The 71626-nt window shown below is 48.5% G+C and overlaps 2 protein-coding genes across 3 annotated transcripts; both read right to left on the minus strand.

Moving 5' to 3' along the window:
* Positions 1–312: 312 nt before the first annotated feature.
* Positions 313–11054, minus strand: Krt79 (keratin 79). Its single transcript, XM_075963586.1, has 9 exons — positions 10587–11054; positions 9061–9278; positions 7396–7456; positions 7184–7279; positions 2196–2360; positions 1894–2019; positions 1210–1430; positions 723–757; positions 313–518 (listed from the first exon to the last, which is right to left on the minus strand). The coding sequence occupies exons 1-9, from the start codon at positions 11052–11054 to the stop codon at positions 313–315; spliced, it is 1596 nt and encodes a 531-aa protein (XP_075819701.1).
* A 17706-nt stretch (positions 11055–28760) lies between these two features.
* Positions 28761–36292, minus strand: Krt78 (keratin 78). 2 transcript variants are annotated; one of them, XM_075963587.1, is made up of 9 exons: positions 35927–36292; positions 35337–35551; positions 33950–34010; positions 33472–33567; positions 32614–32778; positions 32159–32284; positions 30338–30558; positions 30100–30134; positions 28761–30018 (listed from the first exon to the last, which is right to left on the minus strand). In XM_075963587.1, the coding sequence occupies exons 1-9, from the start codon at positions 36290–36292 to the stop codon at positions 28922–28924; spliced, it is 2382 nt and encodes a 793-aa protein (XP_075819702.1). In that variant the 3' UTR covers positions 28761–28921. The 2 variants fall into 2 exon arrangements, with proteins under 2 accessions (XP_075819702.1, XP_075819703.1); XM_075963588.1 differs by having other exon boundaries at positions 28922–29186; positions 30096–30134.
* Positions 36293–71626: the final 35334 nt, after the last annotated feature.

Consider the following 71626-nt stretch of genomic DNA (forward strand, 5'->3'; position numbering starts at 1 on the left):
ACCATGCCTGCCTCTTCTCTCCTCCTCCAGCTTGCCCTGAACTCAGAGCAGAGGTGAGAGTAGCAAGGTGAGAGTAGAAACGGACATCCTACCTCCTCTAAATGGTCAAGTCACCCCCAAGTCATCCAGCTGATAACCCTAACCTCCCTCCCATTCCACTGCATCGCCAAGGATAAAATCTGGGTAATTTGAGCCCTTTCCCAAACGCAATTCGTATGTAAATTGTGCACTACGAATACTCAGCCTCCCCGGTCCTGAGAAGGCGTGACCCGCGCAAGGACGATGGTCCAACACCACCGCAAAGCCTTGCTGCTAGTATCTCCTGCTAGAGGTCTTGACCGTGGTGGTCTTCCGCAGGATGGAGGTGCCCCCGGAGACCTGCCCGCCCTTGGCAGTGCCGTAGTTCACGTTAGCACTGAAGCCGCCCTTGCTGGCCCCGCCAGCCCCGCCTAGAGAGAGGCCGCTCCCGAAGCCTGCCGCGCCACCTCCGACCACCGAGGTAGAGTTGCCGGTCACGGCTGTAAGGCAAAAGCTCTGCCTTAGTAGAACTGTCGAGCCAGGAAGGGGCAGGGGGAGCCCAGAAACTCCCAAAGAACGGGAGCAGTGTAACGCGGCAACACCGCTAAAAGTTCGCACTGACTCAAGAAAGACCCCTTAGGACCTGGACCAGAGGCATGGGTCAGGAGGGGCGGGGAGGGGCGGGGAAGATGGCAGATACTTACAGATACTGACAGCACTGGGACACTCTCCAGACATCCTAGGGGAAACAAAAGCCCAAAGTGGTCAGAGGTCTTGAAACCCATGTTTAAACCTTCCCTCAGCTCTTGCCTCTGCGTGCAACCAGCTCTGTGTCAGGGCCTGGGGACAAGACCAGGAGATGTGAGTAGCAGGAATATGCAACAATCCAGGACTCAAGGCCTCCCAGCAGAGCCTAAAGGCCTTTCTGCAGGAGGCTCTGAAGCCTCCCCTCAGCCCCTGACAGTACCCTGCATCTAAGGACAGAAGAGCCTTTTGTCTTTCCAAGGAAGAGTTGAGCCTGACCTGGCAGAGCAAACCTTGTTACTGGGCCGGCACACCCCAAAGGATATGGATGCTCAATGATTCAGAAAGTGAACAGCAGAAAAGGGGGAACTGAGGAGTCACCCTAGAGCAGCACCCACAGACACCAGGTCTCCCCACCGCTGCACAGAGGGGCAGAGGGGCTGCCACCTGCTCTCCTCGCTCTCCAGCAGCTTGCGGTAGGTGGCGATCTCCACATCCAGGGCCAACTTGACGTTCATGAGAGACTGGTAGTCACGCAGCAGCCGGGCCAGGTCCTCCTTGGCCTGGTGCAGAGCTGTGTCTAGATCTCCAAGCTTCTTCTTAGCGTCCTTGAGCGCCATCTCCCCACGCTGCTCTGCTTCTGCGATGGCTGTCTGCAGCTGCTGGCACTGCCCACAGGAAAAATGGTACTGGGAATACCTTCCAGGGGGTGCCATTCATCCCTTTTCTCTCAAGCCAGGAGGCCCACACCCTACCCAACCAACTTGGGAGAAACAGAAGGAAACATTGTAACTGAAAAGGAAACAATAGAAGAACAGAGGAAATGACAATTCCTCCTGCAGATCCTCCTTGGCTTTGGAAGAAGTAAAATGAACAACAAAACCATCCAAGTGACTTGTTCTATCTATAGAACCATAACTACATAGAGTCCCCATCAAAGAGCTCTCTACCCTGCCCCAGACATCCTGGAAATGGGATAGACCCACACGCTCCAGCACTTCTGCACTCTGTGACCTTCAGGAAGTCCCCTCGCCTTCTGAACCCCAGTCACTTGTCCAGCTCCGTCCCAGAAGAAGCAGGCTGATCCTGATGGGTCAGACTTTGAGTTTTCCAGGCTGACTCGGTACCCACCTGCTTCTTGGTTGCGTCCACTTCACCTTGCAGTCTCTGGATAGTGCGGGTGAGTTCTGCGATCTCATTTTTGGTGTCTCGAAGGCTGTCCCCATGCTTCCCAGCTGTCACCTGCAGCTCCTCGTACTGGAAGGCAAAAAGGTGTCAATAACTATCAAGAGCCCTGCCCTGCTGGGTAACTGTTGGCCTCAGAGACCACCCTCTGCTGAAAGTCCCAAACTTTCAAGGGCCCAGTGGGCCAGACTTCTTTAGGGGAGGACATCCAACCATCACCTGTACAGCCAAGCTAGCCCTCTGCTCACCTTGGTCTGGTACCAGGACTCAGCCTCAGCCCGGCTCCTCTGGGCAATCAGCTCGTACTGGGCTTTGACCTCAGCAATGATGCTGTCCAGGTCCAGGCTGCGGTTGTTGTCCATAGACAGCACCACGTTGGTGTCAGACACATGGGTCTGCACTTGGCTCAGCTCCTGAAGAAACAAGTCGGCTGCCACCAGAGTCCTGCTCCAAGCCTTGGACAGAAGCCAGGGATGGAGAGCAGGATTCTTGCATGGTCTCAGAGGGACAGAACACTAGAGGACACTCTAGACTCTACCACTGAAAAAAGAGCATCCTTCTCCTGGATGGCATAGGCATTCATCCCCACTGTTGATCCACAGGCCTCCTGCTGAGAGAGCTTGGGGATGAAGGGAGTGTCCCCTCCAGCCCTGTGCCTCCCTGGCTCTATGCTAGCCCATTTACTGGTTTCTGTGCAGGCTACTTCTGTGCCCCCAGGGCAGGCAGCTTGCTCAGAGCCACCTGCTCCACCATCCATGTGACCCTGACGATAAGGGAGGAGAGAGGCTTGGAAGTAAAGATCCCCTCCCAGAGTACCAGGAACACAGGGAAAGAGGGTGGCACTGAAACCAGCACTTCGGACAGTTACTGCCCTAGGCTATGATGTTCTCAGGATGTCCTTGCATTTCTAGGGTCACGGCCTTTTTAAAAGATGCCTTAATGTCTGTGATCTGTTCACTGTGTCACAACTTCATTAGTTCCCAGAGAACTCTGCCTCTGTGGCCCCTTGGCTCCCTGGAGTCAGCTTGGCTACCAGACTACACTCAACTATGGCTGAAAAACCCTTTGCACTCCAGTCCTCCTCATAGACCCCCTGCTGAGCACGGAGGGCCCCCCCCCCCCAGCCCTCACAGCACTCAGGAGTCCCTGGCCAAAGGAGTTCTGTGATTTGAAACCAGCCTAGGCTACCTAGTAAGCTTCCAAGCAGCCATGGGTACAGTATGAGTCTGTGTCTTGAAAAAAAAAGAAAAGGCCTTCCATAGTCTCACTGCCTCTCTGGCGTCTCTCACGCACAACCCAGGGGACTGTGGCAGACAGAGAGAGTGGTAGCAACACTCTTCCCTTCCTGAGCAGCCGGTGTGGTCAGTCACCAGCTTGGCCACACAGCATCAGAATGAATTAGAATTCAGGACAGTTTTTTTTCCAGTTCCTCAGAGAGATGACTTCAAAACGCAGTACGGAAAGCTTTTGTTAGCCCCTGGGGAGCCTGACTTCAGAACCTGAGATGACTCAGGCCAAGAAAAGAGCTAAGGGAGAGAGAGAGATGGAGGCCAAAACTACATCTAACTGACAGCTTGGGTTGTTGGCTGTGCTCTAAGCACAAGGGTGGAGAGAAGTAGGTTGCTGAAATTGTGGGAAAGAGAAGTGGCAGAATCTGGGGGGAAAGCTACTCCCGGCCTGCTGAGTGTCAGAGAACCTGGTGATCTTTGTGTGTCTTTATAACATACGGTGGCCGTGAGGTTTCAGATCAGACACAGCCATGGTGGGTGCTCAGGAAGTCCACTCATCTGCTCGGATTCCTCTGTAAAGGCCTGAAGGCCTCCCCTTGTACCGGCTGACTTCTCACAGCCCTGTGTGCCTGTTGTACTCTGGGACCCATAACCAGCATCACCTCTCAGCTCCAGCCCCCCAAACCCCACCCTCGGGCCACCACAGAGCAGCATGTGGCCTGAGTAGAGTCAACCTGGAATTTGCAAAGCAACAAGACAGAAACTGAAACTCCCCACAACAAAGCAGCCTCAGTGGTCCGCTGGCAACAGGACAGAGACCCCCACCCAATAGTGGCCTCAGTGGTCTGCTGGTGTCATGACATACCATGGAGAGAAAGGTCCAGGTGTTTAGTGAAGCCCAACTAGGCAAAATGAACAGGAAGGGTCTCTAGGCAAGGAAAGCGTGCGTCTCCTCAGACGTCAGAGACTAAGGTGGAGGACAGTGGAGGTGTCCAGGCAAGGAGACAGAGAGGCAGAAGGGGGGTCACTACGGAGAGCTGCATCCTTAGATGTCCCCCAAGCTAAAGAGGGGACTCAAAAGTTGTCTTTATGCCAGTGAGACTTTCAATGAGAACCAGCTTGCCCTCCAGGTTTCCCTTAGATTCGACATGGCCAAAACCAGAGCATGGGATTGACTCCTGAGTGCCAGGTTGACCACCATGACTGGCAAAAGAACCGTTGGTCTGGTCCTCCTCTTGCTGTAAAGGAAGCCCTGGATGAAGAGGCTCTTTGACAGGAAGTGATCCCCTAGCACGGTCCATAGCTACCTTCCCCGTCTATATCTTCACTTAATTCTCCCACCTACGCGACGTCCAACTTGCCAACTTCCTGCCACCCTAGACACTGTGCCCTTTGATGCCAAGGCTCTGCCCAGCTGAGCCCTTCTTATGCCTGCTTCTGAAGTCCAGCTCTTCCTAGGATTCATTGCAGGTGTCATCTCCTCAGAGGGCCTCCCTTCCTGCCCTCCAGAAGAGCCCCCACCACAGCCTTCCTGTGTGCCTTGACATCTTGAGCCTGTCCCAACAGGATTTTCCTCATTTAAGAATCCGGCCCCAAGGGCAGGAACTTTGTCTTACTTGTTATGTGGGAGGAACCCCATAAATGCTTCTTAAGTGAGCAAGGCAAAGTTAAGAGAAAAGGATACTGGGTGAGCCAGCCTTGTGCTTTGGATAGGGCGAAGACAAACCTGTATCACTGAAAACAGACAATTGAGCCTAAGAGTGGATAGGGAAGCCCTAACTCCTGAGCGACCACCAGCGAATCCCAGCAGAGACAAAGAAAACTCACAGAATCCTTATGGTGAGCTCCACCTGGCTCAACAGATGGAAGCGAGCAGAAGAGCCCGGCAGGGCAGGGAATACAAGAAAAAGGAAATGACACCATGCTAATGCCTTCAGAAGACTCTAAAGACTCAACTGCTGTGTCATCTGCCTCGGTCCCATCACAGAGAGCAGGCTTCCTACTGGAAATAGAAACCCAAGATAGAGTTGGGACATGTAAAAGAGGCCTTGACAGAGGCAACCTCACAGTCTGTGGGGGGCGAGGAGCAGATCCTAGGAGGCCATGGAGAAGGCCAAGGAAATGAACACGGAGCCATCCCATAAAAACAATGATGAGAGAACAGAACCCAATCACAAATGCCCTGCTCCTCAGAGGGAAGAGGACAGGATGCAAATTAAGGAATTATAGACATGGGAGGAGGCCCGGAGCCACCAAGAATTGCCTGAGGAAACATGAAACAAAGTAGGTTTCACTTCACACATCAGTGTATTACTGGAGACAGTGGACACTGTCTGATCACCCTTCCAGAAATCCCAAAAATAAGACAACAGAGACTGGGGACAGCACTCAGGCAGTCCATGTTTGTTATGCAAACATGAGTTCAGATCCAAGCAACTATGTAAAACGCTTGGCATCTTGGTGTGTGCCTTGTAACACCATTGGGGAAAAGGGAAACAGATGGATTCCCAAGACTCATTGGCCAACCAGTGAAGTACAGGCTCAGTGAGAGATCTTATCTCAAAAGACTGGTAGGGCGTGCTGAAAGAAGATGCCCACAGTCGACTCTCGAATTTTGTTTAAAATTTCAGTAAACACGAGGTGTGGTGGATCATGCCTATAATCTCAGGAGGTGTGGGGCAAGCTGAGGCAGGAGGATTGCTGTGAGTTTCAGACCAGGATGGTACAGCACTTGCCTAGCCCTGTTCCATTCCCAGCAGCGCACGCGTGCGCGAGCACACACACACACTTTGATCAGCTGCCTGACTATTGGAGAAAAGTAGGTGCATATCACTCTTGGAAACATCCATGTGAGAATCTCCAGAAACTGTCTAGACAGCCCGAGTGATGATGTGGCATCTGAAACAGCACAGAGGCTAAAGGACGCTGGGTGCTTGACTAGATGTCTGTGTGCCTTCTCGTCCGTCTGTCTCCTGAGAAACCTGCTTCCTGTCTTCTATTCCTCAGGTTTCTTCATTGTCACAAGATTCAAGCCACCTTGTTTGGTTTTGTTTGGTTTTGGTTTTGTGAGACAGGATTTGTCTGTGTAGCCCTGGCTGTCCAGGAACTTGCTCTGTAGACCAGGCTGGCCTCAAACTAAGAGATCCGCCTGCCTCTGCCTCCCGAGTTCTGGGATTAAAGGTGTGCGTCATCACCACTGGCCCTAGTCACCTGTTAACAGAGCCCTCAATGGGGCAGCACCTGACCTCATAGGCAGAGAGCACCCTGCCACCATGACGCCTGTCCAGACGGCACAGGAGGGGACTTTACCCTAGATGGAAGGTTAGCTGTGTGGTCCCTACCGATGCTAGGAATATCTGCTTCTCTAATGAATTCCCACTAAGCCCAACCCTCTGGTCCCAGTCTCCAAGGCTCCCTGTCTCCTGGGTCTGGTCCTGGATTCACTTAATTACCTACTACCCTACCTCACCAACCCTAGCACAGTCTTGTTTGGCCATCCCTGCTGTTCCAACACCTGCCCCATTACAAACTGATCTGGCCAAGGGCACTGCCTCTGACTAGTTCCGTGGCCAAGGATGAGCTACTGTGTACCACAGTACCATTGGTTCTCAAATGGGCACAACAATAGCACTTACGTTACAGAGCTATTGAAACAATTATGCGTAAAGGTGGCCTGGAGCTTAACCCTGTTGAAACATCTACTGTAGAGGTATAATATTCATTAAAGGGGTGGTTCCCAACTTTTGTTTTCTTCATTGAGACAGTATCTTTCTCTGTTACCCTGGCTGCCCTATAACGTCTACATAGACCAGGATGACCTCAAATTCACACCATCTGCCTCTGCCTCCAAATGCTAGGATTAAAGGCTTGTGCCACTAAGCCCTGCCCCATCCTGTAGGCTCCAAACTTTTACCAATTTAGTTACACTGGTGAGTTCACACCACCATGGGGACTCTCCAATAATACACAAATGTATATAAATCATGCCTGTCCATTCATCTTCTCACCATCTCAAAGAGATGCTGCAGGAAGTCAATCTCCTGGGTCAGGGTGTCCACTTTGCCATGCAGGTCCATTCTGCCCATATATGCAGCATCTACATCCTGAGGAGAGGTAGAGAGCAAGCAGACAGCTCAAACCGGACTCTAATTCTCTGCAGATCCACCTCGACCCCTCGCAGCCAAAGGACTACCTCCCCCGGCTTAGCCACCCCACACACCTTCTTGAGCAACACAAATTCGTTCTCCAAGGCAGTGCGCTTGTTGATTTCATCCTCGTACCTGTAACACAGGGAAGGCTCAGACCAGCTCAGTCCAGTTCTGTCTTTTAGGCTCACTTGACTCCCACCACCCAGAAACATCTTTGAGGGACAGTTCTTTAATGTGGTCAGACAGTGAAGACACTGGGGTGATGTCTTTGTTTAAACACTTCCTTCCCCCATTTGAAGAAAGGGATGCCGAACTTGCACAATATTATAGCACTGTGGGACTGCCATCCCTTTGGACCTGAGCCCTTGGAGGTTCTACCAAATGGAACAGCTGTGCCAACCATGGTTAACCTCTGTCTCCACTTTCAACAACATGCTTTCATTTGAAACAATCGATCCCGCCCTGCCACTTCTGCTGAGACTAAGGATTAGAAATTGCCAATGTAAAGTTTAGGAAAATATTTTTTTTGTTGTTTTGTTTGTTTGTTGTTTTTGAGACAGTGTTTCTCTGTGTAGCTCTGGCTGTCCTGGAACTTGCTCTATAGACAAGACTGACCTTGAACTCAGAGATCAGTCTGCTTCTACCTGAGAAAAGTTATTTTAAAATACACGTTAGTGTAATAAATATATGTATTGCCAACCATGTTGAAGAAAGGTCATTTGGATCTCAATTCAAACCCTCGTTTTTCTAAATCTATATTTATAGAGCAGTTGAAAAATCCAGACTAGGTATTCCATGGGGCTGAGGGATTAGTACTCTGAACATTTTAGATATGATTGCGGCGTTGTGTCTCAGTTTTGTTAGGTATGGTTAAGCAAATGAGCTATATAAAGATTTATATTTGAATTAAGATTATGAGGGTATAAAAAATTTGTGACACAAGCATAGGAACATCTGATGTTGATTTCTCAAGAAGGGAGTTTGGAATTCCACCAAACGTGAGAAAGAACACGGTGCTCCAGTGACTTTCCTCAGTCGCTAGAGAATAGTCAAGGTATGTCCCCGCACCTCAGATGTTTTTCTGAAAAGAATAGCATTGTTGCACTTTCTATAACCTCGAGCATACTGGGCTGGGAAGAGCCTTTTCTGTCAAACTGTAAACTCATAATTGTTATGTCTGTAGTAATAAAAACGAGGCTTGCGCTTGACGGCCCCAGGACCCTGGCTTCCCGTGTCGGTTCTTGGCTTTACTCAGGAGAGGTGGTTTGGCCAAACTCTCACATACGCCTAGTAAACATATTTGTGAATAAAGTTCCAAGAGCACTAGACTTGTTTTGGAGACAAAATGGGAGGAGGTAGGAAAAGAGAGACAAAATGAGATTGGCTAAGCTGAGTGTGGGTAACAAGAGTATGGGATTCAGGACACTATTCTCCCTACCTTATGAAAAAGACTTTTTAAAACTGTGAGACTAAGCGAGGTGACTCACACATGTAATCCCTGAGACTGAGGCAGGAGAATCACCAAGAGTTCAAAGTTAGCCTGGGTGAGGCCCTGTCTCGAAAAAACAAAAATAATAGTAGTAGTAGCAATAACAAAATAAATGGATGAAAAAGATCATAAACAAACAAGGCAATGCCCAGGCCCCCACCGGGGTAGCTCTCCCTGGATGGGCTGGGTCGGTGACATCTTTTCCACATTGTTATGTGTGTCCCGCAGGGAGCCTGTATGTTCTCACTTGTTCTTGAAGTCCTCCAGATTGTCTTGCACGTTCCTCAGCTCCATATCCAGCCTCCCACGCTCGCTCTGCTTGGCATCCAGCTGCCTTCTCAGGTTGCTCAGGTAAGTCTCAAAGAGAGGCTCCAGGTTCCTGGTGACCCCTGTATTCTGACTCTGCTCCTGCAGCAGGGCCCACTTGGTCTCCAGCACCTTGTTCTGCTGCTCCAGGAAGCGCACCTGGCCAGGGAAAGGAAGATAGGAGGTCAGCACCCGGGAAGCAGCGTCCAGCGCACCAGGGGCCAGCAGTATTACCCACTTCTCACGGGGAGAATGACAATCTGAGCAGATGGAAAGGAAAGAGTTAAAAAACACAGGCCCCCTGTGCTCATGTTCCGTGTGCTAGTCACCTGAGCCTTGGTTCTCTGTGTCACTTTCCCACTTGTCCTGAGTAAAACTGGATGACGTCAGTGTTTATGAGACTGAACCCACATCAAAGTGGACTGTTAAAATCATCAGAGAGATAGATGGGACTGGAGAGATGGTTCAGCAGTTAAGAGCACTGGCTGATCTTCTAGAGGACCCAAATTCACCCACACGGAGGCTCACAAAAGAACCAAAAGTCACCAGGGGAGAGGGTGAGGAGTGGGCGTCCCTTGCCTCACCTTCTGTTATGCAGGTCCTACCTTCACAGCAACCCAAGCCGAGTCACATGACTGGGAGCCCTGTAGCAGGTGCACTTTGGGGCTCTGCAGCCTACTTCAGTCACACCTCTGTTTGCAAGCACCTGTGTGGTCCTCTCAGCCTCAGTTTACATATGGTAAAAATGTAAAGAATCACCTACCCTGACTCCGCATGGGAAGGGGACAGGGCCCTTCTGTGTTAAAAGTTCAAATCATGGAGCCAATGAGCCTCATACCTTCACCATGACCCCAGTGCCTAGGCTCAGAGCCAGGGAACACAGTGCTGACAGAGTAAAGCAAGAAATGCTAGACAGTAACACCAGAGTGGTCCCAGAGTGTCACAGTCAAACTGTGGCAGCCACCCTCCTCCCTGTGCAGCCCAAACAGAGCTTCTTGGCTGGAACAGGGAACCAGAAGAGGAGAAGCAATGAAGGGTTCATCCTGTCCCCCATGTTCTGGGTGTAACCAACCCCAAGACTTTGCCAGCTGGAGAGGACAGACAGGATCCCAAGGCCGTAATTCATAGGATTCCTAAGCTGTGCATGGTTGCCCACAGCTATAAAATGACACGAGTCTTTAAAGGCCACCTCCCTAGCAGGAACACTGAGGACCACACGTGTTCGAATTATAAGGTCAGGCTGCTGCTTATCCAATACAGTCAGGTGGGCTGGACCCATCATTGCCCAAGGCACTCACAGCAGAAACCCCAGCCTTCAGGATTCAACCCCAAACCCAGGTAGGCAGAAACCAGTCACCCGCACCCTGCCTGCCTGCCACACAGATGACATTCCCTTTGCCTTGACCACCCTCCACTGGAGATTCAGCTTCCACCAGCCCCTACACACACACAGTTTGCCCCACCCACCTTGTCAATGAAGGAGGCAAACTTGTTGTTGAGGGTCTTGATCTGCTCGCGCTCCTGCGTGCGCACCCGCTGGATCTCGGGGTCTATCTCCACATTGAGAGGTGTCAGCAGACTCTGGTTGACGGTGACTTCCTGGATCCCCCCAGGAGGACAGACTGGCCCAAATGTCTGCCGTCCAGTCCCTAGGCCCACATAAGCCCCACTGCCAAATCCTCCTAGCGCCCGGCCAGAAGAGGCCCCACCAGCCACACTGACAGAGATGCCCTTGCCTCCCAAATTATAGAGGCTCCGGCTGCCAAAGCCTCCAGAGCCGGGGCAAGAGCGAACCCCACCGCCGCTGCCACTACTCCTGGACATGGTGACTGAGCTGTAGCTGGTTCGCATGCGACTCCCGCCCCCTCCGCTGGCTGAGTTAGAGCTGAAGCCTCCTTTTGTGGAGTAAGTCTGGCGGGACACAGAGGACCGCATGTCTGACAGCAAGTGGGGAAGCTGGGAACAGGAGGGAACAGACAAGCAAGCGAGCGCAGTGAGCTGATGAGCTCCCAAGGGCCTTTTTATCTTTTCCCAGCTGGGTTGGCCCTGGGTTCTACACATTCCTGCTGTGATTACCACAGGTGAGAGGGAGGGGCCTTGTGGGCCTGGAGGGGAGCCCCTTTCACTGATGAATGGGAGGGCCTCGCCCAGCCATCCCTGGGACTGGAGAGCTGCACCTAAGCAGAGACTATTTGGGGCGGGAAGAATAGCCCCCACCTCTAGCCCCCGCAGGTTCTCCTCACTTGGAACAGGATGATAGGGCTCCCACGGCTACCCTCACCACCCAGTGACTGACTTGGTCTCCTCCTACCCGGCCTGCTGTCAATGGGGCTCTGTTTTGTGAGGTTTGTCCCAGGGCCCTGTGGTAAGCCAAGGCCCTCAGGGCCCAGGGCTGTGCAGGTGGCAAGGGAAGGTGCGTTGGGCAATGGGCTGTAGACAGAGTGCCCAGGCCTGCTCCAGTCCCACCCTCCCAGCCCACGGCCTCCTGTCTCTTGGCAGGTCCAGCGTGGGGGGCACAGGTGACAGTGTAGGGGTGGGGCAGCTGCTCTTCTCTCTATACTGGCAGGTGTCTGCTGGGTTGAAGCCCTGTGTGTGGCAAGGAGGATTCAAGGACAAAAGGAGATCCCGGCCAGGCCATTGGTCTATCTGGGCACACACTGTGGGTTGACAGGCTTTGCTGGGCTCAAACCAGGCATGGTGGTGTGCACCTATAATCCCAGCACTGCAGCGGCAAAGATGAGTATCAGAAGTCCAAGGCCAGTCTGGGTTCCATGAGACCCCATCTCAAAACCAAAAAATAAAATAAAATAAAATAAAAAAGGAGAAAGTAAAGAAAGGCCTGGTCTCCTCAGGAAGAATGTTGGGGCTTAGGACAAACTCTGCTATCTTTCCAGAAATGAAAGTGGGCAGGGAACTTGATCACCCCTAAGCTCTTCCTTGGTGGAGCCTTCTGGAACAACTGAAGCCCCAAAGGGCTCATGCTGTACCCCATCATCCTTCTCTTTCCCTCCACCAGTAGTCCTCACGCGCAGTTCAGGGAGCAGGGACATACACCGTCACTTCACATCATTTCCCAGTCTCTTCCCAGTCAGGTTTCTAGAGACTTCAGGCACAGGCTTCCAGGCTGGGAGCCCCGCCCTCCTCACCTCTTCCATCATTCGGTGCAAGGACCCAGAAAGGACAGAGCCTGGCTTAATGCAAGGATGGGCAGCGTTTACTGTGCCAGGCTAGCGCTGGGATGCTCAGTCAGTTTGGGCTTAACAGAGACATGCAGGACCTCAGTGGGGATGGGGACCGCTGGGCTCCAAAGAAGGCTGTGGGATCTTTCATCAGGGCCCCTGGGAAGTTCAAGCAGCTCCCACTTACTTAAAGCACTGAACCCAGCTTCTGCCAGGGGTGAAGAGCCACAGAACTAGCCTCTTAATGCCACCAAGAAGACAGCCTTCTCTGCTTGAAGTTAGAACACCAGGCATCTGGGAAAGCTCAACGCTCAACCTCTCTGCCTCGAAGCACAGCCCACCATAGAAATCCTTGGAGAAACGGCTGCCCTAGACTGAGCCGTCATCTTCCAGCAACCACCTCTCATCTCCTTTCCCAGGCTGAGAGCGTTTTCTCAGGCTCCCTTATCTCTGCCGGGCAGCGTAGGAGTGGAGATAGCTGTGAGTGGAGCCTAGCCTCCAGGCTGCTGTTGTGGTCCCCTAGGCAGGAAGATGTTGTCAGTCAGTGCTGTGAGTCACACTGTGTGGCTGGACTGGTGGGAGTGGGAGTCAGTTTGTAAATATGAACGTACCCCACCCCGAAGGCGAGCATTCAGGCATGCGATTCCCTTACATATTTACAGAGCACACTCTTTGTGCCAGCTCTGGCACGGGGAGCTAATGAACTAGTGGCGGATGCCTATGCAGCCAAGGCCCACTCTTGGGAGATAAAGTTGTTGCTCACAGACAGCCTCCCCTTCCTAGCCAGACAGATCACTACCGGCCCAGGCAGGGTCGTGTGAGGCTACTTTGACTCTTCAGCCCTTATTCCTGGCTCTACTGCTGCTCTACTATGGGATTTAAACACCAAACTCAAACCTTCTTTGGAAGTCTTGTTCAGAGCACATGCACACACAGCCTGATTTTATGTAGCCCAAGCTTTTTTTAATCTCTGTGTATAGCCAAAAATGACATTCAACTCCTGATCCTCCTACTTCTACCTCTCAAACACTGAAGTGACAAGCATGTGCCACCACACCTGGCTTTTGCAGTCTTTTAAGAGAAAAATCCCACCCAGGTGGTAGTGAAACACACCTCTTATCCGAGCACGCAGAGGCAGGAAGATCTCTGTGAGTTAGAGAGCAGCCTGTCTACAAAGCAAGTTCCAGGACAGTCAGGGCTGTTACACAGAGAAACCCTGTCTTGAAAAAAAAAATTTTTAAAAGAGGAAACCCCAAACCTTTAAAAGTGGTGGAGCTTATATGAATAACTGTAAATGGAACAGAAATAAAGAATAAAAAGATTCATGAATCAAGCAACCAAGCCTCCAAAGGGCTCCTGCTAATACCAGGATCACACAGCAGCTCAGAGGATCAGTATAGAGGTGATTTAACAGCTTCTATTATTAATTAATTGGCTGGTTCTATTATTAATTAACAACCAAGGTTCAGTCCATTGGCAGTAAGTGCCTGAACTTGATCCAAATGTTTGGCCTCCCATAAATATTATAGATGAAGTCCAGGGGGGAAGGGTTTCCAGAGGAAGAGAGAACTACAGCCTAGTGCTGCTTTTACTGCTTACTACCAAGGGCCGCCCACTCTGGAGACTCTCATCCACCTGATTTCTCACCAGCTAGCAGGAGACAAGAGTTGAATGCTCTGCCACCAAAACCATGGGTCAGAATAGCGACAATGGCAATTTGCATCCCTAATACCAAACAGCTCGGATATGAACAACATGAAAGACACAGGGCAAGACGCCTCCCAAGGGAAGTGGGACTTTCCAGTCTCGTAAGAGTCAGTAGTTTCAACAACACGTACTGAGTGCTCACTGTATGGCCCAATGCAGCCTGAGAACCTTCCGTACAGTAATGGCAGCCCTTTACCTGGCTCTGCTCCCTAGTCTCTGTCCTTGGGGCCACACCCACCTTTCCCACACTTGGGCACTGCTCTCTCGTCCCCTTCTGCCAACCAGGTTGACCTAAGAAGAGATCAGAGGGAGAAAATGTTTATTCTTGCTAGCTCCCATCATCTTGAGTCATACTTCTCCCAAGGGTCCCTGTTAGACTCAGGAATCTCATTCAGTATAGAAAAAAGGGAAATAGATAGGATAGGATTACGGTATCTACTTGTAAACTATTTTAGCAACTATTAGTTCTAGATAATATACATTGGTATAGATTTTGTATACTGATACATATGTAAAATTATGTTTGTATTCCTGACTAAGATAATTTGTATATTGATACAAATTCAAAATTACTTGTCATATATGTTACTATTTCTGTTTATATTGTTTTTGTATATTTGATACAAATGGTTAATTATTTTTGTTATACTATATGTATGTTTCTACTTCTATTTAAGATATTTTGTATATTGATACAAATTAAGGACATTTTTGTCATACTGCACTATACATTTCTACCTCTAAATAAGATATTTTTATATATTGTTACAATTTTGAGATTATTGTCCTTATTGTGTACATGTTTGAAGATTGTTTATTTTTATAATATGAAGCTTCAGTCTTTAAGCTATATAAGTTACTAAGAATTACAGGTTAATAGTTACCCATGTTTGTCATACTTATACTTATGTTAGGTTCTCTAGATGCATAGAGACATAGATAGGTAATCTTCAAACACTTCAAAGACCTACAAAATATAACATTTAAATGTTTTAATAATTTAGAATTCTGTTGACATGGAGACACTGCTGCTACTGGCAGCACCGATCTACTCCCAAGAGACTGATGGGCACTGAAGACACTCCATATGGAGCTTGTTTTCTTCTCGGCAAAACTGGCCTATTGGGCAAAGAACTGCCCTTGCCTTGACTGCTCACAGTAAACATGCTGTCCAAACTAGACAAGCAGGATACAAGAAAACACAACTTCTGAACCTTGCCAAGACAAGTTAGGACAGTCTTTCAAATTTCCTGCTTCTGAAAATGGTCTGTCAGATATTCTAGGCCTACTTGCAAAGTTGGCTATCCCAAATTGCACAAAGATTTGGGTGACTGTCCAGGCAGCCAGCTGTTTCTGTCATTTCTTGCATCTTTTGGAGGTCACTTGCTTATACTTCCTGCTTAGTCAGGTAATAGTATTTTCCTTCCCAGGTCTTTGATGGGGTTGAAGATTAGATAGTTACAGTTACAACCCTCTCATATCTTAGCTAAGGCATATTAGGTACAAGATAGATTCCAAGATAGGACAGCTATTGGGGTAATCTCTGTGATTTGCCTATGACCTGACCAGTTAGTATGTGTTTCTTTCTTGATGTTCTTTTTGGTTGTAGTTTCCTTTTTCTTTATGTTATTACCTTTTCTTTCTTCTACACAATACTTGATAGTTGTTCTTATTGTAAATGGTTTTACATTAGAATTAAAACTTTCATATTTAGGATAAAGGACAAGTGTTGTGGGATTTCAATCCATTTAGTCAATGACTTTTGGGGCAGCAAGCCTAGAGCATGGTCTTGTATAACACAAAAAATAAAAACCAAAGACAGATATTGGAGCTCAATCTGAAGATCAGAAAAGAAAAGCAGCCAAGGCACGAGAGAGCTCTTACCTCTATGAAATCTTCAGACTGAAAGAACAATTTCCTGACTCATCCCAGCTTATATTCCTCTCTAGTGTTGGGATTAAAGGCATGCACCACCACCATCTGGCCTCTATGACTAACTAGTATGGCTGCTGGGATTAAAGGTGTGTGCTACCATTGTCTGGACTGTATGGCTGACTAGTGTGGCTGTTTTGCATTCTGGTATTCAGGCAAGGAAATATCATTACATTTCCCCTTTTTGTCTAAAATAAAAAGAAGGCTATAACTAATACAAGAAAAACTATACATAACAAGTACGATAACTATGTACAATATATACAAGCCATAGATATGTCGACAATGTCTAGTCCATTTACATTTGACAAATTCAGAGAAAATACTCCATATCTATCCTATCTTGTTGAGTGCAAAGTCTTGTACCTAATTTACTTTCTATCATAACTTGCTTTCTGTGTCTGGTAAAAAAAAAAAAAAAGGAAAACTATAACTATCTAGTCTCCAACTCCCTCAGAGACCCAAGAAGGAAATAATTAACTGAGTAAGCAGGAAGTGCAGGCAAGCAACTTCCAAAAAATGTTAGAAATGACAGAAACAGCTGGCTGCCTGGATAGTCACCCAAAGTTCCTCTGCAATGTTGGAACATCCATCTTTGGCCTTCAGGCCAAGCATATTCAACAGACTTTTCTGTGAAGCAGGATATTCTAAAGGCCTATGTCTCCTTGTCTTGACAGTGTTTGGCAGTCACTTTCTTTTGTGTCCTATTTGTCCAATTAGGAGAGTATACTGTCAGCAGTCGAGGCAAGGGCATTTTCTTGCCTAGTGGCTTACTTTTGAAACAAACAAAGTAAACTACATGTGGAGTTTCTTTGATGCCCATTATCTTCTCTGAAGTAGATTGGTGCTGCCAGGAGCAGACATGTCTCCTTGTCATAATAAAGAATCTATGTTATTAAAACGTCTTACATTCCAAAATCTATAGATCTCTGAAGTGTTTGAAGATGACTTGTTTATCTAAAATATAAGTTTGTTTGATCTTGAAAACATACCTAATGTGACTACAAGTTCAATTATAATAGGTGATTAACTACTGAACTGTATTTCCTTATTATCCTAAACAGTTGATAATAATAATTACCAAGGACTAGAAATTTGTATTACATTGTTAAATGAGTTGTATAGGTACAATACCTTGAACAAGAGTAGAAATGTATGTACAGTGTGTTCTAAAAAAATTAATATCAAATTTGTATCACTATACAAAATTTGTATATAATATACAAAAATCCAATGTAAAACATTTAAAATAGTAATTGCTTTTTAAAAGAAGATTCAACAATCTACCTTTTTATCTTATTATATCTATATTCTCCCATTTTTCTTTCCAGAGTAGACTCACTAATCTACCCTTTTACCCTGTCAGATCTATATTCACCATTTTTCTTTTTAAAACTAGAACTCTATATCTAATCTCCTTTGTTCAACTTTCCTTCTGACCATAACCAATAACAACTTGTAACCAATCCCTCTAAACAATGACAAACATCCATAACCAACTAGATAGCCAAAAATCACCCACCCTAACTTTTGGGAATATGGGCATTGCATTCTTAAGTTTACTTCCTGCTGTCTGGGTGAGATCCTGAAAAGAAAAATTTGGGTTACTTGTCAAGTCCTGGGAGAGGTAGCTATATCATTTGTTGTATAGTCTCTGTGTAATGTGAAAGTACAGTGCTTGAATCCTGGCTAGAATAGTCTGTTAGGCTGGATCATCTCAACTAGCTACCTCAAAATTGTTCTGAGCAGTTTGTAGTCCAAAGTCTATCGTTGGTGTTTGTCAGCTTAGTGGTGTTATCATAGTCCTGGAGGAATTATCATTGGGGGACCACATCCTCCTTATGGAGACTTCAAAGGTCACTGTTAGGTGTACTCATGGTTCACTGCAGAAAACTAGAGAATCAAAACCAAAATCATGCACAGAAATGTAGATGAAATATTTTTCTAGAATTAGTTAGTACTCTATATGACCATTAATATCATGACAAAAAGTTTAATATGCATGTATTAATCTTAAAAATCATACACCTTAAAAATTGTTAAAGAGTCAGTATAAAATCAAAGGATTGTGAGATGAGTGGCAATGAAGTAGTCCTTAAATATTGTTTTTCTTCTGTCCCATATCAGGAGGCTGTATTCACATGAGAAAGAGATTTGGATTTCACTTTGATAAGCGTGCTTGAATTTAGAGGAGAGAGCCACACTCCAACTTCAAGGCCAGGTTTAATCTTTAATTGGACTGGGACTACAAAAAAAATGCATTATATGTCTGTAGAGAATAGCAGAAACAAACATTTGGGAAGATTTATGAAATTTTATCTCATTGGAAATGTGATATACCAACAGACCAATTTAGTCTTTTTCTTGAGACATTTTTTCTGGATGATTTGTCCCTTTCCTTCAGATGTCTCATTTGTCCAGTGGTCTTCAGATTCCTTAGCTTCATACCTTTATTTTCCTGAAAAGACAGAAACAAAAACCTTCCCCAACCCTAATTTTGGGGAGTTTTTCTTTTGACAAGTTATAGCTGATCAAATGAAAAGAATTTATCAGTTGTATAGGTTTGTTTATATTAAACAACCATGTTGTTTGATGAACTATCATCTCTTCTAATTAACAACAGGAGTCTCTTGTTCAAATTGAATCTTTATCAAATTTTATGGTATCCATATCTTTTCTTCTCCTGTGGAAACAGAAACAAAATCCCTTCCCCAATGTATCACATGTCCTGGTTTCCATTAGGAGGTCAGTACATCTTTAAAGTATATAGGCTGACTTAATTCTGTAGGGTTTTTTTCTACTATCCAATGTCTGTCTGCATCTGCCATTCCTTTCTTATTAGCATTCAGAAAATTTAAAGTTAATAGAGCATTATGCAATATATTTCTGGGTTATTTTTCATTCACTTCTGTTTATTTAACATATCCTTTATAGTTTGATTTGTTCTTTCTATAACTGCCTGATGTATAGGATTGTGTGGCATACTTGTAATATGCTTTATATGATGATAAGCAAAAAATTATTTCATTTTGTTCGAGACATATGCTGGTGAATTGTCTGTCTTTATTTGTACAGGAATACACATAATGGTCATAACTTCTAGCAAATGTATGATTATTGTATCAGCCTTTTCTGCATTCAAAGCAGTTGCCCATTGAAAACCTGAACAGGTATCAATGGTGTGGTGTACATATTTTACTTTTCCAAATTCTACAAAATGGAACACATCCATCTGCCAGATTTCATTCCATGGAGGACCCTTTGGGTTACGTCCTGCAGTTATTGGTGTTTGGTTGTATAAAGAACAAGTAGGACATTTCCTTATAATTCCCTCCTTGTTGTCATGTTATATTAAAGTGCTTTTTTAAACATCTGCTATTGAGATGATGTTTTTTATGAAATCCTGAGGCCTTCAGCAAATTTCCAATCAATAATTGATTGATTTCTACATTACTTTATGCTAAATAACCGGAAGACCCATATGGGATTGGATGTTATGTTATGTATATGGGATAATTCCTATTCCTGATCAATTTTGTAACTGAATAAATAATAAAGTCAATTCTGTATCACCTAGTATAAATTCAGTGGTTTCAATATGCAGAGAAACTCTTTCTGTACATTGAAAATTGGTAGCTATATTGAGAGGTTCTTTAAAATCCTTTAGTACCATAAGGATAGCATATAATTCTGACTTTTGGACAGAACATAAGGGCTTTGATCCACTTTACTTAAATTTACTTAGATTTGTAACCTGCCTTTCATGATTTATTTGCATCAGTATAGAATGTTAGGGGCTCCAGTTATTGGTGTGTCCTGTACAATGCAAGGAAGAATCCAGTTAGTTCTCTTTATAAGTTGAATTCTCTTGCTTTGGGGATAGTTCTTGTGCATCTCTCCCAAAAATATTACTATACTCTTTGCCTGGGTTCACTTTTTCCCATAATTTGTCAGTTTCATCATTATTAAAGGGTACTATAAATTTCTGCTGGGTCTATTTCTGCTAATTAATGAAGTCTCAATTTTCTTTTAGAATTAACTCAGAGACCTTTTCCTCCTAAGTTTTTAATTTTTTACTCAGTTTATGTGGTATAATGATCCATTCTAAGATACTATATTCCCTCTGCATTAAAATTCCTATAGGGTAATATTGGAAGGGTAATATGACCAGAATGCAGTTAAGATTCAGATCTAAAAAGACCTCAAAATAAAGCCAGTCACACTGAACCTTATAGAAGAGAAAGTGGGAAGTACATTTTTTTAATGCATTGGCACAGAAGACCACTTCCTAAATATAATCCTAGTAGCACAGACACCCAGAGAAACAATTAATAAAGGGGACTGCCTGAAACTGAAAAGCTTCTGTAAAGCAAAGGACACGGTCAACAAGACAAAATGATAGCCTACAGAATGGGAAAAGATCTTCACCAACCCCACATCAGACAGAGGTCTGATCTCCAAAATATATAAAGAACTTAAGAAATTGGTCATCAAAAGAACAAATAATCCATTTAAAAAATGGAGTACAGACCTAAACAGAAAACTCTCAATAGAGGAATCTAAAATGGATGAAAGACACTTAAGAAAATGCTCAACATCCTAGCCATCAGAGAAATGCAAATCAAAACAACTCTGAGATTCCATCTTACACCTGTAAGAATGGCCAAGATCAAAGACACTGATGACAACTTATGCTGGACAGGTTGTGGGGTAAAGGAAACACTCCTGTATTGCTTGTGGTAGTGCAAGCTGGTGCAGGACCTTTGGATGTCAGTGTGGCAATTTCTCAGAAAATTAGGAAACAACCTTTCTCAAGACCCAGTAATACCACTTTTGGGTATAGATCCAAAGGATACTCAATCATGCCACAAGGACATGTGCTCAACTATGTTCATAACAGTATTGTTTGTCATAACCAGAACCTGGAAACAACCTAAATGCCCCTTGACTAAAGAATGGATAAGGAAAATGTGATACATTTACACAATGAAATACTACACGGCAGAAAAAAATGACATCTTGAATTTTGCAGGCAAATGGATTGATCTAGAAAACATCATATTGAGTAAGTAACCCAGACCCAGAAAGACAATTATCACATGTACTCACTCATAAGTGGTTTTTAAACATAAAGCAAAGAAAGCCAGCCTACAAATCACAATCCCAGAGAACCTAGACAACAATGAGGACCCTAAGAAAGACATATATAGATCTAATCTACATGGGAAGTAGACAAATACAAGATTTCCTGAGTAAATTAGGAGCATTGGGACCTTGGGAGAGGGTTGAAGGGGAGGGAGAGGCAAAGGGGGAGTAGAGAAAAATGTAGAACTCAATAAAAATCAATAAAAAAATCCAGAAGCAAAAAAAAAATCAGATCCACATAATTCACATGTGCCTTCTATAATTTCTCTTCAATCAAAGCCAATACTCTCTCAGCTTTAGTTGATAATTCCCTGGAACTATTTAAGCCCTTGTCACCATCTAACATTTTGTTTAAATTAATCAGGTCATCTAGTTTTATCCCAAGAGTGCGCCATAGATGGTAAATGTCTCCTAACAATCTTTGGAAGTCATTAAGAGTCTACAGTATATCTCTCCTAATTTGCACCTTTTGGGTTCTAATTTTTTATAAACCTGTTTTGTAGTCTAAATAATAAAATATCCTCTTTGTATTTTTTTAGGAGCAACAACTCATAATCCCCAATAAGGCAAAATTTTCTTTACTTCTTCAGACATTCTTTCTAAAGTATCTACATTTGAATCAGATAGCAAAATATCATCCATGTAATAGTAAACTATAGATTCAGGAAATTGCTTACATATCATTTCCAATGGCTGACTTAAAAAAATATTGGCACAGGATGGGGCTATTTAGCATTCTCTGTGCGAAAATCTTCCATTGATACCTTTTAGCAGGCTGAGAATTATTATAAGTAGGCACTCTGACGGCAAATTTTTCTCTGTCTTTTCTTGTAAAGGTATAGTGAAGAAACAATCTTTTAAATCAATAACTACAAGAATCCATCCTTCAAGCAATAGAAAAGGCAAAGGAATGTCAGACTGTAGAGCCATTGGCAGAATCACCTTATTAACAGTTCTTAGAGCTTTACCATTCTCCAATTACAGATTTAACAACATAGACAGGAGAATTCCAAGGGCCGGTTGATCCTTCAATATGCTGAGCTTCTAGTTGCTCCTGTGCCAGCTGTTCTAAAACCCGCAGTTTCTCTATTTTTAAAGGCCATTTTTAATCCATACAGGTTTTTCTGTCAACAATTTTAAAGAAAGGGATGTTGGTGCCTTTGAAATATCAGCAGCTGTTGTGCCCTGTTCTTGTATAACCTGAATGGTCAGTGATAGTTCTTTATAATATCTTGTAATATTTTTCCAAGAATTATACATTAATCTATGGCTTGTTTCTATGACTGGGGACTGTTAATCTGAGTATTCCATTGCTGTAACAAATCATGTCCCCACAAATTCATTGCTGTGTTAGTCACATATGGTTTTAATATTCCTCTCTGTCCTTTTAGCCCTGTACTTTCGACCCATCTCACACTCTGCTTTATCTGAGATAAAGTTCTGATCCCTAAAAACTGAACATCCTGAAGAAGCCAATTTGGATACCAAGATTCTGATAAAATTATTGTTGCATTGCACCTGTGTCTACCAGACCTTTAATGACAACATCACTTATTCTTATTTTTAATTTTGATTTTTGTTCATTTATAGAAGTTTGCCAAAATACTCGCTTTATGGTCTCTTTTGAACTTTTTGTCCTCTCTTCTATAGCTGTTCAGTCATCCAGAGCAGTATGGTTTCTTACAATAAGCATTAAGCTCTTTAATTGCTCTAGGAAGTTTCCTCTATGACGACAGGAAACAACTGAACCAGATTTAGCATAGGGGCCTAAGAGAGGCCCCTCATAGCATTTCCCGGTGGCAAAGGATTATCTTGAATATTCTTCATTGGCCTGCAAAATCCAGAAGGGAGGGGCATTCTGAATGGATTATTCTTAGAAAAAAAACATTGTTTCTAGGAACACTCTATCTGTAATCCCTTTTAAGGTGACCTTGTTTGCCACAATTATAACATTTGACATTTTGATTTTTCCTCAAACCTCTGGCAACCACTTCTCTTATCCACGTATCATCATGGCCATGAGATTCAATATTAATTGTATCTCTGATCCATTCCTCCAAAGGTGCTGACCTTGCCTTTAATGGCCTAATTATCTATCCTTTTGCAAAGAGAATTGACATTTTCAAAAGCCAGAGATTCAGTTATTATTTGTCTAACTTCTATATTTAGTATCATTCTATTTACTGCTGAAGTCGATCTTTGTAAGAAATCTGTAAATGCTGCCTTTGGACCCTGTATAACTTTAGTAAATGACTCAATTTTCTTTCCTGTTTTGTCAATTCTGTCCTAAGCATTCAAAGCTGCTGTGTGACATAAATCCATGGTATGGTCACCATATACAGCTTGCCTTTCTCTAGTAGCATAATCTCCTTCTCCAAGAATTTGATCTTGGGAGATTTCCCTACCTCTAGCTTTACTCCATTGTTCTTAGCCCCTTCTCTGAACCAGGTATTCCATTGTAATTGTGTACCAGGCTCTAAAACACCTTTAACCAATTCTATCCAGTTGTTAGGGATCATTCTATTATAAACTGACCACAAGTTTAGCATTTGCTTCACAAAAGGAGAATGCATGTCATATGAGACCATTGCTTCCTTGAATCTCCTTAAATCTAACCCGGGAGTTAGTTAATTGGCACAGGAGTCCAGTTAGCTGTAACAAAGCCTCCATCATTTGTCAGTTCCTGTAAGGTTACTGGATATATTAAGGTTGTTTGTTTGAAAACCTTAGGCTGATAATTAAAGGACATTGAGCCTATAATTCGTGATCCTAGAGAAGCTAAATAAGAAGGTGAACCCAAAGAAAAACATATAGTCATCCTCCTAAATATTAACCTTCATCAGGCGATGAAAGGAGACAGAGACAGAGGCCACATTGGAGCACCGGACTGAAATCTCAGGGTCCAGATCAGGAGCAGAAGGAGAGAGAGCACGAGCAAGGAACTCAGGACCGCGAGGGGTGCACCCACACACTGAGACAATGGGAATGTTCTATCGGGAACCCACTAAGGCCAGCTGGCCTGGGTCTGAAAAAGCATGGGATAAAACCGGACTTGCTGAACATAGCAGACAATGAGGACTGCTGAGAAGTCAAGAACAATGGCACTGGGTTTTGATCCTACTGCATGTACTGGCTTTGTGGGAGCCTAGGCTGTTTGGATGCTCACCTTACTAGACCTGGAAGGAGGTGGGAGGTCCTTGGACTTCCCACAGGGCAGGGAACCCTGATTGCTCTTCGGGCTGATGAGGGAGGGGGAGTTGATTGGGGGAGGGGGGAATGGGAGGCAGGGGTGGGGAGGAGGCAGAAATCTTTAATTAATTAATTAATTAATTAATACAAGATACTAGAACTGATAAGAAAAAAGAAAACCTTAGGCTATTCCTCTCTATTCTATAATGCAACACTGAAACTGGTTCTCCATTAAATTCCTCTGTCTGGATTTGAATAACTCTGTGATCTGTTTTAGAAGGTTTTTCTAGGACCTATATCTTAGCACTCAGATTCATCAAATTTTTTAGTGATAAGACAAAAATGTTAAAGATGATAATGTTTACAATTGACATTACATAAATCCCATCTAAATTAGCTATCCTTTCTTTTAATCGCTGTCTAGCATATTATAATACAGAAACCCAAATACCTCCATTGTAATAGTTTTCCCCATTTTTAATGTGGGAAAAAACTCTTTTAACTGATTCCTCCCTTTAAGAATTTCCAATTGTCTTACATCTACAGATGATGTTGATGACGATGTGAGGCTTATTGCTGCTGTGTACAACAGTAAAAGCCTGACTGGACTTCAAGGCAAGTACCAAGGTTGGCAACAGCCCAAGAAGATGGTTCAGGGAGAGCCTGCATCACACAGTGGAGAGAGGGGAGGGTCTGAAAAAATGCACAGGGGATTGTTTGGAAAAAGTATGTGTGGCGTGGGATTTGGGGGGCTACCCGAAGGCAAAACCATCCAGTCTAGGGCCAAATCCCAAACTCAGAAGCTTGAGGGGAAAAGAAAAGAAAGCCTAGGCAGATGGGACTGGAGCCCCATGTGCAGCTCCAGCCTGTGCCAGTGGCTAAAAAGCCATAGGCAAACAGCTTTTTCATGAACTCATACCCCAAATGTTGGACGCCAAATGTAACATGAATAATAAAAACTCAGAGACAGATATTCGGGTTCAACCTGAAGATCAGAAAAGCAAAACAGCCAAGGCACTAGAGAGTTCTTACCTCTATGAAATCTTCAGTCTGATAGAGAGAGAGTTCCTGTCTCATCCTACCTTATATTCCTCTTTAGTGCTGGGTTTAAAGGTGTGCACTACCACCGCCTGGCCTCTATGGCTAACTAGTGTGGCTGTTTTGTGTTCTCATCTTCAGGCAAGCTTTATTTATTAAAATACAAATGAAATATCACCACAGTCTTTTCTGCCTACATGACAACTTATAAAACTGAGGGAAGGGGCCTCTCACTCTTTTTTCCTTCACGCTCTCTTGGGTGGTTTGGAGCAGAGAAGGCGGCTTGCTTCTTCACCTCTGGGCAGAACGACCAGACGAAGGCAGTGGTGGTGCCCAACCCATTCAGTATTAGTGAGCGCTTACCCCTATTTTGTACCTAAATAAATTCTTAAGAACCGTTCCCAGACTTCCATGGATTCACACTGCAGCTCCCTCCCACTGTTGCAGAAACTGCTCTCTGCTCCTGCCGTGTCTCGTGTCTCTTCATCGCTTTACAGGTCGATGCCTGCTCCTCCCAGTCCTGGTTTAACATTGGAAGTCTCCTTGGGCCCAGGTAACTGAAACAGCTAGCTTGCTCACTGGAGGGGTGGTGGCTGCCTCCCTGCTTCTTGCTGTTGCAGGCCCATGGCTGCAGTTCTCTTCTCGGGAAGCACTCCTTCCTGGAAGGTCAGTTCAGTTCTCTCAGGTCCTCACTTCCAGGGTGGTAAACAAATAAAGGAATCAGAGTTGTGGAAAGAGATGGTGAATGTGTACAATTCGCTGCATGGAATGGACTGGACCCAGTGTGCTCCAGGACAAGGCCATTAAGAAGTTCTTCATTTGGGGTCAGGGTGATGGCTCAGTAGGTAAAAGCACTTAATCGCACAAACCCGAAGATCAATGTTCGGTTCCCATCCCCGACATGTGGAAAGAGAAAATTAGCTCCCAAAAGATGTCACCTCACCTAAAACACACATAATGATGATGATGATGATGATGATGATGATGTAGAAAATCCCCTCTTTGGTTGGTGTGATGGCTCACGTCTATAATCACAGTATTAGAAGGCTAAGGCAGGGTGATCACTAGTTGGAGCACAGCCTGGTTTACATAGTTTCAGGCCAGTCTGAAGAGCAAGACCCTGCAGGCTCAAATTTAACTATTTAATTAAAGAAATACAAGTCCCCCCACTAGAGGCACAAAGGAGGCCCTGGCAATCAAGGAGATCCCCAAGCCAGCTTCTGTAATATCTGTGCTTTGCATGGGCATTTAAGAACCCACTCCACCCCCGGACAATCACACCCAGCTGAGTTAGACTGTGGGTCCTTCCCCTAGAGCCCCACCAAAGCACAGTGGCAAAGAAAAGGGTCCTCACAGGACGGAGGGGAAGGAAAGCATCTTTGGAAACAACTCAGCCGAATTGCCCTATCTGAGGTTGGGCTGTACATTGAGAGGCAGTGACTGTTTTGGTTTTGTTATTGTTGTTTTGTTTGTCTATCTGATTGTCCTGAAGAGGGGTCTCACTCTGTAACTTGGGCTGTCTGGAACTCACTTACATAGCCGAGACTGTCCTTGAACTCGTGGTAATCCTCTTCTCAGCCTCCTAAATGCTGAGGTTACAGACCCAGCTACCACAGCGGGTTGTTCTTAGAGTTTCCTTATGGATGAGGACACTTAAACATGGAGAAAATCTCCCACTTAGTCCAAATCTTAGTCACATGTCCAGGAATGGTAGAACTTGGACCAAAGCACCCTCCCGAGCCTCCTGAACATGGGTAGGCATGACTTCCTCCCAGGTAAGTGATGGAAGAGTCCATGCCACCCTTTCCCTGGTATAACAGCAGAACTTCAGGATATCCCTCAACCCAGGCCACAGAACTGACAGCATAGCCAGGCTGTCTCTCCAGGCCCCAGGACAAGAAAGGGAGCAGGGAAGAGACATTAAAGAGACCCACACTGCACCCAGAATAGGGGAGAAGTCAATCCTCCCAGAACCTCCTAGCCCCGACTCCCATGAGCCTGGCTTCCCTCAGAACGTCCTAAAAGAGAAGAAAAACATTTCTAAGCTCAAGTTCAGACAAGTCCAGGGACCAGGACCTAGGTCATTTCAAGTCCCCATGAGATCCCTTTCCTGGGTTCAGGAATTGCGTGGGGAAGCCTAGAGGCTAATGGAGACACAGGGTCTCCCCTACCAGAGCTGAATGTGTAGCCAGGGACCACAACAGTGCAACCAGAATGTTCAGAGCACAGGAAGGGTTCAGCAGCTCAGACATGGGGCAGTGGAAAGGTTTCCAGGAGAAGAAAATGCAGCCTAAGGAAGAACCAAGGGAAGAAGCTGAGGTCAGGACCAGAGCGAGTTCAAGCCGACAGCCTTGATGGGGACAAGCTCTGCAGACAACTGATGAACAGTTAGTCCTGAGAGCCACGGGGGATGGGGAGGTGGAGCAGCATGTTCGATGGCACATCTAGGGTACGCCCGGAGTGTAAAGGACTTTCTTGATGACTGGGGTGCTCAGGGTGACGTCACAGGATACACTGGACAATGCAGATGGTCCCAAGATGTTCTCCAAGGAGAGTGGGGTGGAGAAATGCACAGATTCCGTTTTGTCACTTTGTTTTGTTTTGCTGGGGCCAGAGTTGGATTGCTGGTAAAGGAATGGCACAGGAGCTACACTCGCCATGGGAAACCTCGGCCTCTGCCCTTGGAACTCACTTCAAGGCTGTTACTGAGCATCTGAACTGAACTCGGCACCTGCTGGGATGTTTCCAGTCAGGAGTGCCAAGGGCAGGTCAAGGCCCTCCAGCAGTGAGGGAAGGGTAGCAGGAACCTGGCTTTCTGCCCTGGGGAACACCGAACTGTGCACTGGAAAGGGGGAGAGGACAAAAAGCAGCCTCCCACAAACCCACATTCCCAGCACAGGGGATCCGAACTAGTGACAGGAGGCCAGTCCTTGGTCTGAAAGGAAGCTCAGGCTCGTGAGCGGGAGGGACTGGTTGGAGGTGGCAGACGTGGACAGGGTGGGAGAGATGTGGTACCCAGTGCTTGTCAGAAGAGCCCCAGTGTTGGTGCACAGCACCAACGTGGCTCTGAACATAGACTGTGAAGAGGGGAAGGCGACAGGGGAACTGGATGCTGTAACCCTGCCCAGCACAGCTGAAGAAGCTGCAGAAAGAGGGTAGAGGAAGGAACCAAGCTGCACTCCTGGGTTCCTGTCTCAAGCCTCCAGTTAGAGACCTTCAGAACCTCCCTCCCACTTGAAGGGTGCTTGAACTAGGGACAGAGTCTTGCCAAAGCCTGGCCAAATAGTCTTCCAGGCCAGCCCGAAGACCATGGAGAAGGGAGTGAAAACAGCTGTTGGCTGAAGGACATAGCCTGTGCACCACATGGGCTGCACACACATGCGCGCACACACTCACACATACACGCAAGCACATGCACACACGCGCACACAAATGAGATACAAATGAGTATGCAGAGCAGTGCCTGCCCGCTGAGCATTGGAACAGCAGGCAGGCAGACTTTATTGACTTTCTCCAGTAACCAGTGGGCTGCCTTGGGCTGTGGACACTGGACATGGGGACAGAATGGAAACAGGGCTGCTAGGCTCAGAAGGGATGTGACTGCCTGGTTGTTCAGTAAATGACAGATGTCTTCCGGCTTGACTCCACTGTCTTCTTCAGGATGGTGCGGCAGCAGGAGCCAGAGCCAGAACTGAAACCAGAGCCTGACACAGAGCAGGAACCCATACTGGGACTGCGCCCAGATCCGTGGGGAATATCAAAGCCCCCAGTTACGATGCTAGAGCAGCCTCCAGACCCAAAGCTGCCTTTCCAGCCTCTGAGGTCACAAGTGCCCACTTGATCATCACCAACTCCCCCAGGCACAACCATTTGGCCTCTACAATCTCCCCCAGGCATGACCATCTGGCCTCTACGATCTCCCCCAGGCATGACCATCTGGCCTCTATAATCTCCCCCAGGCATGACCATCTGGCCTCTACAATCTCCCCCAGGCATGACCATCTGGCCTCTACGATCTCCCCCAGGCATGACCATCTGGTCTCTACAATCTCCCTCAGGCATGACCATCTGGCCTCTACAATCTCCTTCAGGCATGACCATCTGGCCTCTACAATCTCCCCCAGGCATGACCATCTGGTCTCTACGATCTCCCCCAGGCATGACCATCTGGCCTCTACAATCTCCCCCAGGCATGACCATCTGGTCTCTACGATCTCCCCCAGGCATGACCATTTGGTCTCTACAATCTTCTCCAGGCACAACCATTTGGCCTCCTCCAGTTCCTCCAGGCACAACCATTTGGCCTCTATGATCTCCTCCAGGCATGACCATCTGGTCTCTACAATCTCCCTCAGGCATGACCATTTGGCCTCTATGATCTCCTTCAGGCATGACCATCTGGTCTTTACGATCTCCCCAAGGCATGACCATCTGGTCTCTACAATCTCCTCCAGGCATGACCATCTGGCCTCTATGATCTCCTCCAGGCACAACCATTTGGCCTCCATCAACTCTTCCAGGCACAACCATTTGGCCTCTACGATCTCCCCCAGGTATTACAACTTGGCCTCCTCCAGTTCTTCCAGGCACAATCATTTGGCCTCCTCCAGTTCTTCCAGGCACAATCATTTGGCCTCCTCCAGTTCTTCCAGGTATGACCACTTGGCCTCCACCAACTCCTCCAGGGACAACACTGCCTTCTGCCGTGGCTGCCAAGAAATGCAGTAGGGTCACAGCAGGGTCCTCAGCACCCCAAGGTAATCCTACTCTCCAAGTCCCCTCATACTCACAGACAGTGACCTGGCTGATGTACTCCTTAGACATCCTGAGGGAAGAAAGACAGGGGGACAGCGCTAAGAAAGGCTGTAAAGAATGCAATCCCCAATATAAAAGCCCTCCCAAGGAAGTGGTTGCCAGTTGTGACTTCTAGGGTAAGGAAATCTCGCAGAATGCCCTCTAGCAAAGAAGGCCTGCACTGGCCATTCTCCCCCAGCACAGTTCCATCCCTGGGTCCCTCCAGATCACTACCTGCACTCCTCACTCTCCAGCAGCCTTCGATACGTGGCAATCTCCACATCCAAGGACAACTTTGTGCCCATCAGTTCCTGGTATTCGCGCAGCATTTGGGCCATGTCCTGCTTGGCCATTCTTAGAGCATCCTCCAGTTCATCCAGCTTGGCCTTGGCATCCCTCAGAGTCATCTCCCCCTGCTGCTCAGCATCAGCAATGGCCGACTGCAGACTGTCATTCTGGAAGGGGGTAGAGAGAGGGAGGAAGTGACGGGAAACCTGGCAGGGCCTCTTAAAACAACCACCATGGGTATAATTTGAAGACCCAGATAGACCCTAATTTCATGAGCTCAAAATTATGCATGACCACCCATGCCCAGCCCCTTGCACCCTAAAGGAAAATATTGCCTAAAGGCTTTTATGCCTTGGCAGAGGGTTCACTGGGGTCCCCCAACATCTTTGTGTTCACCCAGAACCTCAGAACGTGATCTTTGGAAGCAGGGTCTTCAATTCAGTTAAGCATCTCATGACAGCCCATGGTACTTAATTTGAGTCCTTAATTTGTGTCACTGCACACTGAAGCAGAGGTGTGTGGGAGACTCAGCATCACCTCAGATGCAGAACGGAAAAAATCCTCCAGAGGTTGTCACTGCTCTGTCCCCACACAAATACCCCAGACCAGGAACCAGACCGTTTGTCCATGTCTCAGAAAGGTGATGGGTGGCTGAGTAGGGACCTAGCACTCTGAGTCAGTATGAAAAGGTCTGTCTCGTGGACCTGTGCAGAAAACGGAGAAGACTCTCCCAGGGAAAGCACAGGTGAGAGGCTGTGGTCCTCGGGGCTGTTTACTTGAAAAACAGGTGTACCGATGTACATGCAAACAAAACTTCAAATAACATAAAACAAGAATAAATAGATAAATAAAGAAGCAGGGAGGGAAGAGATGGCTCAGTGGATAAGAGCTCTGATTGCTCTTCCAGAGGACCTGGGTTCAATTCCCAGCACCCACATGGTGGCCCACACTATCTGTAACTCTAGTTCCAGGGGATTAGGCACCCTCTTCTGGGCTCCATGGCTACCAGGCGCACACATGATATGCATACTTATTGCAGGCAAAATACCCACACAAATAAAATTAATTTTAAATAAAATGCATATGGGGGGTTGTAGAGATGGTGCTGGTTAGGAGCACTTGCTGTGCAATCATTAGGATGGGATGGAAGTTCAGATATCCCCACCCATATAACAGCGGCACGTGCCCCTACATATATATTCTGACGTATGTACTCTATGCTTATCACCCGCTATGCATCTCAAATCTGGCTTTGAGGAACATGAGGAATGAGGAACAGCGAGGAACATTGATAGCTAGTAAGTCATCACCCTTCCCATCTGAGAGAACAGGGCACCTCAGATCTCCTCCACCTTCTGTGAGATCTCCTGAGACGGTTCCACCCATAGGCCCATCTCCCTTTCTTGCTCTTCTCTCTCACATACTTTTCCCAAAGGGAAACCAAAGAAGTCAGTGTTTGACCTTAAGTTCCTGCTTGCTTGCGGAGGAAGTCAAAAGAGGAGATGGAGCCAGAGTTAAACCGACCCTCTCTCCAAGGAGGCAGAAGCAAGACGTCCACCTGAACAGAGACTGTAAGTAAAAGCCAGCGTGCAGGCTGGCGTTCACAGGGAACTGGCAAAGTCAATTTGGAGGTGACCTGAAGATCTGTCTCTTAGTCCCAGCCAGTGACACATCTTCCTACAAGGCCGCCTGGGAAGGAAACAACGTGCAGTGGAGCGCGGAGGCACCAGCAGCAGGTGGATGCAGCAGAAGACACGGAGAGCCTACCTGCTTCTTGAGGCTCGCAATCTGACTCTGCAGCCTCTGCAAGGACTGCCGAAGCTGGGAAATCTGCATCCGGGCTTCCTTTACGTTGTCCCCTTGAAGCTGGGCTGATGCCTGAAGTTCCTGGTACTGAGTGCACAAAGGTAACACCATTGGTTGAGTCGACGGCTAGCTCTCACTCCAGAGTCAGGGACCGGCCCATCTTCCCACCCTGAGATGTTTCCTGATGTCTACATTTTTCCCAGCGTGGACATTGCAAAGCTCACAGCAGACTTGCCTATAGATGTCCAAGCCATCTCCTACTTTATTGCCACTGTCCCCTCCTGATTCTGCAGACACCGCCAAACCCTCTGAGCTCTGAACCTGAAGGATGTCATTGGAGCTACCCCAATAGGACCTCCCTGGGATATGAGTGTGACCACCCCGTCAGCCTCAGCCTGCTCTTCAGGACACAGCACCTTGGTCTGGAACACAGCCTCTGCCTCAGCCTTGCTCGTCCGCGTGATCTCCTCATACTGGGCACGGACCTCGGCAATAATGTCACTGAAGTCCAAGCAACGGTTGTTATCCATGGACAGCACCACAGACATGTCATCTGCCTGAGTCTGCAGCTGTCTCAGTTCCTGTGGGAGAAATCAACTCAGTGACTACCACCCTGCCTCCCTGTCCTATCCCCGAGGAGAAAGATGTCTGAAGGTCCACGCACTTGCCCATCGCCCAGTGGTAGGACAAATTTGCAGAGTAAGCACCACTGAGGTGGTCTCCAGTGACTCGCAGTGTGGACAGTAAAGGAAAATTACCCATGAAGCCCCAAATCGCCTATCCCTGTCACCCCATCTCACTCCTTACTGTACCTTCCTCCATACAGTGCCCCTGCCCCAGCCACACTGGTCACCTCACACTTTCTCTGCCCAGAGTCCCAGAAACTTCCTGCCTGAGGAGGTGCCTTCCATCCTTCACTTTTCAGCCTGTTTTACCTTTTACACAAGGCTCACTTGCAATCACCACCGACCCACGTTCCCAACCTTCTCCCCGCTCTCTGTAGCACCCGTCACCATCTAACAGAATGGAATTTGCATTTACTAAGACCGGTGCTCTGTCCGGCTCCTAATAGAAGCTACCGCGAGGGCTTTGGCTGGTTATTCGTTGGTGAATCTCACACTAGTGCTTAGTAGCTCATGGTCAAATGATGAATGACCACAAACCAAAGCTATCCTAGGAGACTTCCCCCACCCCAGTGGCTCCCCCCATGGCCACAGGGAGCCTGCCCATCCTGTCCTTCCCGCCATTTCTCCCTGTCCTTCACAGGTCCTTACTTCTTCATACAGACGTGTCAAGAAGCAGATGTATTCTCTCAGAGACTCCAGCTTGCCTTCCAAATCCATCTTGCTCTGGAAAACCTCATCCACATCCTGAAGACAGCAAGACAGAAACCATGAACCTCACACTTCCTCTCGGACACCCGTGCCACTGTCCTGAGCCCCCGTCTTCTCCCCACTGGGCCCTGCTCTGCACTATCTGAGGGACACAGTTCCTGCTTGACCCCCACCCTACTGTGCTGTCTGCTCTTCCTCCCCTGCCTTCACAGCAAGCCCAGCGCCCGGCAAACAGCATCTCATTCGGATCTGTCTTTAAGTGCCTGTCTAGGGAAATGCCCCATTCTGGCAGAGGGTGACTGCATGCAGAGTCACGACCTCTCCTCAGTCAGTATCTCCACATTAGACCCTGCCAGCCTAGGACCGGCTTCAGGGCTTGGTGGGGGCTTTCTGGGCGGTGCATTTGAGCCTCTCCCACCTTCTTAAGGACCACAAAGTCATTCTGCACTGAGGCATGCTTGTGAGCTTCCTGGTCATACCTGTAAATGGAAACTGACAGTCAAAAACCAGGTCAGGGCTATAGCCCACCCTGTATCTGCACCCCCATACCTCCTGCCTACAGCCCACCCTGTACTCTGTACCCCATACCTCCTGCCTACAGCCCACCCTGCACTCTGTACCCCATACCTCCTACCTACAGCCCACCCTGCACTCTGCACCCCCATACCTCCTACCTACAGCCCACCCTGCACTCTGTACCCCATACCTCCTACCTACAGCCCACCCTGCACTCTGCACCCCCATACCTCCTGCCTACAGCCCACCCTGTACTCTGCACCCCCATACCTCCTGCCTACAGTCCACCCTGCACTCTGCACCCCCACACTTCCTACCTACAGCCCACCCTGCACTCTGCACCCCATACCTCCTGCCTACAGCCCACCCTGTACTCTGCACCCCCATACCTCCTGCCTACAGCTCACCCTGTACTCTGCACCCCCATACCTCCTCCCTACAGCCCACCCTGCACTCTGCACCCCCATACCTCCCTGAGTGTCCTTCTCACTTCAGAGGCCCCAAGTCAGGAGCCCCCACTGACCTTTTTCCCATTTCCCTAGCTATACCCCTGCGTCAGCCAGCATCCCACAGAACAGTAGGTCACGTGTCTTGATGGCTTTCCAAGTGCTCAGATGCTTCTGAGCAGGCAACATGGGTTTCATGGGAAAGTGGAGGACAAGATTCTCCACTCAGACCTGAAACCTTGGGTGCCTCTCTCCCTACCCCACCTGTTCCTTTCCCAGAGGCCCTGGAGACCACAAAGGGAAATGACCTTTTCCCAGACTGCAACAGTAGAAGCCAAGACTGGGAGACGTAGGAGGCGCCCCCCAGCCCTCTCCACCCCTCAGCCCAGGGCTGCCTGCACTACCAGGCTGCTTAGGTAGAGAGCCTAGCACCACAGTGCAGCCGTAAATCACAACACGGGCCTGGGGATGGGTGCACTAAACTGACTGCCCCCACCCAAGACCAGAGGACATCTGAGTCACGTCAGCCCCACAGCCTGCTAAACAGGAATTTCCTGAGAAAGACAGCAAGGTGTTGTCCTGACCAGACACATGGGCCCTTGAGTCTAGGCCTCAGCCCTCTGGAAAGAGACCTCAATATTTCTACCAGGCCTCTCCAAGCCTAGGGGGCCGAGGGGGGTGTCCTCTACATATTACAGGTGAGCCTAGTAGCGGGAAAAGGGCAGTCAACGATGGAACGGAGGTCTGTTGAGCAGCCCTGGGTGCTGGACACGCAGAAGACCCTCCGGTGGGCAGAGCGCTCACACCACCCCCTAGATACCACACAAGAACCCTGTTGCCTACTTGGACTTGAACTCTTCCTCCTGATCCTGGTAGGTCTTCAGTTCAGAATCTAGAGCCCCTCGCTCTCTCTGCAGCTCCTCCAGCTGCTGCCTGAGCTGGGCCAGGCAGGCTTCAAAGATGTGCTCCAGGCCCTGAGGGCCGTGGCTCCCCTGCAGCTGCTGCAGCAGCTCCCATTTGGTCTCCAAGACCTTGTTCTGCTGCTCCAGGAAGCGCACCTGCAACCAGACACAGGGTTCTGAGACTCCCCCGGCACAGCCTCTGGAGAGAGATGCTTCAAAGACCCTCTCATGGGTCCCTTACTCTTCCCCTCCATCCCTGCCTGTGCCAAGGAGCCTCAAGCCTCCCACAGGTCCTGAGCACATCCATGATAGGATGGGATGAGATTTCTCACCGCTACCTAGCTGTTCTCTGTCCCTGGGTCCAGCCATGGACTAGCAGAGACCCCAGCAGACCAGAAAGCCACTAGTTAGACCCTGGGAGGACTTCCTTGTCATCAAAGCGAGGCAGAAAGAGCCAGAGTGCCTTGTTCTAGGTCATCTTGTCTGGAGTGACTGTTGGAAGCCCAGAAACAGGGGCTGCGTTTCCCTCACCTTATCAATGAAGGAAGCAAACTGGTTGTTGAGGGTTCTGATCTCTTGAGTCTCCTGCGTCTTCACCACCTGGAACTGGGGGTCAACCTCAATCTTCAGTGGGGTCAGCAAACTCTGGTTGACGGTCACCGCTTGGATGCCCCCCGGCGGACACTGGAAAAGACCAGACCCTCCACTCCTCTGGACAAACCGTACCCCTTGCCTGGCCTCTGCCCCCCAGGCCCTCCCACCAGAGCTTCCTCTACATCTCCTAGAGGAGCTAAGGCTCCTGCTGCTGAAGCCAGCCCTGCCTCGAGCCCCTGAAAAAGTAGAACACGCTGAGCGAGCACTGAAGCCCCTCTGGGCTCGGCATGGGGAGAGAGACATGGCAGAGACAGATAGGCCCGCAGCTTCAGACAGACTGGAGATGGTCACAGTGTGTGTGCTCCTGCCCTGGGGCCCTGGCACGAGACTTTTATCCCCTCCCGTCCCTGGGCTGGGCCTCAGAGAGCAAGATGCTCTCAGTCTGACTGTTCTGCCACTTACTGTGGCTGATCTGCTCTGACACACCTGGGAAATAAGCACATGGCACGTGCGTGCCTGAGGTAGGAGAGCAGGCCCTGCCCTAGAAGCCAAAGACAAGGAAGCATCTAGAGACATGAGCCATGGTTCTAGGTAACGGTTGACATCACTGGGGGTATTCAAGGAAGGCTTCCTGGAGAAGGAGAGAGAAGAGAGCACGTGTTCAGAGGAGAGGGGGCATAGGAAGCAGTGGAGGTACCCACACACCATGCAGGTGCAGAACAAGGGAGAATGCAGCTCCCAAAGGGAGCTCCAACCTCACAGACGCAGCACAGGCCCTGAGCAGCCAGGAGGCTGGCAGAGGTGGTGCAGCAAAGACACGCCACAATGTAGAAATGGCACCGAAAAGCAGGGCACCCAGTCCCTCCTTTGACCCAACCCAGCAATCATCCAGGAGATGTGAGACAGAACCTGCTCCACACCAAGCAGGTATCTTTAGCCAGGATCTTTAGAACAGCCATCAATCCTGTGATCCTACCTCACCCAACACACTAACCAAGACCCTTCCAGCTGGGGCAAGCTGAAGCCCTTCCAGTAGCTAAATGAGAGGCAGCCCACTACAAATAAAGTGACCATCTCGAAGCTGTGCCTGAGAGGCTGGGAGCAGAAACAGGGGCCTGGGATTTTCCCAGGGTGGATTCCGTCCCTGCTCTAGCAGGTGGAGGAGCCTAATACTATGGTCCAACCTCCAGTGTGAGGTCCCCAGGAGGAAAGAATCCTGTAGATGATCCAGCTGCTGCCTGGGGACTGCCGAGTCTCTCATTCTGACTCCTAGGTCTTTCTTTGGTGGAACAACAATGACCTTGTTCTTCTTCCTCTCCCAGCACTTGGTGAATTCTGAGAGTGGGATATTTGGGGTCTTTGAGGATGCAGCTCCAAACAAGAATGAACAGAAACGCAACATACCAAACACTTGAGAGGTGCTATGAGGAAATCATCCTTGACAGTTCGCACAACCCTGCAGGGACTCCACCCAGGACAGACGGCCGTACACAAGCAAGCTTCCACTCCCTCCAGGAGGGGGACAAGCCCCTTCCTCCTTCTCTGAACCATTGGCAGCACCTCAAGAGACATGAAGAAGCCTTTGAGGAGGCAAGAGTAATAAAGAAATCCAAGGTGTGAGGAGCCAGGGAAGCCAGAGAAGAGGAGAGAAAAGACTCCAGAGAAAGCCGCTTGTACCATGGGAAGGGGGCACACACCAAGCTGCCTGGAGTCAGAAAGAGCTGGAATCTACTCAGCTCCCACTGAGAACTCAGCTCCAAAATCTGCTTATCTCTGTCAGAGACACTGTGAAAGGAAGTTTCGCCCACATGTAGAAGCGTAAAATAAGACCCGTATCTATCAACCTCCTTAAACGTCAACTCCAAGTAGACCAAAGACCTCAGTGTTTAACCTGAAATGCTCGGAGGCTGGAAGGAAACATAAGCCGCACCCCACAAGGCGTAGGTATAGAAAAGGATTTCCTAAATAAGGCACCATCGGTTCAGGAATTAACAACTGACAAATATGAGCTCATAAAACTGAAAAGTTTCTGTACAGCAAAGGAAAGAATCAGGTAAGAGGATGTCCCCAGGGTGGAGCCGTCTTTGCCAGCCGTGTGTCAAATGGAGGGTTGATACCCAGACTATAAAAGATAAAGAACTCAAATACAAAGCTGTGAAAACAAATGACCCCCATTTTTTTAAAAAAATGGGCTATGGTTCTGAACAGGGAGTTCTTAAAAGAAAAGATTAAAGGGACAGAGACCCACATGGGAGCACTGGACTGAGCTCCCAAGGTCCAGTTGAAGAGCGGAAAAAGGGAGAATATGAGCAAGGAAGTCAGGACCATGAGGGGTTGGTTCACCCACCGAGACAGTGTGCCTGAGCTAATGGGAGCTCACTCAAACTGGACCCTCTGAGTGTGGTTGACAATTGGGGCAGACTGAGGGGTCAATGATAATGGCACTGGGATTCGTCTCTACTGCATGTACTGGCTTTGTGGGATCCTATTCTCTTTGGATGCATACCTTCCTAAGCCTGGATGGAGGGGGGAGGGCCTTGGACTTCCCACAGGGCAGGGTACCTTGCCCTCTCTTAGGACTGAAGGGGGATGAGGAGGAGGGTATGTTGGGAGCAGGAGGCAAGTGGGAGGAGGGAAGGAAGTGGGAATTTTGATTGGTTTATAAAGTAATAAAAAAAAAGGAAAAAAAGAAAAGTTTAAAAAGGTTAAAAAAAATCTCAAAGTGCTTAACACTCTCAGCAATTAGGGAAATGCAAATTAAAATTCTTTGAGAGTCTGGACGCCGCATCAGGCGATGAAAGGAGACAGAGACAGAGACCCACATTGGAGCACCGGAAAGAAATCTCAAGGTCCAAATCAGGAGCAGAAGGAGACGGAGCACGAGCAAGGAACTCAGGACTGCGAGGGGTGCACCCACACACTGAGACAATGGGGATGTTCGATCGGGAACTCACCAAGGCCAGCTGGCCTGGGTCTGAAAAAGCATGGGATAAATTTGGACTTGCTGAACATAGCGGACAATGAGGAAGAATGGGAACTCAAGAACAATCGCAGTGGATTTTTGATCCACTGCACGTACTGGCTTTGGGGGAGCCTAGGCAGTTTGGATGCTCACCTTACTAGACCTGGATAGAGGTGGGCGGTCCTTGGGCTTCCCACAGGTCAGGGAACCCTGATTGCTCTTCGAGCAGATGAGGGAGGGTGACTTGATGGGGGAGGGGGAGGGAAATGGGAGGCGGTGGCGGGGAGGAGGCAGAAATCCTTAATAAATAAATAAATTAAAAAAAAATTCTTTGAGAGTCTGATGAGATAGCTCAGCAGATAGAGGTACTTGCTGCCAAGCCCTACGGCCTGAGTTCAGTTGCTGAGAACCACATGGTAGCAAGGGAACACTAATTCACACGTTGTCCTCTATCTCCACACATGCATGCTGGGCACACACACACCTCCATACATGCATGCTGGGCACGCACACACACACACACCTCCATACATGCATGCTGGGCACGCACACACACACACACCTCCATACATGCATGCTGGGCACACACACACCTCCATACATGCATGCTGGGCACGCACACACACACACCTCCATACATGCATGCTGGGCACGCACACACACACACACCTCCATACATGCATGCTGGGCACACACACACCTCCATACATGCATGCTGGGCACGCACACACACACACCTCCATACATGCATGCTGGGCACGCACACACACACACCTCCATACATGCATGCTGGGCACACACACACACACACCTCCATACATGCATGCTGGGCACGCACACACACACACCTCCATACATGCATGCTGGGCACGCACACACACACACCTCCATACATGCATCCTGGGCACACACACACACAAATACACACACACACACACACAAACAGATAAATAAATAAGATGTGAAAAAATACTTTAAGATTTCACATCACCCCAGTAAGAATGGCTCAGACCAAGACAATGAATGCTGGCGAGCCTGGGGTGTGTGCATGCTGGAATACTACTCGGCTGTAAAGGAAATTGTGAACTGTCCGAGATGGAACTAGGGCCTTTTCTACTAACTGAGGTAACCCAGATCCAAGAAGACAAACGCCACATTTCTCTCTTATTTGTGGATCTGGCTCTGAGTCTTTAGATGTATGTAACCTGGAATTACTGCAGAAACCTGGAGAGAAGAAAGGGTCCACGCTGGGAAGGATTGTAAAGAGGGTTGAGCAGAACACGGACTCTATAAAGTGAGAAAAGGGGAAAACGGGGTGGGGACTTTATCTGGGAGAGGGAATAGAGAAGAGCGATAGAAAACACCAAGAAGGATTTGAAAAGCATAAGGAAACACTACTGTAAGTTTACTTAACAACACATGTATAACGTATAAGTGCATGTGTATACATATATAAATAATTACAACACATATAAAATATGTAAGTGTGTGTTATACATATATAAAATCACAACACATATATAATGTACAAGTGCATGTGTATACATATAAATAATTACAACACATATATAATATATAAGTGTATGTTATACACATATAAAATTACAGCACATATATAATGTATACGTGTGTGTATATGTATATAAATAATTACAGCACATATATGATATATAAGTGCATGTGTGTACATATATAAATAATTACAGCACGTATATAATATATGAGTGTGTTGTGTACATATATAAATAATTTAAATGAAGCTCTGTCACTTGGAGCGATAATGCTCTTCCCAAGAGCCACAGACTACCTAGAAGAAAATGGTGCCAGGCCTAGGGACCTCCCTTTGGGTTTTTGGTCAAAGGTGATCTAAGAGACCCTAAAAACAATGTAGGTCATTGGCATTGCCCTTTGCTGCCTCCCAGAAGGCAATAAATAAGGTAAGGCCTTATTGATGAAGACATCACACGCTTAGGACACAGGGCTTGAAGGAACCAAGCTGGAACTTCCTAGAAGCCTCTCCCTGGGGACTGGCTCTCCTAGTGACAGAAGGCACTATGCGTGCTACCAAGGGAGAAGAGCAATCAACAGCCCTACCCTCTGTAAAGCCTCTGTCCGCACAAAAGATCCCCACAATGATGCAATAGTGGTGCTCTGTTCTCGGGGTGACCAACAGCTGTCTAGCTGGACTTAAGGTCCACTCAACAGGAGGGAATGTGTTCCTGGTGCTGTAAACCGAGCCAGCTACCTAAGGCTGGAGAAGCCATAGGCCATAGGAGAACCCATGACTGCCAATTCCTAAACCAATATAATTTTTAACGTATCCTTATAACCAAAGATGTGAGTAGCTCTCACCAAAGCAGTTTATTTTTGCAAGAGATGAAAACCATCACAGGGTACACAAGTGGTCAGAGGATAAGTGACTAGGTCCTACCCCAACTGCTACATCTGCGGCACAACCTCATGAAAGAAGGACGGAAACATTGTAAGAGCCAGAGAAGCAAGACAGCTTCTGTGACATAGTATCTTCTCTTTATGTTAGGGACGCTGGGCCCGTGAGCTGCCCGAACAAGACCAGTATAGTGACAATATCAGTTGGGCTGCTAGTGTGTACAGCCCAGGATGAAGAGCTCCAGGCTGTCAACGCCTGCTAAGAAAGGGGACTCATTCTCTTCCAGAAGGACCTGCCACAGATTGTCCAATCCCGGTGCTCAGCCCTGAAGACATGCACATACGAGCAGAGCAAAATGCACTCGATAACAGTAATAATTAAGGGGCTGGGCATGGTGGTGCACGCTTTTAATCCCAGCACTCGGAAGGCAGAGGCAGGCAGATCTCTTGGGGCTACCCTGTTCTACAGAGTGCATTCCAGGACAGCCAGAACTACATAGTGAGACCCTGTCTCAAAATAATAATTGTGAGCTCCAGAACAGAGCTACAATAGTGAGACCCTAACTCAAATTTTTATTATTTATTATTATTATTATTATTATTATTATTATTTTAAAAGCGATCATAAATTTGGAGGTGACATGGGAGTTGCTGGAGAGGGAATAGGAGACCCAGAAGTGATAGACACAGTACTTTCATATGAAGTTTTAAAATAATTATTAAAAAATTTTAAAGAGAGGGAGGGGGATAAAAGGCCTGGGGCCTTCCTACCTGCCGCCTCAGTGGGCCTTGCTTAAATCCATCCCTGGAGTCTCATGGGGACTGAGATCTACTTCCCCTTCTTCCCTTTGTGTTGAAGGAGGACATAAGTCACACCAAGCCTGGCATCAAATCCTCATCCATGGAGCTTCCCCATACCTGTGATGTAATGAACATGAGATTCACAGGAAGCTTCAAGGTCACGGGACCCGAGGCTTGGCTTTGCCCTAGCATTCTCGGGTTCTGAGGGCGTGGGGCAGGCATAGACCGTGCTTCCTTGGGTAAGCAGAGAGATTGCACCAGCTGAGCTCAGGCCACTCTGGGCTCACTGACATCTGAGGGACGTGGCCAACAATGCCACCCACTCAGAGTACACTAAATGAAGCTGCACCCCCACTCCCTCTACTCTAGGAACCCCCCAAACTGTCCAATGAGCCTCCTCCTGCAAATCAGACCTTCAGAGACCCTGTCACCTAATCGGCAATGTTTTCTGGCCTTCTAGCAAGCCGGCTGGGGTGTAGCATTCACTCCGCAACCTGCAGTATTAGATTGAAGAGATGACCTGTGCGTGTGTGACACCGGGACACGTGGCCTTGTGTGTGCCCAGCAAGCCCTCTGCCACTGAGTTTAGCCTGTTTGATTCCTCTTTTCCCTTTGCTTTGAGACAGAGTATCATTCTGTTGCCTAAGCTGACCTTGAACTCATTCTGCAACCCAGGCAGGTTTTAAATTTGGCAAGCATCCAGCCTCAGAATCTGGAGTAGCTTGGATTATGGACCTGGCAAAAGGTAATCCTTGGTAAAAACATGGGAGACCTTCTAAAAAAAACCCCAGTGGCAAATGTGAGGTCATTTAAAAGACCCCAGAAAGATGGCTCCGCAGGTAGAGTCTGGTAGAGAAACAGACATTAAATAGGTAACTAGACAGATCTTGACCATTTGAGTTCAGTTCTCAGAATCCACATGGGTAGGAGAGAACTGACTCCCACAAGTCGTCCTCCCATCTCCACAAGTGCACACGTTCACACATACATACATATACACACATTCACACATACATACATATACACACATTCACACATACATACATATACACACATTCACACATACATACATATACACACATTCACACATACATACATATACACACATTCACACATATATACATACATATACACACATTCACACATACATACATATACACATAGTCACACATACATACATACATATATACACATTCTCATACATATATACATATAAACAGTCACATATACATACATATACACACAGTCACACATACATACATATGTACACATTCACACATATATACATACATATGCACATATTCACACATACATACATATACACAAGCACATACACATCACATATACACACACATACACACATTCACACATACACAAATTCACATATACACACATACACACTCACACACACCTTCACATATACACATACATAATTCACACATATACAAATTCACACATACACACACACATTCACACATACACACACTAATATATACATTCATACATACACAAACTCACACAAATACATGCATATTCACACACATATACACATACATACACATGCACATACACACATTCACACATACATTTACATATGCACACATACAAAAATTAACTTCCTTTTAATGACCCAGTAGTGCCCAAGATCCACATGGCGGGATAAGTTGGGGATGGCAGGAGACAACTGGAAAGAGGAGAGATCTGCAGGCATGAGAAGGGAGCAAGAGAGGGTAACGGTGAAGTGACTAGAATCCGTTATATACATGCAGGAAAGGGTCAGAAAGAGAGATGAAGAGAGGATCATACAGGCACCGCGTTTGGGGGTAGAGGGGGTGAAGAGCAAGCCCCTAGCCCGACAACAAAGTGGAAAGTGGCTAGGATCATGAGGCTGGGCCTTCGCGCTCAGCACAGCCCAGCAGTGCAAACACACACAGGCACTGTGACCTCTTCCTCTGCCTCCCTTCTCCAGGGCAACTGTGAGAGATGGGGTTGGTTTGCTGTTGTTTTCCCAGTCATCATGGATTTATTCAGCAAACATGGCTAGGCACCTACTGTGTGCCAAACCCTGTGATGAGAATTTAGCTAAGAACAAAGCTCAGCCCCAGTTCCAGGATATTAAAGAGTCTAATGGAGAAACTGGCACTAGATAGTTAATGAAACAAGTCTTTAATCACAGTTAGGATATAAAGAGGAAAGAACGGAACATGGAAAAGGCCAGGTCATCCCTGGTTTTGCTGAACTGAGCGAGGAACACTGCATCTCAGAGCCTTTGTCCTTTCGTGTCCCCTTGCTATATGGTGCCTCCCAGGATCACACAGCTTGCTCCCTTGCCACCTTCAGCGCAATCTTGCAGAGAGGAAACCTACAGAATAAAGGCACAGCGATAACAATGAGTTTGCTAAAGACCACACAGCTTGTGAGTAGCAGAGACAGGAATCTGTTCCTGAGTAGCAGGGTCCCCAGGTCTTTGCTCCTCCCACCAAACAGTGCTGCTCTCAGGCCCCCAGTAATGTCAGTGTTGAAGGAGGAGACTTTAGCCAACAGAAGACCAGAGAAGAAGGACTACCTAACCTAAGACCACACAGTAGATCCAAAACTGAAATCCCATCTCAACACATACCCATTCTGTCAACACTCATGAAACACACAGCATGTTTGTGACACCGGGCTAGACCAGGTCAAGTAAAGATTAACAAAGGTCTCTGCCTTACAGGCCCTTGCAGTCTGGTGAAGGAAAGAGTGGGTGGGGACCCTATGTAGAACTAGCATGTGCAATGGAATTCAGAGTGCCACCGAAGCAAGTATGGACCAGAGGACAGAGCCTGGAGTCTTTCCTGAAGCAGCAGTATCAAAGGGTCCTGCTCCTGACCCAACCCAGGAAACCCAGGTCCTCTCTGGGATCACAGATGCTCAGAGCAGAGGCAGAGGAGTGGAGACGGAACTGACCCCCAGTTGGAAGCTGGAACACACTTACTCAGGCTCCCTGTTCCTCCATGGCTGGTTTCTGTTTGAGGGAACCCAACAGCAAAGCCTCTCCATCCTACCTTCCCTTGAGCAACCCCCTCTACCCATCCCGGACAGTACAGCGACTTCCCCTTGACTCGGCCACCATGGAACTTTCCTCCGGGCTTTGACTTTTGCAGCTGAGAAATGAACCAAATTTTAACCTTGGCTATCCTAATTCTCCCAAGCAACCATCATTTGCATCTGCCTAGTGCCGCCATGTCGCTGCTTCAGTCACTGAGGACTTGTAGGGTGTCTTTACGTGCCCTTCTTGCTGCTGCTGCTGCTGCTGCTGCTGCTGCTGTGTGGGTTGCTGTTTTGAGGTAGGGTATCTTTTGTAGCCAAGCCTTGAACTCCAGACACCTCTCCTTCTGCCTCCCACGTACCGGAACGACTGGTCTACCCTAGCTCACCAGCCCCTTGAATGGAACTCAAGCCAGTTCGCTTTTCTCCTCTCCAGACTATAAAAAATTACATCCTACAAACCTCACTTCAAGGAGTTAATTCTAATTTTTTAATTAATATACACACAGGACTTAATTATTAATATGTAACATATCTGTCTGTGGTCCTGTGGCCTCCTTCAGAAAATATACATTTGTGTTGTTGCTACCGCTACATAGGCACCACAGGATTCCAAGATTCCCCAAGGTGAGGTCCAGGCAGGAGGTGGTAACCACACCCTGACCAGCACTGCCTGGCTATGAAGAGCACTGATCCTCTTCTTTTTTTTTCTTTTTTTTAAATTTATTTATTTATTAAGGATTTCTGCCTCCTCCCCGCCACCGCCTCCCATTTCCCTCCCCCTCCCCCGATCAAGTCCTCCTCCCTCATCTTCTCGAAGAGCAATCAGGGTTCCCTGACCTGTGGGAAGCCCAAGGACCGCCCACCTCTATCCAGGTCTCCTAAGGTGAGCATCCAAACTGCCTAGGCTCCCCAAAGCCAGTACGTACAGTGGATCAAAAATCCACTGCGATTGTTCTTGAGTTCTCAGTAGTCCTCATTGTCCGCTATGTTCAGCAAGTCCAAATTTATCCCATGCTTTTTCAGACCCAGGCCAACTGGCCTTGGTGAGTTCCCGATAGAACATCCCCATTGTCTCAGTGTGTGGGTGCACCCCTCGCGGTCCTGAGTTCCTTTCTCGTGCTCCGTCTCCTTCTGCTCCTGATTTGGACCTTGAGATTTCTTTCCGGTGCTCCAATGTGGGTCTCTGTCTCTGTCTCCTTTCATCGCCTGATGAAGGTTAATATTCATGAGGATGCCTATGTGTTTGTCTTTGGATTCACCTTCTTATTTAGCTTCTCTAGGAACGTGAATTATAAGCTCAATGTCCTTTATTTATGGCTAGAAACCAAATATGAGTGAGTACATCCCATGTTCCTCTTTTTGGGTCTGGCTTACCTCACTCAGGATAGTGTTTTCTATTTCCATCCATTTGCATGCAAAATTCAAGAAGTCCTTGTTTTTTACTGCTGAGTAATACTCTAATATGTATATATTCCATACTTTCTTCATCCATTCTTCCATTGAAGGGCATCTAGGTTGTTTCCAGGTTCTGGCTATTACAAGCAATGCTGCCATGAACATAGTTGAGCATATACTTTTGTTGTATGATAGGGCCTCTCTTGGGTATATTCCCAAGAGTGGTATTGCTGGATCCAGGGGTAGGTTGATCCCGAATTTCCTGAGAAACCGAAACACTGCTTTCCAAAGTGGTTGCACAAGTTTGCATTCCCACCAGCAATGGGTGAGTGTACCCCTTTCCCCACAACCTCTCCAGTAAAGGCTATCATTGGTGTTTTTTATTTTAGCCATTCTGACAGGTGTAAGATGGTATCTTAAAGTTGTCTTGATTTGCATTTTCCTGATCGCTAAGGAAGTTGAGCATGACCTTAAGTGTCTTTTGGCCATTTGAAGTTCTTCTGTTGAGAATTCTCTGTTCAGCTCAGTGCCCCATTTTATAATTAGGTTGATTAGCCTTTTATGGTCTAGTTTCTTGATTTCTTTATAAATTTTGGAGATCAGACCTTTGTCAGTTGCGGGGTTGGTGAAAATCTTCTCCCAGTCAGTGGGTTGCCTTTTTGTCTTAGTGACAGTGTCCTTTGCTTTACAGAAGCTTCTCAGTCTCAGGAGGTCCCATTTATTCAATGATGCCCTTAGTGTCTGTGCTGCTGGGGTTATGCGTAGGAAGTGGTCTCCTGTGCCCATGTGTTGTAGAGTACTTCCCACTTTCTCTTCTATCAGGTTCAGTGTGTTCGGACTGATATTGAGGTCTTTAATCCATTTGGACTTGAGTTTTGTGCATGGTGATAGATATGGATCTATTTTCATTCTTCTACAGATTGACATCCAGTTTTGCCAGCACAATTTGTTGAAGATGCTCTCTTTTTTCCATTGTATACTTTTAGCTCCTTTATCGAAAATCAGGTGTTCATAGGTTTGTGGGTTAAAGTCAGGGTCTTCTATTCGATTCCATTGGTTGACTTCTCTGTTTTTATGCCAATACCAAGCTGTTTTTAATACTGTAGCTCGGTAATAGAGTTTGAAGTCAGGGATGGTAATGCCTCCAGACAATCTGATCCTCTTCTTAAACCTAACCCTGTGCCAGGACCCAGAGATGTAGTCAGTTTAGAAGGAGAGTCACGGGGCCCATGTACCTCTTCCCAGTGTGGGTCACAGTCAATGCGGCTTCTGCTTTTAATGTTACTGGTTTGTTTAGTTGACTGAGAGCAGGTGACTAACTGTAACCAGCTTTCTGGGACTGTCACCCCAGGCTCTGACCTGGAACCAGCTTTCTGGGGCTGTCAACCCAGGCTCTGACCTGGAACCAGCTTTCTGGGGCTGTCACCCCAGGCTCTGACCTGGAACCATGCTCTGTGCTTCCCCGTTTCTAGCAATCTTGGTGATGACATCCTCTCGGTGACATTACAGACAGTAGCCCTCTCTTCCTCTGCCCTAGGCTGGGCAGCACAGCTGGCCCTGTCTGCCCCAGCTCCTCTCCTGCAGGACTGAGGACAGGGAGCCATGCTTTCCTCACTGAGCTACCACAGGGGAATGCTGGCACTCTCTGGGGAATGCAACCAGGAATGGGTATGCCTCAGGGAGCCACTCTGAGGTCTACACTGTCCCTTCCTGGTCAGAGAAGGCCCCAAACCAAGGAGGGGAGCACTCCCAAGACGGAAGCTTCAAGAAGAGGTTTGCAAAACTCCTCTTGGAAGTAGGCCAATGTCTTGGGTTCTGAGGGACAGTGGAGGTGAGAGCTGACACCCAAGTTTAGGTTGATAACTACCCATTTGCAAATATGTCATGGGTCACCCTCTTCCATGTCTTCATCCTCTGCTCCAGAGGAAACAAGGTTATCCTCTCTACGGATACAGAAAACCAGAACAGTTGCCCAAGATCCCCAAGAGACCCAAGGTAAGGATCTTCCAAACTCAGTCCAGAAACACTTCCCAGACACCTTCTCTGACACAGTGTGGCTGCCTGTGTGCATCCTGAGGTCAGGGCTGGGGAAGAAGGCCCAGGGAGAAGATACTGCTCTCCTCAGCCACAAGGGGCTCAGCAGCACAGCAGAAGTAAGCTCCAGTGTCAAGCCTGGTTCCCCTCGCTCTCCATCCCTCTGGGAGGGGACAGATGGCTCTTCCCAGCATTTGCCATTTCCCTCTCTTCTTTTCCTTTTTGTTTTTTGCGTTTTGATTGTTGAGGTCTGGGGAGCCAGCCTGGAATGGCTCAGGTGCTGTGTAAAGACTGTTGCGCCCACGCTGTGCCCTCAGCCCACCTTTTCCCTTTTATTTTGAGTCAAGGTCTTCCTAAGCTTCCCAGACTTGCCTTTGAGCTCACTCAGAAGTCCAGGCACTGAATCTCAGTACGCCTGCCTCTGCTTCTCCTATAGCTGGAACCGCAGGAGTGGTTGCCTTTGCTATGTGAATGTGCCCACTGTGGCTGACTGCAGGCTATTGTGGTGATATCACTGAAGACAGACGTGGGAAACGAGGCTACAGTTTGTGTTCCTGTTTATTCCGGCACACACATACACACACACACACACACACACACACACACACACACACACACACATGGGGTGAGGGGAGTGACTGCCCCCGGGCTGGGAGGCATCACATGTTCCTAGACATAACCTAGCGGCCACTGAGATATAAAGAAGGAACTGTGCTCTGACCACAAGACTTGAGCTGAGAGCCCAGACTTGCCCGTGTGGGCCCAGCCCCCAGCACCGCCCTGGTGACCCAGTCAGGTTCTGCCGGTTGGGCTGCAGGTGCTAGCAACAACTCTAGCCCAGTAAATATTATGAGGCATATAACCAGGCACAGCTCCCAAGACAGCCAGGCTGCTTCTGGGGAAAACTCCCCAGTGCTCCTGAACCTGGAAGTGGCCAGGATGGTCAGGGGACAGATCCTAGGTTCCACCGGCTCACCAGCCTTCCCCTTGAGCCATGCAGAGGGTCCTGTCTTGCCATGAAGTTGGGGCAGATTCTACCCTGTCTGCAAGGAACAGTCTGAGAGAGGAATATTTTCAAACTACACAAGGCAGCCCACAGTCCACTAACGGACGCCTGTTAAGTGTCTCCACCAGCTCTGAAGAATGAAGAAGGCCTGGCAGCCAGTGAGGGCAATAGCACACTATGGCACGCTGAAGTACATATGGATAAGTTAACCTAGAACTGTGATGTAAATGGATTTATTACTCGATTCATTGTCTCAGAAAAGCTTAGGAAACTCTCTGACAGAAGTCCATACCCCTGACACACACAAACCCTAGAAAATACGAGCTGAGCCAAGTGTTCTGGCACACACCTGTGATCCCAACACTTAGGAAGCTGCCACAGACAGCTGACAGACAGAGACAGACTGTGGCCCAAAGACAGCTTGAGCTACATGAGAGCAGTGTTTGATGTCAGGTCACGCCACACATGGTACCACACGCCACACATGGTACCACACACCACACATGGTACCACACGCCACACATGATACCACACACCACACATGGTATCACACACCACACATGGTACCACACACCACACATGGTACCACACACCACACATGGTACCACACGCCACACATGATACCACACACCACACATGGTATCACACACCACACATGGTACCACACGCCACACATGGTACCACACGCCACACATGATACCACACACCACACATGGTACCACACACCTGGAACTCCCGGTGGAGGTGGAGACAAGGTCATCCTCAGCTACATAGTTTGAGGGCAGCCTGGGCTATATGAGTCTGTCTCAAAAAAAAAGTTTAAAAATAAGTTTCAGTAAAGCCTGGTGTGGTGGCGCATGCCTTTGATCCTGGCACTTAGGAGACAGAGGCAAGCAGATCTCTGTGAATTCAAAACCAGCCTGGTCTACATAATGAGTTCCAGGTAAATTAGGACTACAGATTGAGACTCAGTCTCAGAGACAGAGAGAGAGAGAAACAGACACAGAGACAGAGAAAACAAGGTAAGAGAGAGAAGAGGTTTGGAGAGGACAGAGGCTGAGGCATCTCTCCCAAACTGCCCTGAAATTAGGAAATAACCTTAATTTTTTTTTTGTTTTTGTTTTTCAAGACAAGGTTTCTCTGTGGCTTTGGAGCCTGTCCTGGAACTAGCTCTTGTAGACCAGGCTGGCCTCAAACTCACAGAGATCTGCCTGCCTCTGCCTCCTGAGTGCTGGGATTAAAGGCGTGCACCACCACTGCCCGGCCTGAAATAACCTTAATTTCTTAACTAACCCCTAACCCACTCAGTTCCCAAAGGAAAATCATGAGCTCTTCCTCCAGTCACCCTGAGCTGAGTCACATCTGCATGAGGTCAAGGCACAGGCAGCATGTTCAGAGGAAGACCTCGGGACTGGGGCAACAGACAGCAGCTTCCTGGACCTAGGGCCGGTCTATGGCCACCCAGAATCTGGTGTTGGGGAATATGGACCAAAATGGCATATAACTGAAGAAGATCTGGCAGCAAACACATGCAGAGAGCCCAGCTTGTGCTGGTGGAAATGGCGGAGCAGGGAGACCCATCGGATAGTCCTACACAGCGTCCTTGTTTCATTGCAAGGCAAAAGGAGGCCCAGAGAGGGAATCAGCTACCTAAGGTCACATAGCAAGATTCAGACAAGCACTTAATAGGCCGGCACTCCTTCATCCGAAGTTTGGAGCCTGACTGGGGTAGAGTCACCCAGAAGGGACCCTCAGTGCCTGTATCTCATCACACTGTCACCCACCACCTCAAACCTAAGTGCTGTGTTGGGTGCTTCAGATGCAGTGACCTAGGGAAGAATGACCTACTGTTCCAGCAGCAGTGGAACAGTGCTAGGAGCTCACCGGCTGGCACCACCTTCTACGCGGTCAGGAAGCTCTCCTGTCCAACCTCAATCCTTCCTGCTGCAACATTATTAGCCTGGTTCCTTGCAGTCTTGGAGGCCTTTGCTTGCTCACTTGCCCGCCCAGCCTGTACTGCCCAGGCTCTCTCCCAGCTCCTGAGTAGCTAGCCCATTGCTGCATGACCTTGCCTGCTACAGTGCCATGAAAGCTCCAGGGGCTAAACCAGCTTAAGCTTGGGGGGGGGGGGGAGGCATGACTGCTGAAGGATGAAGTTGGTGGAGGAACTGAAGGGACAGGAAGATCCCACCCAGTGCCTGACTTTTAAAATCTAGACATGTCAGTTCAAATGTGGATGGGGGTATCTAAGCCTGAGGTACTTCCTGTCCTAGATACAAATAATACAAGCCTATTGTTGACATTTTTAAACAGCAGACAATAAAATAACTCTTGAAAGAATACAGGGCAGGAGACATGATTCATTGGGTAAGAAGCTTGCCGTCAAGCCTAAAGACCCGAGTTCGACCGCAGGACCCATGGTAGAGGGTGAGACCTGACTTCCTTAAGTTATCCTCTGACCTACACATGTAGATGCCCACACACATACATAAAACATATGTAAATAAATAAATTTAATAAACTTTTAAATAATGTTAGGAAAATTAAAACAAAACTCTTTCAAAACTTTGGTCCCCTGGAAGCTACTAGAACATGAGGGCACAGCCTTCCAGGCACACAACTGCCTGCCAGCATCCTTGACTCGCAGCCTGTTGTCTTTACACTCACTGCAGGCCAGATGCTGTTCCAGCACTGAACACAGCAACTGGGAATCCAGGCCTGGACTGAGGCCACAGCTCGGTAGTAGAGTGCTTACCCCGCATGTTCCAGACCCTGGATGTAAATAAGGAAAAGAAGAGAAAAAGAGAAAAGAAAAGATAGCCAGCGTTGGTCTTACGTGTTACAATCATGCCTGTGACTTGTGTTTACGTGTGTGCGTATCTGTATATTCATACGTCAAGAGTGGCACCACGTCCCATGCAGAGGAAGCATCATTTATAACTGTCTATATGGTTTGTTTTAGTTTGGTTTGCTTTGGTTTTTCAAGACAGGGTTTCTCTGTAGCTTTGGAGCCTGTTCTGAAACTAGCTCCTGTACACCAGGCTGGCCTCGAACTCACGGACATCCGCCTGCTTTTGCCTCCCAAGTGCTGGAATTAAAGGCGTGAGCCACCACCACCCGGCACATATGTGTTTTTATAGTGAGACCACACAATACACAAATATTCCAACAGGCTTCCCCATCTGTGCACGGCTGAGTGTTCTCTTACATAGCTTCTCACACATGCATACACACACGAGGGAGCCAGTGGAGGGAGCAATGTAGCGAAGTCCAGACCTGGTCCCAGACAGTGCCCAGGCTTTCCCAGGACAGACTCATTCCCAGCATTCCGGGCAGGAGCAAGATTCTCCCACACTCGACTCCCCCTGCAGGTGGCCCGGGTTCCTGCAGCCTGAACTCTGCTGGGAACCTAAAGGAAGGCTACCCCAGGAACAAGGCTTCCCAGAAGTCCCTTCTCACCACCACCTCCTGGGTGCAGGGTGCCCGATGCTGGAATAAATCATCTAATACGGAGGAGCCTCCGAGAGCTGGTGATTCGCGGCCTTTTTCAGGACTTAAGTGTCACAGATGGTCCCCAGAAAAGTCACAAAACTTAGTTGGGAAGCTGAAGCCTGAGTCAAAGAAAGAGCTAAGTAAGGTCAGGAAAACAGGTTCCCGTGGGCTGAGGAGGAGTGAATGTGGGATCTCAGAAAAGAGACTTAGTCTCCCTAAGCTCCCCATCTATGACCAGGGAATAAGAACTCCTACTTCTCATAGGAGCGCTGCCCAAACCAAAGGTGGGCATCAGTTGTTGCTTTTGTCAGGATTAACATCAAACCCCCCTGGCCCTCTCGCCTTCCGGGCCTGCCCTGTTGGATACTGGCCTTCCTGAGTCGACTCCTGCTCTGACAGAGCTTGGGAGTAGCAAGGCATGAGTGTGAACATGCAAAGAGATCATGTATGACCAGGTAGAACTGCCTGTGTGTGCTCACAACAGCACTAAGGAAAGGGTAGTCGTACACGGTGGTACATGCCTGAAATCTGGCGGCTAAAACAAGAGGACAAAACCAGAAAAAACAAGATCCCCTGCGTGTATGGAACATGTGTGTTGAAGAGTGGGCGAAACAGTGAGCGCCAAGGGTGTGCGTGTGTGCCGATGTGTAAGGAGTGTGAGAGGGATGCAGTGTGCCAGAGCCAGGTGCTATGAATGTGTTAGAGCCGGTAGCTGAGGTTGCATGTGAATGCCCATGTCCCCACATATCCCAAACATACAGCACTTGGCATGGGGGCTTCGTCACTGACAGCACTGTCCGGTGCTGTAGGACAGACAGACTCTGGCTTGACTTTTTTCTCTTCCTAAGCTTTGAGGTTTTCTAAAGAAAAGCCAGCTCCACCCGGCCCAGCCTCACACCTCCTTCTGATCGAAACTGGAAAGAGACCAAAGTCAGGCTGCATGGGATGCTCCCTCTGGGTCAGACCTGTAGGCTGGTGTCATTTCTCCACCCCTGTTCCTCTGAAGAGCTAACTGAGAACTTCAACCCCTCAAGACAGGAAAAGCCTCTCAAACTGCCTGCTCAGGCGCACTCCCTGCCATGGGCCACACGCAGGGCTCTTCAGAGCCCAAGACCATCTCCTTTCAGGGCCAGAGCTCTGCTCCACCCATATCTCTCCAGAAGCAAAATCAGGAAAGGACTAAGGGAGGGGCCCTCAAGGAGGAAGGGCACTCAGAGGACAGGGGGGCTGGCTAGGGGGTGCTTCCTTCATGGCCTCTCTTCCAGGAAGTCTCCTCTTGTGGTTGATACCATGCACGAAGATCACCATTTAATGAGAAAACTAGTTTCTGCCATGTGACACCACTGGCTAGCCTCATTTTATAGCTGAGAAAACTAAGGCTCAGCCAACCTAAAGAACTCATCCTAGATCGCACAACCAAAGGTGGCAGAACTGGAGTTTATAGTTGTCTGTAATGCCTCTTTCAAATCCTGTGTCTGTCTGCTCTCTGACTGGCATCAACACCCCTGCTCTTCTCCCCACTCTAGGGGTGAGGGGAGCCCAAAGAGATAGACATGCTCACAGCAGATGGAATACCTAGGGTAGGTGGCCGGTGGTCAGAGGGACACATAATGACCTCAGAGAGAAAGGGACATGAGTGAATAGAGGAAAGAGATGAGGAGGCTGAGATCGGGTCACCTCCATGGGGAGGGTGGGCATGGGAGCTTGTGCAACACAGTGCAAAGAGGATGGAACTGCAGGTCTTTGCCTAAACCCCTCAATTCAAGTCAAGTTGCAATGTCTCTGCCCCCTAAGCCTGGGCCTTCCTCCCCACAGCTACTCCCGAGCAGGAGTCTAGGGCCCTTAGAGACCCAAGCACTGGGTATCATCCTGACATCCATGAATTCCAGTCCAAGAATGTACCAGGTTCTGTTTGTCAAACTCCCTGTCCCCAGAAACAGAGAGGCTGGGGGACCTCCAAGGGATTCAGTGACCAAAGGAGTGGTGGAGGGAAGGAGGGCCTGGGCAGGCATGGCAGAAGAAATAGCAGAAGCCGGTAAATGGGGAACGCTAGGATGGGATTAAGGGGCTGAAGATGGGCTCCTCACTGAGGCCACGCTAGAGCAGAGTGCACTAAGGAGAAGATCCCATCCAGCTGTAAGGAAAAAGCAATGTCAACATCCGCCATGCCTTTCTTCCTCCACGGACAGGGATCATTTCGAATGTCACCTGCAGCCCCCAGGCTTCTTAAAGACAAGTCAGTGATGAGTTAGATAGGAAAATTCCAGTCAACATCCCCTCCCTGTTTCTCCCTTGCCACAAAAAATAAATAAATAAAAATAAAAATAAAAAAAATGTTACTGACGCAGCAAGAGCTAGAGGTTGAACAGGTGAGCGTGTGTATCCATGAGACGATGGAGTCCGTAAGCCGTGAGAGGAGGTCCAGGAGGTCCAGACAGATGGGAAAATGGTGCCCCCGTTCTCCCCTTCTTGCAGGGTTTTGGGGGTTCTCAATACCTTTTCTCCAGAGACCAGAGCCTCTTTCTTAGTCTCTCAGGAAGACCCTGAGGGAAGAAAAGTGTTGCTTGCTGTATTAGTACCAAATTTGCCTCTGCTTTAATAGAGAGCTGGAGAAAACAGAAACATTTATGGGAGCCAGATGTAAAATGAGGACAATAGCCCCTGCCTGAGTTATGGTGCCGATTAAGGGAGGTATTGACCATTTAGCCTGCACTGTAAGGGAAGAGTCGGGCACCTCTCTCCACCCAGGGCTAGGAAGAGGATGCCTGCTTGAGCAGACTGGCAGGTGCTAGCCAGGGCGGTCCAGACATTCTCGTTTGCATATCAATTGCTTGTGCTCTTTCTAGTCACCAACATCTGTCTCTCCTGTCACTACAGAGCCCAAATTCTCTGTCCCTGCCTTTATGCCATTTCCTGGACTCCTTATAGCTGGAGGACCCGGGAAGAAGGAAAGAGTTCAAATTGGGGTACAGAGGGTCGGAGATATGACCCAAAGTCTGAAGAAGCTATGGGCTTCTGCCGTCCGTGGAAAGCTAGCTTAGGGCGACCCCTACAGGACAATCCCAGAATGCAGGGAGATTGAGAAAAGTGAGCCTGGATCCTCCCCTCTCCGCACTCTGCCTCGTACCAAGGATCCCAGTAGATTCTGAGTCAGCCCAGAAGTTTACATTTCTCCCCTCCACTAAGTAACCAAGACCAAGTGAGTCAGCATGGTCTTACCAAAAAGCAGCGCAAGAGTATATGGGAACGTTGGGCTATAAGCGCCATCATTAAGTATCCAATATGGGTGCCAGAGCCCACCTTAGGCTCACGTGGCCACCCAGAGGACCAGAGTGGAAAGATTTGTGGCTCCACCTTGGGAAGAGTTTAGGGAGCAGAGAGGATAGGAAAGTAATGGGGAGAGATCCCCCCACGGCAAAACACGGAGACCCTACAAAGTTCCCGACGGTGAGGCCCATCCCACAGGGGAGAAAGCCGGACAGATGGGACGGAAGCCCAGGCAGGGAAGAGCTCCTCACAGCGGCAAAGGATGGGGGTGGGGCCCTTGTGACCTGGGAGGACTCCCTCTTCTTTCCCACCCAGAGTCAGTTTCTGCCTCTGCAGTTCAGGTGGGAAGGAAACACCCAGAGAAATGCAGCCACAGCAATACTGGACTAGGAGGGGAGGAAATGCCAAAAATGCTCTGAGCCTGCACTTGGCTTGTTGACATACACAGAGGATCTGCCTTTGCCGTGGGCTCCTCCACCTGCACCCTTGCCTGCCTGAGCCCCGGCTGGCGTGTGAATGAGGGCACTGGAGAGGGCAGGGCAGAAGGGTGTGTGCGTGAACAAGTGAAGTCATTCTCTCTGGGTGGTTCCTCTTAATTAGTGCCCTGAAAAACTCCCAGCCAGCAAAATCGTGTCCTGCCAACTGGGAGCCCCACCCTTCTGGCTCATCCAAGCCCTAGGGACAAAGGGGGGGGGTAGAAAATCTGAAGGCAAAAGAGAAAAGGGCCTGCTGAGGGCCCAAATATTGAAAAAAAAAAAGCCTTCTTAGCCCTCCATAGACCCTTCGGTAGGATGGGACAGGATGCAGAGGCTGGGAGAGCTTGTCTGAGAAGTTTGAGAGCTGGAGAGTGGAGTGATCTCCATGTCCCAGACCTCCAGGAGTTCAGGCCTGGAAAATGACCAGTGTCCAGTCCTGGAGCTTACCCTGCTGATAAGACATCAAAGGCCAGGCACGAAAAAGGCTTCTGAGCTCCATCTGTTCCTTTCGCCTTTATCCAACTTTCTAAGCAAAAAGTCATCTGGTTCCTCCTGGCCAACCCCAGAGTCCACCAGAAGGCTGGAAGCAGTGGGGTTCTCTGTGGAGGGGACAGACAAGCATTGTCCCCTTCTTCAAGACCCCTAGCCATACAGACTAGGCACCCTTTGGTTTGTCACCTCTCCCTCAAAACCCTTTTCCAGGGTGACTCTTTCCAAACTTCCTAGGACCTGTGTGTCCTGTCACCCGGTATGAGCACTCCATCAGGGACCTGACATCTGTTCCCCCATCAAGTGTAGAGAACAAGGCCTGGGTCCTTCTGGACCTCACCTCCCTCCCAGACCCTGGCAGGAGTCAGACCACAGATCTACTCACAGAAAAACGGCCAGGCACTGGGAGAGAGCAGACACATTCAGGACTTTTCTAGCCACAAGGATAGGAAACCTGCTCTGAATCACAGCCCGACTCCTAAGAGTCACTGTGTGACATCAGATGTGGGGCTCATCCTTGTAGGTCTAAATTCGGTGAGGTGGGCGCAGGTCAGACAGACATGGGTGCTCAGCGGAGAAGCGAGATGAGCACAATAGTGAAATGCTAACTGGAAGGCCAGGCCGCCGTGGCCTGAGTTCTCAGCAGAGCCGGACCAATCCAGGCCCAGGCATGGGGCTTCTTCCTAGTGCTAGAGCTCTCTCTGTCTCTGTCTCTCTCTCTCTCTCTGTGTGTGTCTGTGTGTGTGTGTCTGTGTGTGCCTCTGTGTGTTTGTGTGTGTGTCTGTGTGTGTGTATCTGTGTGTGTCTGTGTGTGTCTGTGTGTGTGTCTGTGTGTGTCTGTGTGTCTGTGTGTGTGTCTGTGTGTGTCTGTGTGTGTGTCTGTGTGTGTCTGTGTGTGTGTCTCTGTGTGTGTGTCTCTGTGTGTGTGTCTCTGTGTGTGTGTCTGTGTGTGTCTCTGTGTGTTTGTGTGTGTGTCTGTGTGTGTGTCTGTGTGTGTCTGTGTGTATGTGTCTGTGTGTGTCTGTGTGTGTGTCTCTGTGTGTGTGTCTCTGTGTGTGTGTCTGTGTGTGTCTCTGTGTGTTTGTGTGTGTGTCTCTGTGTGTGTCTCTGTGTGTTTTTGTGTGTTTGTGTGTGTGTCTGTGTGTGTGTCTGTGTGTGTCTCTGTGTGTTTTTGTGTGTCTGTGTATGTGTGTGTCTCTGTGTGTGTGTCTGTGTCTCTGTGTGTTTGTGTGTGTGTCTGTGTGTTTGTGTGTGTGTATCTCTGTGTGTGTCTGTGTGTGTCTCTGTGTGTGTATCTCTGTGTGTGTCTGTGTGTGTCTCTGTGTGTGTGTCTCTGTGTGTGTGTCTGTGTGTGTGTGTCTGTGTGTGTGTGTGTCTGTGTGTCTGTGTGTGTGTGTGTGTGTGTGTGTGTGTGTGTGTGTGTGTGTACTCTAAAGAACAATCTTCAGATTCCTGAAGCTCCAAGGTTGGGGACAGGGACCACAAGGCAGAGCAGAGTGGGGTTACCCGGAAACCGTGCATGCGGGGCCCAAAGTTCTCTCTGTCTCCTTCGAGCTGAAGAGAGCTGAGCAGCCAAGTGCTCAGAGCCAAACCCTGCAACCCAGGAAGAAACACCTCTGTAGACCAGCAAACCTACCCAGAAAGCCTTCAGGCCCTGCCAATAGGGTATAAATTGGGGGGAGGGGTGTACCTTACGGCTCAGTTGTTGCAAGAGGGTGTGGTCTGATTTTAGGCAACAGTGGAAAAAAGATGGGGTGACTGGTGTTGGGGACAGAGGAGGGTGTGTTAGAAAATGAAGGCGTCCTGACCCTGGGGCTGAGTGGGAGCTGCACAGAACAGGCACCGCCCTGACGCGGAGGCCTCCTGCCCCGCCCAGCTGCCTGCTGGTTCCCATCACACCCTGGACAGTAAAACCTGATTTTATGGTTCCTGTGGGGGTTGCTGCTTTCCTGGTTGGGTGGGGGGAGGTAGTTGTGTCTGTAGATGGGCACAAATACACTTGTGTTAATGTGTATCTAAACATGTATCCACGTCTAAGGTTCTGAGTGGACAAAGGCCCTGTGTGTTTCTGGGGCTGTATCTGTGTGACAGAGAAGCAAACCTACCATTTCTTGAAGATTTGTCAATTCCTTGACACTTTCTATCTCCACAGCAAACTATCCTAAGAAAGGACTTCCGGCTGGTCCTCCTGGACTTGTACACGGTAGATGGCAATCCAGGCCTGCCTTCTGAACTTGTCTGGGTTTCTTTGCAGCTGCATTGTGCTGACGCCAAGGCCCAGAAGGTCGGCAAATAGCTGGGGTCACCAAAGTCTTAGGATTATGACCTTCCTAGTGCGGTGCTCTTCTGAAGCAGAAAGTAGTCGGTGCTGTGACTGACGCGGAAGAAAGAACTTTGGCCATGAGACCGCAACAGGAAGTGCCAGGGTTCAACCCCACAGCAAACAAGGGAGTCTGTATCCTTTGAGAAGGCATTGGGCATCCCCATGTCGCTACCTGGGAAGAGCCCGGAGGGGCGCAGTAAGAACCCAGAGCCCCCTCCCCACTATATGCGCCTCCTACGGATGTGGGATGGCCCTAACAAGCCGGTGGCATGGCAGGAATGATCTACGGAAACTGCCCCCACCTCACCTCCTGAGCCCAGAGCTTCCCTGGGGAGGCAGAGGTCGTAGAATCTGCAGGTCGCCAGGGTCGGGGAGGGGGGACCTGGGAACCGGATGCAGCGGGCCACTGGGGGGGCGGGCGTGGCGGCGCGGGCCGGGTGGCAAGCTCACATTGGCTGTGTGCAAGCGCTCCCACGGCCGCCGGGGCCAGGCGGCGCCACCGCGCCGGATCCAAGATGACTCACCCGCCACCGCACCCCTCTGGCCCTATGCCGTGCCTCTTCCCACCCAGGCCCTCCCCGCTAAGCCGGGCCAGCCTGAGTCAGCAGGGAGCCGCCCAGAGATGGTGGGGGTGCGGGAATTGCCCTCTGGGACAGTTTGCCCACTGGGGGACGGGGAGAGCAGAGTCTAACATCTGGGGGTGGGGGTTCCAGTGTCTATACAGTGAATGAAGGAGCTTCTGTTCCCTTGAAATGGGAGATGTGAGGGTGCTTGTACAAAAGGAATTCTGTCTGCTTCCTTGAGGTTTGCAGGCCTTACTTTGGCAAGCCTAGATGACAGACTGGTTTTCTGGAGTCTCCAGGTTATTCCTTTGTGGTCACTCAATGGCTACTGTTTTCAGATCTTTTCTGCACCCTCTACCACCACCCCAGTTTTCTGCCTGGCTCAGGAATTCTTTGAGGAATTCTGCTCTAATTCTACATCCCTCCGGGTGGCCAGGGCTCTTGTGGGTCAGGCCAAATTATATACCATAGCCCAGACTCAAGGTGCCATCTCCAGCTCCACGCTCTTGGTAGAGTGTCAAAGCAAAGCCGTAGGAGGTAACTTAAAAAGAAAAGAAACAATGTTTCCTGAATGTTTTGTGGAAGAATGGATGAAGAAAGTATGGAATATATACATATTAGAGTACTACTCTTGGATTTTGCATACAAATGGACGGAAATAGAAAACACTATCCCGAGTTAGGTAAGCCAGACCCAAAAAGAGGAACATGGGATGTACTCACTCATATTTGGTTTCTAGCCATAAATAAAGGACATTAAGCCTATAATTTGTGATCCTAGAGAAGCTAAATAAGAAGGTGAACCCAAAGAAAAACATATAGGCATCCTCCTGAATATTAACCTTCATCAGGCGATGAAAGGAGACAGAGACAGAGACCCACATTGGAGCACCGGACTGAAATCTCAGGGTCTAGATCAGGAGCAGAAGGAGAGAGAGCACGAGCAAGGAACTCAGGACCGCGAGGGGTGCACCCACACACTGAGACAATGGGGATGTTCTATCGGGAACTCACCAAGGCCAGCTGGCCTGGGTCTGAAAAATCATGGGATAAAACCGGACTTGCTGAACATAGCGGACAATGAGGACTACTGAGAACTCAAGAACAATGGCAATGGGTTTTTGATCCTACTGCACGTACTGGCTTTGTGGGAGCCTAGGTAGTTTGGATGCTCACCTTACTAGACCTGGATGGAGGTGGGTGGTCCTTGGACTTCCCACAGGGCAGGGAACCCTGATTGCTCTTTGGGCTGACGAGGGAGGGGGACTTGATGGGGGAGAGGGAGGGGAATGGGAGGCGGTGGAGGGGAGGAGGCAGAAATCAGAAAGAAAGAAAGAGAGAGAGAGAGAGAGAAAGAAAGAAAGAAAGAAAGAAAGAAAGAAAGAAAGAAAGAAAGAATGGGGGTTGACTCCGGTGGGGGGGGAAGAAACCCACAACTGCCCTGCAGTACTTTTGGGGAGCATCCTACCTTCTGAATACAAGGAGCACCAGTCAGTCCCATTTCACAGAGGCCAAACTCGGGCAGAGAGGATGACTGTCCCAAACCACACCAGACAAGAAAAGGAAAGTCTAATTTGAACCCAGAGCCATCAAATTCTACATCATAAACTCTTGCACTAGCTCTGGCTGCCGGGGTTCCTCGTTAGTGGTCACCTGTGGCAGCCGTAGCACACTTCAGCAAACTTGGGCCACATCATGTCAACCTTACTCAGGTTTTTCCATCCCCGGGGAGGGTCCCTCCAGGCTGAATAGAGAACAGAAAGAAGCCACCTGTCAGCCTATGTGGGCTTGGGTGGGGGTGACAGGGTGTTCCCAATCTCCAGGTAGGAAGGATATTCTGAGCTTAGCCCACACAGTATGTAAGGGGCTCCTGCAGACACACACACACTCACACACAGTGGCTACCACTGACCTCTGATCTCCATGTATCCCTGCACACACACGGCATGTCACATATTCACAGGGAAAAAAATCATTTTTATTATTTATTTTGATTTATGTGTATGTGTGCGTAACACTAAATAAATATGTTTATAACTGTGATCTGTGTGACAGATCAGGACACTCATAAAGAACTTAGCTGCACACAGAAATACAATGGATTTCTTGAAAAACAAAACAGCACAATGGAGCTGCAAGCTACTTTTATGTTGGAACACTGTTTTTATATGAAAGAAGAATGAACAGAGCTGGGTGTGGTGGCACATGTCTGTCACCCAAGCTCTTAGGAGGATGCGGTGAGGTGAGAGGATGGTGAGTTTAAGATTAGCCTGGTCTACAGGGTGACACACACAGATGTATATATCTGTTTAAATATATACAAGCCCTCATGATGATTTCAGTGTTTAATCCAGTTTTCCACATCATGTAACAAACTACAGCAGCATTCAGATGATCTGCCCAATTCTGAGCCGGTACTTTCCAGCGGCCAGCGCTGCTGCTACAAAATCCTGTGGGTGTAAAAGACAACTCACAGTGGCTAGGCCTGGTGGCAAAGGCCTATGGTCCCAGCTCTTCACGAGGCCGAGGCCAGAGGGCAGAGAGCTGAAGATCCGTCTGAGCTAAAGAGTGAGTTCAAGGCCAGCCTGGGCAAGTCAGTGAAAAACAAAACTTTTCAGTGAAGAATCCAGCTCTGGACGTTGCTCAGGGTGGAGCACTTGCCTGCTGTCTGTATGGGAAGATGAAAATGAGCAGAGCTGCTCCATGCAGGCCTACAGTTGTTTGTGGTCATCTCAAACACACACAGACCCAGCAAGAAGGTGGTGGAATATGAGGATAAATCAGTCCTGGGTCTGGCCAGACCCACTCAAACTTCCACCTAAAATCTCAAGCCCTCTGTTCTCCATATCACTCACAGGACAGGTCACAGCAAGCTATGGCTTCAGGCCTAACACCTGGGCTGCTCGTGTGCGTAAAGAGGGACTCACAGGTACACGTACATACAGTCACGCATCCACACACACACATGCATATATGCACACATGTGCACAGGAACACACATGCCTGTGGGGAAGACATCTGAACACTGACTCCCATGGATGTCTTCCCTGAACACAATATACAAAAGCCACACACGACATACAAAAGCCACACACAACATACAAAGGCCACATACAACATACAAAGGTCACACACAACATACAAAGGCCACACACAACATACAAAGGCCACATACAACATACAAAGGTCACACACAACATACAAAGGCCACACAGGTCTTTCAATAAATGCCACCCGGGCACGTGGCCTTTCCACAAACCTGCAGCCACGACACCTTACCAAGACCCGTGGGTGCACGGACTACAGAAACACACATGAATCAAACACATGTAATCACACATTTCACCCCAGCACACAAGGAATCCCCACAGGACACACCACTGCCCCCACAACCTTCCATCTTGGTGAAAACAAAGCCCAGGCTTGCCCCATCACCTCTCTCCCCTCCCTGCTGGAGACAGGCCTGCCCTACCTGCCCCAGCCTGCTTGGGTGGGGCCCCACCTGCTCCCAGAAGCAGCTGCCAGCTCAGCACAGGGCAGGCGGCCCATGCTCCAGCACACCGCCAGCCCCACCCCCTCCTCTGCCTGCCACCTCAGCATCTGACTTAGGCCAGATGGGGCCGGCCCTTGTCAGCAGGCCAGCGGTGGGAGGAGGAAACAGGTCCTTGACAGCAGGGCTGGGGGCCTGAAGGAGAGGCCCTGCTAGCTAGGCTCCATGGGAAGGGGCCACTAGGCTCAGAACTCCCCCATAACTGGGACCTTCCTTTTCTTCATATTAACCTCTCTCCTCCAACACTGATCCCCATAGTCTCAAGTAACTTCCTGGGGACAGAAAGCAAACACACTAGAGCCATGCTAAGTCTATGAGGTGTTGCTCCAGAAGCAATGTACTCTCACAGCCCAGCTGCTGGACCAGGAGACAAGAGCAGAGATGGTGGTTGAAGCACAGAGCCCTGGGACACTGAGGTTCTGTGGGACCTGCTAAGACCTGCTGTCCAAACAGAGTTGGCCTTGAAGAAATTCCAAGAATAACAAAAAGTAAAAAACTAAAAAAAAAAAGCATAATTAAAGATGATTTAATTAATTTAATTAATCCCCACAACTACACATATACACACATATACATACACACATATACACACATATACATACACGCATACACATACACACATATACATACTCACACACATATACACACTCACATATATATTCACACACACACACACACACCAGTGCTGGAAGAAGCAGGGCAATAACAAAATGGTAGAAGAAGAATCAGAACAGGGCTGAGTTCAAGATTCAAGAAAGGAGACAGGTCAAGAAAGGTCAGTGGTTAAGAGAGGGGACAGAAAGCACGGGTCAGTGGTTAAGAGTACTTCCTGCTCTTTCAGAGGACCAAGTTCAGTTCCCAACATTGACATCAGGTAGCTTTCAACCACCAGTCCCAGGGGTCCAACAGCTCTCTGTGTGTGCACACACATGTGCAGGCACACACGTACACACACTTTTGGAGGGGGGCGTTAAGAGACAAGGTTTCTCTGTGTAACATCCCTAACTGTCCTAGAACTCGCTCTGTATACCAGGCTGGCCTCGAACTCACAGAGATCCTCCTGCCTCTGCCTACCGAGTGCTGGGATTAAAGTCATGTACCACCATCATCCGGTAACACACGCTTTTTTTTAAGAGTCAGGAAAGTTCCTCAAGCAGCACTGACAAGACCCAGGCCTTAGAGGCAACAGGTGAAGGCGTGAGGCCCCTCTACCCTCCATTCTGCTGGCTAACAAGTCCACTGTGGGCCTTGGGGCCTGTTCCACTTCCAGATCTGGGTGTCAGCAGCACCATGCTCAGGGGTGGGAGACTCCACGAAGCTCTGTGCCTGATACGGAGCTTCTGCCACACTTCAGCAAACGTCTTTTGAACACCAGTCTGCCATTGCTCGTGTCCAGAGCCTCATGTTTCCTGGCTTGGTGTGAGCATGTCTGTCTGAGCCTGCCTATATCTGTCTGTGCCTGTGCACGTACAACCTCTGCATAGCTTACTCTGACCTCCGGTGCAGGGAGTACAAGCACACACGCTCATATGTACACACACACGCAGGCACGCACACACGCTCATATGTACACACACACGCAGGCACGCACACACGCTCATATGTACACACACACGCAGGCACGCACACACGCTCATATGTACACACACACGCAGGCACGCACACACGCTCATATGTACACACACGCAGGCACGCACACATGCTCATATGTACACACACACACAGGCACGCACACACACTCATGTGTACACACACACGCACACAGGCACGCACACATGCTCATATGTACACACACACACGCAGGCACACACACACGTGCTCATATGTACACACACACACGCAGGCACGCACACACACTCATATGTACACACACACGCACACACATGCTCATATGTACACACACGCAGGCACGCACACACACTCATATGTACACACACACGCACACACATGCTCATATGTACACACACGCAGGCACGCACACACACTCATATGTACACACACACACACGCAGGCACGCACACACGCTCATATGTACACACACACACGCAGGCACGCACACACGCTCATATGTACACACACACACACACGCAGGCACGCACACATGCTCATATGTACACATACACGCTCATATGTACACACACACACGCAGGCACGCACACACGCTCATATGTACACACACACACGCAGGCACGCACACACGCTCATATGTACACACACACACACACGCAGGCACGCCCACATGCTCATATGTACACACACACACACACACGCAGGCACGCCCACATGCTCATATGTACACACACACACACACACGCAGGCACGCCCACATGCTCATATGTACACACACACACACACACACACACACACACACACAGCAGGCACTCACACATGTGCACTCCCTGCCAGTCGTCCCTGTAGCCGCAGAGGACAGAGGAAACACAAACAAAGTCTTGTTTCTATTTGGACAGCAGGTATTCAAGACACACCCCTTCCCTGCTGGGCACAGGGACACACAGGTCCTGACCTAGCTCAGCATGGGCTGAGGGAGAAGGGTCTTGTGGTGGATACAGAATGTGAGAAGTACAGCCTTACAGGGCCAGAGAAAGACTTACACAGAAAATCAGCTGTGAATTAAGAACCTAAATGCCCGGCAAACAGACAGGCAATACATTGGAAGCCTGTTTGGAACCAGGCAAACACAAAAACAAAGAGCAGATGGCATATGTTATCTTCAAGGACCCCGCCAGGAGCTCAGCTGCTGGTGGCGGCTGAGGGGGAGGGCCAGCGGCAGAAGTGGCCTTCAGTCGCACCAAGCAGACACCCCCCCCCCCCCCCCCCCCCCCCCCCCCCCCCCCCCCCCCCCGCTCAGGCCTCCTTGGCTGTTTCCACCGAGGGAGCGCAATGAAGAGACACATGCTAAACTGAAGCAGGGCATTTAAACTCCCACTCCGGCTCTGTCCCTTGTGTTCTGACTACCCTCTTTGAGGCCCCAGAACTACAAGGTGCTGAACTTCTGAGTTGTTGGCACAAGTGTGCCCTTCTGACGCCTGCCATGTTGTATCTCCCTGTCCTTCCGTCTCCATCTGCCAGCCCTGTGAGGCACATCAGAAGGCTCCAGTGGTGGAGGCACTTGGCTCCAGCAGGCAGGTGCGTCTCCTGATGGACAGATGGGGAACAGCAAGCAAGGCGATGTGCCTCTCTGGTTTTTAAACCTGCCGTGCAGAGGCAGCAGAAGACGCTCTCCTTCAGAAAAGGGGCTGCCCGGGCTATCACATCCCTTGGTACTCAGCTCCACCGCTCACCCACCTTACAACGGGACGTTGTGGATAGGGCCTAAAACCCATCCAAATGTCACTCGGCACTTCTTGCTCTACCCAAAACAATGGGAGCTTCCTCTGGCCAGTTGTGGACTAGGAGCCGCCCGCGGCGGAGGGGTTTCCTCCATGCTCCTCTGCTGCCGCCTAGTGGACACGCGGTGTACTCCCTGTCTACTCAAACACTCGCCTTTCAGGGGGTTAGCCGGCTTAGGCAGCAGGCTGTGCGGGAACTATGAAGTTGACTTCCAACCCCTAACCCTCATCGAGTTAGCGCAAAGGAGGATATAAAAGGGAAATGTTAAGAAAAGTAAATTTTGTTCAGAAGTGTGCCTCCTGCCACTTCTCCGCCCCCTCATGTCCCTTTTTTAACCCCATCCCTTCAGAGTCCTGTCACCTGTACAAGCTGGTCCCTCTGGTCTCTGTGTCCTTGTCATTTTCCAGAAACAGCTTCCAGTGTCCCACATGAGGTCAGGCAAGATGGATCCAGAAAGGTTGCCAGTGTCCCACATGAGGTCAGCAAGACGAATCTTTTTTTTTCTTTTTGATAATTATTTCTTTTTGTTGTTTTTATTAAGCTATACATTTTTGTCCATTCCCCTCTTTTCCTCCCCTTCTACCCTCTCCCATGACCCCCCCCCCCCACACACACACACACTCCCAATTTACTCAGGAGACCTTGTCTTTTTCTCCTTCCTATGTAGATCTATGTATGTCTCTCTTGGTTCTCTGGGGTTGTAGACTGCAGGTTGATTTTTCTTTGCTTTATGTCTAAAAGTCACTTATGAGTGAGTACAGATGATATTTGTCTTTCTGGGTCTGAGTTACCTCACTCAGTATGGTTTTTTTTTCTAGATCCATCCATTTGCCCATAAATTTCAAGATGTCATTATTTTTTTTCAGCTGAGTAGTATTCCATTATGTAAATGTATCACATTTTCCTTACCCATTCTTCAGTTGAGGGGCATCTAGGTTGTTTCCAGGTTCTGGCTATTATGAATAGTGCTGCTCTGAACATAGTTGAGCACGTGTCCTTGTGTGATTGAGCAACCTTTGGATATATGCCCCGCCGCGGTACTGCTAGATCTTGAGACAGAGCCTTTAAACATGTGTACTGATCGCTGCCATTTAAACATCACTTTCACAGAAAACTTAATATTTCTACTGCAAAGGTGAAACTAGGCCACTCTGAAACCATATTCCTGGGTGGCTACGTGGGCAGGGCTGAGGGAAGCCACTGCCTGATGCCGGCTTCTGGGGAACCAGGAAATGACACAAAAGAGAGACCACAACTCCCTGCTCTCCTGACCTCGAGTTCTTGGCCCACATTGAAAGGTGCTGGCAGACATAAAAGCCATAAATATATATGGAGAGAGACTCACTGTGTAGTCCTGACTGGCCTGGAACTCACTATGTAGACCAGACTACTTTCCAACTCACAGAGATCCTCCTGCCTCTGCCTCCTGAGTGCTGAAATTAAAGGCATGCGCCACCACTCCCCTTATTTTAGAGGGTGATTATTCTTGGTTTGTGTTTGTTTTAGACAGGATCTCAGCCTCGTCTGACCTTGATCACAGCATCCTCTTGCCTCAACCTCAGAGTTGCAGGCCTGGGACAACATACGCAGTGAAATTAAGGTTAGAATAGCACTTTACACAATCCAGTGTAGCCTAAATCTAATTCCACATGTAACCGGTATCCAGTATGTATGCATGGCGTGTTCCTGTTCGTGTGTCAGCATCACTTCCTGCCTTACTGTTCAGCTTATCCAGTGTGTGTGTGTGTGTGTGTGGTACACTTGTGTGGTACACAGGTGCCGCAGCCAGGCATGGAGGTCAGAGGACAACCTTCAGACTGATTCTCAGCCGGGCGGTGGTGGCGCACGCCTTTAATCCCACACTCGAGAGACAGAGGCAGGCGGATCTCTGTGAGTTAGAGACCAGCCTGGTCTACAAGAGCTAGTTCCAGGACAGGCTCCAAAGCTACAGAGAAACCCTGTCTCGAAATAAAATAAAATAAAATAAACTGATTCTCTCCTTACTCCATGTGAATTTTGGGGTTCCATCTCAGGTCATCGGGCTTGGTGGGAAGCCCTTTACCCACTCAGTGATTCACTGGCTCCTCTATCTGAGACAGAGCTTCTTCGCAGTGAACCTGGAGTTTGTCAGTTCAGCTAGGCTTCCCGGACAGTAAGTACCCTGGCTCCACCCACCCTTCCCCACCCTGCGATTACAGGCGGAACACATGTGAAAAACTTACCCTCTTTCTTTAAAACAGGGCACTGAAGGTCTGCGCCCTGGTCCCAATGCTGGCACAGCAGCGTGGTCCTGCCTGTGCCATCCTCCCAGCTCCCCACCCCACAGACACGACACTAAAATACTCCGCATTCTTTCCTCTGACACCAGCTCCTCATGCTCTGACGTGTGATTCAGCACTGTTGGCAGGGCTCAGAGAAGACCAGCTGTGTTTGGAGCACTCAGTAGGCACCTGTGACCACCACAGAGAACAGCCTTTAAAGGCTTCCCCCAGCTCAGCAGGTAGAACTAGGGAAGAGGGCCAATCAGCTGTTGGCCATGGGTTTATGCCAGTCCGAGGGGGGACTGGGGAACATGGGCGCTGTCTGAACATACAAATCCGGATCCTCGGATCGCTCTGCCGAAATGAAGGACCTTAGCCAAAAGAGTAACAAGCTGGGTGCCGTTAAAACAACGGGAACTGACTGAATCTTTTTACAATGTTTTTGTCAGGTCCCAAAGAAGCTCAGGACAGAGGGCCGCGTTGGTGTCCATGGTTCTCCTGTGGTGGGGAAGGGTGTGTGGAGGTCCATGGCCTGTGTCACCGCTGGAGGCTGTATGGACGAATGGTCGTGGTCTGTGCTGATATCTGCAGCATGTCCAAGGCCCATGTTATGATAGAAAGCCATACTGATGCCTGTGGCCTGTGCTATAGCCAGAAACCCAGGCCGCCCCTGACTATAAGGGCATGGAAGCTTTTTTTTGCCGTGGTATCAGTGACTTGTTGAGAACGAGAGACAGAGAAACAGTCTAGACAGAGAGTCATTTTTAAAAAACTCTTTAAGATGATGCTAGGGATACTGGAGTGTAGCTCCTCGCCACTGATGGCTTCTGGCAGGGGTGGGGATGGAGAAGACGGCTTCCCACTGGGGGGGTTGAGCATGCTCAGTGAGTATATGAACAACACAAATTGGACCTGGTATTTTTAAAAACCAAAATCTCCCTCCAAAGTATTCGTGTTATTGTTATTCAGGTCAAGTCCAAAGGTAACCAACTAGCCCTTTGAAATACATTGAAGGATTCACTACCTACATCAGGACAGTTCCCATAATGTCCACCAGGAGGCGCACGAAACCTGTATAAAGAGACCCATAGGCCCAGTGAAGAAGTTGGCCTTACCCAGTGCCTAAGACTGACTCCTCTGTTCTGTGGTCTCCTCCAGTACTCAGGTCTCTGCTAGGAGACAAGGGACAGGTGAGATCATCTGGCAAAAACTGGGTCTTAGACCCAAGTCTGTTGCTCTGATCTAAACCTACCACCAAATGCCTAGACTTCCCAAGCCACTGTTGGCTTCTGGGAGTCCATAAGGAGAACTGGGCCCAACTCCCAAAGACCGGAGGTTCAGATGAGGCAAAGCCCACCTGAACACTCTGGACTAAAACTGAGTACAAGAGGGATGAAGAGGGCCTGGAGAGATGGCCCAGTGGTTAAGAGCGCCTGCTGATCTTCCAAAGGATTCAGGTTGGATCCCAGCACCCACACTGAGGCTCACAGCTATCTGTAACTTCAGTTCTGGGGAATCTGACGCCCTCTTCTGGCCTCTGCAGGCACTATATTCATGTGGTACACAGACATATGCAGGCAAAATACCCAACATATATGCAGCAAAACATCCAAACATATAAAAGTAATTTTCAAAGGAAGGAAAGAAGGAAGGAAAGAAGAAAGGAAGAGTAGCTGAGCAGTTTGGCAGAGGCTTTTAATCTCAGCACTCAAGGTGCAGAGGCAGGTGGATCTCTGAGAGTTCCAGGCCAGCCTGGTTTACACAGTAAATTCTTGACAGTCAGAACTACCAAGCCAGAACTACTTGAACTTCTGATCCTCCTGCCTCCACCTCCCAAGTACTGGGATGCTGCCATGATTTCTGTGTTGCTGGGGATCGAACCCAGGGCACTGCGCATGGCAGGTAGGCATCCTATCAGCAGAGATGCATCCCCATCCTTACCGTTTCTTTTGTATGACTTGTCATCTTGCCAGAGCCTGACAAGAAGCCGGGATTGGAGACTCCATATTTAGCAGCTTCATTGACTACCCCTATGTGCCTGCTCACTCTGAGGCCCTGAAGCAGCAGTGGGAACCAAGCAGAAGCAACAGCCCCAGCCCAGTGGAGTTGAGCAGTGGTTCCCAACCTGTGGATCTTGACCCCTTTGGGGATTTCATATTAGACATCCTGCATATCCGATATTTACATTATGATTCATAACAGTAGCAAAATTACAGCTATACAATAGCAATAAAATAATTTTATGGTTGG

The sequence above is a fragment of the Microtus pennsylvanicus genome, chromosome 2, assembly GCF_037038515.1.
Source record: "Microtus pennsylvanicus isolate mMicPen1 chromosome 2, mMicPen1.hap1, whole genome shotgun sequence".
Classification (NCBI taxonomy): Eukaryota; Metazoa; Chordata; class Mammalia; order Rodentia; family Cricetidae; genus Microtus; species Microtus pennsylvanicus.

What these genes read in the sequence shown, in the direction of transcription:
- Krt79 (XM_075963586.1), bottom strand. Translation starts at nt 11,054, where the DNA reads ATGCGGTCCTCTGTGTCCCGCCAGACTTACTCCACAAAAGGAGGCTTC. An exon ending in AGTCCTGGTACCAGACCAAG is followed by an intron (nt 2,020 to 2,195) that starts GTGAGCAGAGGG and finishes TTTGCCTTCCAG; the next exon opens with TACGAGGAGCTGCAGGTGAC. An exon ending in TCCCAGTGCTGTCAGTATCT is followed by an intron (nt 519 to 722) that starts GTAAGTATCTGC and finishes TTTGCCTTACAG; the next exon opens with CCGTGACCGGCAACTCTACC.
- Krt78 (XM_075963587.1), bottom strand. Translation starts at nt 36,292, where the DNA reads ATGTCTCTCTCCCCATGCCGAGCCCAGAGGGGCTTCAGTGCTCGCTCA. An exon ending in TTGCTTCCTTCATTGATAAG is followed by an intron (nt 35,552 to 35,926) that starts GTGAGGGAAACG and finishes GTCTGGTTGCAG; the next exon opens with GTGCGCTTCCTGGAGCAGCA. An exon ending in AGGCTGTGTTCCAGACCAAG is followed by an intron (nt 32,285 to 32,613) that starts GTGCTGTGTCCT and finishes TTGTGCACTCAG; the next exon opens with TACCAGGAACTTCAGGCATC.